Source organism: Pinus tabuliformis, chromosome X, assembly GCF_031772625.1.
Source record: "Pinus tabuliformis cultivar Carrire ecotype Pingquan chromosome X, CPIR1, whole genome shotgun sequence".
NCBI lineage: Eukaryota > Viridiplantae > Streptophyta > Pinopsida > Pinales > Pinaceae > Pinus > Pinus tabuliformis.
The window spans coordinates 257,018,098-257,090,186 of record NC_142308.1 but is presented as its reverse complement, the minus strand read 5'-3'; the positions used below and the strand labels follow the sequence as shown (position 1 = coordinate 257,090,186).

The 72,089-nt window shown below is 37.6% G+C and overlaps 2 protein-coding genes and 2 pseudogenes across 3 annotated transcripts; 3 read left to right on the top strand and 1 right to left on the bottom strand.

The window, feature by feature from the left end:
* Positions 1 to 14,584: 14,584 nt before the first annotated feature.
* On the bottom strand, positions 14,585 to 16,202 carry LOC149139353 (putative receptor-like protein kinase At1g11050). Its single transcript, XM_089450688.1, has one exon. The coding sequence runs from the start codon at positions 16,200 to 16,202 to the stop codon at positions 14,823 to 14,825; it is 1,380 nt and encodes a 459-aa protein (XP_089306814.1). The 3' UTR covers positions 14,585 to 14,822.
* Positions 16,203 to 45,983: 29,781 nt separating this feature from the next.
* Positions 45,984 to 48,277, top strand: LOC149139352 (protein DETOXIFICATION 41-like; annotated as a pseudogene). The gene is made up of 7 exons (XR_016265045.1): positions 45,984 to 46,098; positions 46,332 to 46,831; positions 46,948 to 47,034; positions 47,172 to 47,228; positions 47,493 to 47,731; positions 47,841 to 47,959; positions 48,128 to 48,277. The product of XR_016265045.1 is annotated as a protein DETOXIFICATION 41-like (transcript).
* A 1,474-nt stretch (positions 48,278 to 49,751) lies between these two features.
* Positions 49,752 to 51,844, top strand: LOC149139351 (peroxisomal fatty acid beta-oxidation multifunctional protein AIM1 pseudogene; annotated as a pseudogene).
* Positions 51,845 to 51,849: 5 nt separating this feature from the next.
* On the top strand, positions 51,850 to 54,458 carry LOC149139350 (protein CYPRO4-like). Its single transcript, XM_089449386.1, has 2 exons — positions 51,850 to 52,155; positions 54,053 to 54,458. Exons 1-2 carry the CDS (start codon positions 51,889 to 51,891, stop codon positions 54,326 to 54,328), a joined length of 543 nt encoding a protein of 180 aa, XP_089305512.1. The 5' UTR covers positions 51,850 to 51,888; the 3' UTR covers positions 54,329 to 54,458.
* The last annotated feature ends 17,631 nt before the right edge of the window (positions 54,459 to 72,089 follow it).

Sequence of the window (72,089 nt, the reverse complement as noted above, 5' to 3'; positions counted from 1 at the left end):
CAAGCTTTAGACATTGAAGCAAGATTTCGAGAATTTGAAGATGCAAGAAGCTAAAAGTATTAGTGACTATTGTGTGAGAGTCAAAGATGTGGTAAATAAAATGGTTACACTTGGAGAAACTGTTAGTAATGAAGTTTTAATTAAAAGGGCATTGATATTTTTAACACCTAAATGGAATCATGTTGCCATAATCATAGAAGAAAGCAAGGATTTGACAAAACGACAGTTTGATCAATTGGTTGGATCCTTGATGTTTCATGAAGAAATATTGAAGGACACTTTTGAAGCTGTAGAGAAATATTTTTCCTCTAAATTACAAATTACAAAGAATGAAGATGCAAGGTGAAGTAGTGCTAAAAGCAATCAAGGGCAAGGAAAATGGAAAATCCAAAATTCTTCAATAGGTAGAGGAAGAGTTGGGTGAAGAGGAAGAGGTAGTTTCAGAGGAAAAGGTAGAGGTAGATTTGACAAGAGAAATGTTCAATGTTACCATTGTAACAGGTATGGCCACTTTGGAAGAGAATGGAGATTGAAAGAGGGTAAAAATGCTAACTATGCTCAAGAAAGTAGTGAATATCCTCCATATCACTTATTTTTATCTTATGCCAAAGGTGAAAATACTAGTAAATATGTCTGGTACCTAAAGTTTGGATGCTCTAACCATATGAGAGGGAATGAGAAATTGTTTTTGTTAGCTCTGCTATATAAGCGGGATTTTCTAAAGCCGGGGGCCACTTTGTCCGTGGTCATGCTAAAAAATGAGGCTGTACTAGTCGCTCTCACCTTCCCCTCCACCTCATCTATCCTCCTTTCACTCCCATTTCCTGAGGCTTGCTATCAAAAATCATATGAAAACCTTTACTCTTAAGCCCTAAGTGCTAAGTTAAAAAAAAAGCCACATATAACCCGCGCCCATATACTCGCACACCTTCATAAACCCTTTGTAGCAATCTCAGCCGTCGATCGCCGCGTCCCGATCCAATTGGCCCCGTCATATCTAATGAATAAGTTGCCCTTTATTTCCCCATCGTCTGATCGCCGACCAAGCGATCCAATGTCATTCGCTCCTCCCGCGCCCGCAAACTGACCACGAGATAACTCGCGATCAAAAGTGGTTTCCGCTGCCACGCGTTGTCCCCTGAACAGTATCGCACGTTGTTGTATGTATACCGCCTAACCCTCAACGACGGTACGATCAATACAGCTCACCACCAAAACCGCTCGTTCTGCTCAATAACCTTCGCGCACCTTCGACGCCTGACGACCGTTGGATCCGTCTGCCCGTGATCCAATGGCCTTCGCCCACTCCGCTTCCATACCCCCCGGTACTCCTTGCCAAGCACTCACCACCGTCGATCCACCCAATCTAACGGCCGATCTTCTTCCTCCATCTGTCCCGACTATCCACGTCCATAACCATTCCACACTCCCGAAAGGATGAAGGTGGCCTGTAGCCATGTACTCGGCGCAGTAACTCCTCAACAACCACATTCAACAGGAAGGATGGTCGCGAAGGAAAAGGACAAGCCTCGAGCAGTCAAATGCATTTAGCAATTATGGAATTTCATCCATACGACACTCCACCTACTCGAGAAGTACAACAAAGCACCCGAGAAGATCAAATTCGTTCACCGAAGCATATGGATTGCACCAGAGACTCCATCAAGCAGTTAAAGCGGTTAGTGATCAATTATGACCCCTCCACGACTAGAGTAGCAGAACCTCTTTGTAATGAAACTCTATATATACCCAAAAAACAAATGTAATCAAGGTTGATGGTTGTTGTTTTGATGTAAGGTTCAACTTCTGGAGACTGTAACTGCTTTGATACTTGCAGCATCTCGTCTTCATTTTCAGCTAATACAAGCTTCTTTTGCTGTTAATTGCTCACTTTACATCTCTTTTCTGTTCTAGGCTGTGCTTGATATGCATTCTTCCTGAACTCTTGATGTTTAGCATTAGAGGAGCTGTCATCCTACCTTTGTGTTTAAATCTTGCATGTATCAGTGAATGTGTTAATCAGGTTTCTTTTCACTTAGTGACAGAGAGCTGTCATCCTATTTGTACACTAGGGAATTAGATTTGCAGACCTTTTTACTGGTTGCAGCCGGCCATCACAGGGTCCTATGCATCTACTGGTGTGGTCAGTATTCTCCATATTCACCCAATTCTTAAACTGTGAGTAATTGGTGGTCTAAAGCCTTGTAGTTTGGGGGTGTTCACGCATGTCTCGAGTCAAGCAAAGTAGAAGTGGTTATCTGGCTTGAACAAGCATCATTCCTTCCATTCATCCATTTCTAACATTGAGTTGAGTTTGTAATGTTCCCGAGCATCTCTGAGCTACAACCTAGGAGAGTTTCTTGGGGTGATAACATTGATTGGCACCGTTGCTAGGGAGAGGAGATTGAAGCTCAGCTTCCCTGGGAGAACGACACAGTTCCATGCTTTGATGATAGACAAAGTCTGGACACATTTCTGGTTGTAATCATCTATCTGGCGACTCTACTGGAGAACCTACTTGGTGGTGACTCCACATTTCAGTTCTGGCTCAGTTTGTGAGGCATACTCGGAGAAATCCTCAGAAATCACCAGCTGACCTAGTGCCTGACCCTGAGAAGATTGCTAAGCAGAAGAAAACATCACAGAAAGGAGCATCAGGATCAGGTAAGCCCAAGAAATCTTATGTATCTTTGAAGGAGAAGGTTATAGTTGAGGATATACAGTTTGAAGATTTTGAGCCTAGCATTGTTAGTGAAGAACTACCTTCAGAGATTCATAAAGCTCCTTGTTCAGTCAGTTCCCCTTTGGATCTTAGTCCAAAGAAAGCCTCCCATACAGTCCATCATTTTCCTTCAGTTCTGTCATCTATTTCATTACTTCCTACTGTTCAATCTGCGAGTATCCTTCCACCTAGCCTAGTCATGGCAAGTCAGCAAGCTCCCACGAAGATGGAAAGAATTATAGCTGCTAGGTATGGACCCCTGGTCTTGCCTATTCCTTTGAATGCCATGCCTGTAGGAGAATATCAGAAATATATGCCCAAATTCACTGGTATAGAGGGGGTAACAGCTGAAGAACAACTTGAGTCTTTTTATAGTTATGCTGATAACCTGGATATTAGTGAGGATGATGTGTGGATGAGAGTATTTGTCCAGAGCCTTGATGGAGAGGCCAGAAAGTGGTTCAGAGAATTGGCCCCTAGGTCTATTGCTGATATTGAAGCATTGGACGATGCATTCCTCAAACAATGGGGGGATAGGAAAGATCTGCTCTATTACCATACAGAGTTTGGAAACCTAAAGAGGGAAAATGGGGAATCATTGCCTGATTTTAATAAAAGATTCAATCGTATGTATAGTAAGATACTAGCTGAAGTAAAGCCTACCCCCACCTCTACCAGAATCACTTATGCTAATGCTTTTGACTCTGATTTCTGCCTATTTTTGAGAGAAAGAAGATGTGCCACTCTAGCTGATATGCAAGATGCAGCACTAGAGGTGGAATCAAATATTATGGCTGCAGAAAAGCTTAAAAGTCATGCTGATAGAAGAAGGCAAAGAGGTGAGGCTTCTTCTTCCTCTGCTTCATCTTCAGAACCCAAATTAGATAAAATGACTAAAATGATAGAGTCATTGGCTGTTGAGACATCGAAGCTGAAAGTTGAGCAGAGTTATGGGAAAGTAAGGTTTCAAAACACATTTGCTCCAAGAAATCCAAATCCATTCAGAAGAGCAAATGAACAATTACAAATCATTAAAAGGGGTAAAGAAGCAAATGAAGAACAAAGAGTTAAGGCTCCTTTCTAAAATGCAGTCATGGAGGAGGAGCAGTTTGAAGAAGAGGATGAAATTCATTGCATGGAAGACAAAGGCAGTGCTGCCTTTTTGACATTGACTGCATATGAAGAATCATTACTATAGGACCAAACCAATCAAGAGTGGGACAAAGGGGTTGTTCTGCAGACTGGTGAATAGCAAAGATATAATCTGAGGTCAAAAGCAAACAATGTCAAGGAGAACCCTGCCCAAAGAGTTGTTGTCCAAATAGAGCAACAGAATATCAGACAGAAGAAGCCAGCAGCTGATCCAGTCATCCTCAAAGCACCAGCTCAAGAGGTAAGAGGTCTTGATAAGTCCCCTTCCCCTTTCAGTTTGGAATCAGAAGTCCAGAAGTTAAAAATATCTGTGCCTCTGTTAGAACTTGTAAAGAGTGAAGTTTTTAGAAAGCCTATCCTTGATGCTCTTGAGCTGAAAGCCACACAAACCCCCACTGACTATGTCAATTTGCAAGATGATAAGCCTGCAGTTGTGCTTAGCCCTATGATCGAACCTGCTGATAATAATTCTCCATCATTTTATGTCTCCTTGACCATTCATGACAAAATCCTCCACAATTGCCTGCTAGACATAGGGGCCAGCCACAATTTGATGCCTAAAGCTGTCATGGAAGAGTTAGGCCTTGATATTACTAGACCATATCATGACTTATTCTCATTTGATTCAAGGAAAGTAAAATGCCTAGGATTGATCAAATACCTAGCCGTTACCCTAACTCAGTTGCCCACGAAGAGCATGATGATAGATATTGTGGTAGTAGATGTCCCTCCCAAGTTTGGCATGCTGCTGTCTAGAGGATGGATTAAGAGATTAGGTGGGACACTACAGAACGATCTATCTTATGCCACTGTCCCAGTTTTTGGAGGAGAAAGTAGGAGATTGTACAAGGAAGCACAACTGGCCTACATCATCAGTGATGAGAAGAACCCTTCTAATCATCCCATATATGCAGTGGACACTGATTTTGGAGCTTGTATCCTCCAAATTGAAGAATCCCATAAGGCCTCAGTGCAGATCAAGAAACCAACAAATCAGGCCAAGGGAGAGTAAGGAGGTCTAGTTTGGGAGATGTTCTTTGATGGAGCATGTTCTAGGGAGACTGCAGGAGCAGGGGTGGTGCTGATATCTCCAGAATAAGAAAGCATACATCTGTCTTTTAAGCTAGCCTTTCAAGTCACAAACAATATAACAGAATATGAGGCTCTGATATTGGGCCTTAACGCAGCCAAAGACAGAGGAATCAGGAACATAAAGGTGTTTGGAGATGCTGATCTCATCATTCAGGAAGTGAATAAAACATTTCAAGCAAAGCACCCAAGGCTGAAAGCATACAGAGATGAGGTATGGAGACTTAAAGAGTCTTTTGATAATTTTTGTATCTCATATATCCCTAGAGCCAAAAATTAGCTTGTTTATTCCCTTGCTGTGTCTACTAGCATGTTTATTCCTCCCATTCTTCCAAGACTAGTTTATGAAGTTCAGATGAAATACAGACCATCCTTGCCTGATAATGTCCAACATTAGAAAGTTTTTGAGGATGATGATGAAGTGAATAGGTTTCTGCAAGTCATTGATGAATTCTCTGAAATGCAAATTGACCAAGAAAATGAAGCCTTGGAAGAAAGTCCCCAATCCCAGCTTAGAAACAAAATTGGCAAAGATAGCATTGTCCAACTGCCCAGCAATCATATACCTAACGGTCTGGTTCCATTAGAAAATTTGTTTGACCAAAACGATGTGCCTTATAAGGTTTCCCAAAAAGAAGACCAATCTGCAGTCTGTAGGCATAATATAGGGAGTTCAGATCAGCCCAGATACATAAATTTGTCCACTCATCTGTTTGCTGCCCATAGTGCTGAATACTGCAATTTAATGAAGCAATTTGTTGATGTCTTTGCCTTGGAATATAGTGATCTGAAAACATATGACAAAAAGATCATCCAACATAAAATCCCTTTAGAGAAAGACACGATCCCTTTTAATTAGAAGCTGAGACCAATAAATCCTCTGCTCCTCCATTTGATTGAAAAAGAAATAAAAAAGTTAATGGCTGCCAAAATCATAGTCCCTCTCAGATATTCAAAATGGGTAGCCAATGTGGTCATGGTGAGGAAGAAGAGTGGAGAAATCAGACTCTGCGTTGATTTCAGAAATTTAAACAAATGCTCCAAGAAAGACAACTATCCCCTGCCTAAGACGTAGCATTTGTTGCGGAAGGTCTCAGGGGCCAAAGTGATGTCTTTCTTGGATGAACTTTTAGGCTATAACCAGGTTGCTGTACATCCAGATGACCAAGAGAAGACTACATTCACCACTCCTTGGGGCACTTTTATGTATTCCAAGATAACTTTTGGGTTGATGAATGCTGGAGCCACCTTTCAGAGAGCTATGGATATAGCATTTGTGGGGGAGAAGGACAAGTTTGTCCTTATTTACCTTGATGATATAATAGTATACTCTAGCAGCCATCATGACCATTTGCAGCATTTGAAGAAAGTGTTCGCAGAAGGTTTGGGATTTCAGTCAATCCTAAAAAGTCACAGTTTGCTTTGGAAGAAGGCAAATTGTTAGGACATGTTGTTTCCATTGCAGGTGTCAAAATTGACCCAGAAAGAGTAAGAGAAATACAGACCTTGTTTGTCCTGAGATCAAAGAAAGACATCCAGTCCTTTCTAGACAAAATAATTTTTGTGAGGAGGTTTGTCCCAAATTTTGCTTAACTTGTAAATCACATTACCTCCATGTTGATAAAAGGGTCGGAGATAAGATGGACTGATGCAGCAAGAAGATCCTTTGAGTCCATTAAGAAGGTTATTATGGAAGCTCCCACTTTAAGAAGTCTAGATTACAGCGAGGAGTTCCACATATTTTCATTTGCCTCTGAAGACACCCTTGCAGCAGTTTTATAAAAGTAGATGAAGAAGGCTCAGAGCATCCAGTGGCATTCTTCAGCAAAATATTAAGGGATGCTGAGCTGAAGTATGATATCATTGAAAAACAGGTATATGCTCTTATCAAATCTTTAAAGGCTTTCAGAATTTACATTCTGCATTCCAAGATAATTGCATATGTACCCTCTGCTTCAATAAAATATGTCTTAACACAGCCTGATGCTGATGGAAGAAGGGCTAAATGGATTGCAAAGTTAATTGAATTTAATATAGAATTGAAGCCCACCAAGCTTGTCAGAGGTCAGGGCCTTGCCAGACTATTGGTTGAAGAAAATTGCAGAACATTGGACATAAATCTCATAAGCACAAATGCAAAAAATGGTCAAAGAGCAGAAGAAACAACTGAACCAGGAAAAAATTAGTAATTGGTAGAAAATCTAGTTTCTTGTGATTGGTACCATGCAATAGCTTGATTTTTGCTGAAGCTATAAATTCCTCCAGGCCTTAGTTTAAGCCAAGCCAGAACTATTAAGCTCAAGGCAGCAAAATATTACATTCATGAAAATCTGCTCTACTGGAGGGATCCCTCTGGAATCTTGCTAAGGTGTCTGGACAAAGAACAATCTATTGAAGTCATGCAGCAATTTCATTCTAGCATATGTGGAGGGCATCATTATTGGAAAACTACAGCCCACAAAATCCTTAGAGCTGGGTATTATTGGCCCACCTTGTTTGCTAATGTCTTCTCATTTGTTAGATCATGTGACAGGTGCCAAAGATTTGAAGGAAAACAACAATTGAAGTCCCTGCCCCAAAAACCAATACATGCAAATGGCCCTTTTCAGCAATGGGGCTTGGATTTCATTGGATAAATCAATCCACATTCCAGTGGCCAGCATAGATGGATCTTAGTAGCCACTGATTACTTCACTAAGTGGATTGAAGCAATCCCATCCAGAAAGGCTGATCATCATGTGGTCATGAGGTTCTTGACAGAGAAAATCTTTACCAGATTTGGCTGTCCACATAAAATAATTACAGACAACACAATAGCCTTCAGGGCAAAATAATTGGTGGACATGTGTGACTCAATGGGCATTAAGCTGGTTCATTCCACCTCATATTACCCTCAAGGCAATGGTCTAGCAGAATCTTCCAACAAAACCCTGATAAGGATAATTAAAAAGCTGCTGAAATACAATAAAAAGAACTGGGATTCTAAGCTCAAGTATGCACTGTGGGCTGACAGGATGACCACTAAAAAATCCACAGGGAATTCTCCTTTTAAGTTGGTATATGGCACTGAGGCTATGTTTCCAATTCAGTTAACCCTCCTTGTGGCAAAGTTCCTACAAGAAGAGCAGAATGAAGAAGAAGATATGGAAAAAAGGATCACTGATTTGGAAGAGGTACATTAGATCAGAGAACAATTGGTTGAAAGGTTAGCAACACATCAATAGAGAGTCAAGAAAGTTTTTGACAGAAGGAAAAAATCAGGTAACTTTCAGATTGGGGACTTAGTCCTTAAGTGGGATGCACTGAAAGAGAAGAAAGGAAACCATGGGAAGTTTGATGCTTTCTGGACAGGGCCTTTTATCATTTCTCAGATCCAGGGGAACAAACCTTCATACTGCAGAGTATGGAAGGGGAGACAGTTTTTGATGGCCCAGTCAATGGGCGTTTTTTGAAAATTTATGTTATTTAAGGTCTTTTGGCCTTAAAATTGTAAATATGTTGTTTTATCAATTTTTAGTGTAAGCTCAGTTAGACTCCATGCCCAATGGACCACTAGGAAATTTTGCTAATTGGTTTTTATAGGAAAGGCATTGATCTGCAAGTTCTTGAGACCTCATAGGAAGGATCTCATCCCCGGAAGGAGCCAGTGTTAGCTCTGCTATATAAGCAAGATTTTAAAGCTGGGGGTCACTTTGTCCATGGTCATGCTAAAAAAGGAGGCCCGTACCAGTCACTCTCACCTTCCCCTCCGCCTCATCTATCCTCCTCTCACCTCCATTTCCCGGGGCTCGCTATCAAAAATCGTATGAAAAACTTTACTCTTAATCCCCAAGCGCTATGTTTAAAAAAAAAAAAGCCACATATAACCCGCGCCCATATACTCGCACGCCTTCATAAACCCTCCGTAACAATCTCAGCCGTCGATCGCCACGTCGAATAAGCTGCCCTTTATTTCCCCACCGTCCGATCGCCAACCAAGCAATCCAACGTCGTTCGCTCCTCCTGTGCCCGCAAACTGACCACGCGATAACTCGCGATCAAAAGCAGTTTCCGCTGCCACGCATCGTCCCCTAAACAGTATCACACACTATTGTATGTATACCACCTAACCCTCAACAGCGGTGCAATTAATACATCTCACCGCCAAAACTACTTGTCTCGCCCGATAACCTCCGCGCACCTTCGATGCCCGATGACCGTTGGATCTGTTCACCCGTGATCCAACGACCTTCGCCCACTCTACTTCTATACCTCCCGGTACTCCTTGCCAAGCACTCCCCACCATCGATCCGCCCAATCTAACGGCCGATCTTCTTCCTCCATCCGTCCTGACTATCCACGTCCATGACCATTCCATGCTGCCGAAAGGATGAAGGTGGCCTGCATCCATGTACTCGGTGCAGTAACTCCTTAACAACCGCATTCAACAGGAAGGATGGTCACGAAGGAAAAGTACAAGCCTCGAGCAGTCAAATGCATTTAGTAGTTATGGAATTTCATCCATACGACACTCCACCTGCTCGAGAAGTACAACAGAGCACCTGAGAAGATCAAATTCGTTCACTGAAGCATATGGATTGCACCAGAGACTCCATCAAGTAGTTAAAGCAGTTGGTGGTCAATTATGACCCCTCCATGCCTAGAGTAGCAGAACATCTTTGTAATGAAACTCTATATGTACCCAAAAAACAGATGTATTCAAGGTTGATGGTTGTTGTTTTGATGTAAGGTTCAACTTCTAGAGACTGTAACTGCTTTGATACTTGCAGCGTCTCGTCTTCATTTTTAGCTAATACAAGCTTCTTTTGCTGTTAATTTCTCACTTTCCATCTCTTTTCTGTTCTAGGTTGTGCTTGATATGCATTCTTCCTAAACTCTTGATGTTTAGCATTAGAGGAGCTGTCATCCTACCTCTGTGTTTAAATCTTGCATGTATTAGTGAATGTGTTAATCAGGTTTCTTTTCACTTAGTGACAGAGAGCTGTCATCCTGTCTGTACACTAGGGAATTAGATTTGTAGATCTTTTTACTGGTTGCAACTGGCCATCACAGGGTCATGTGCATCTGCTGGTGTGGTCAGTATTCTCCATATTCACCCAATTCTTAAACTGTGAGTAATTGGTGGTCTAAAGCCTTGTAGTCTGGCGGTGTTCACACATGTCCGGAGTCAAGCAAAGCAGAAGTTGTTATCTGGCTTGAACAAGCATCATTCCTTCCATTCATCCATTTCCAACATTGGGTTGAGTTTGTAATGTTCCCAAGCATCTCCGAGCTACAACTTAGGAGAGTTTATTGGGGTGATAACAGTTTTTAGCAAAGGATGGAAGTTTCAAATCCAAGACCGAGCTTGGTGATGATAAACCATTAGAGGTTGCTGCCGAAGGAGCTATGGAGGTCCAAACAAAAGAAGTTATAAAGGGTATTCATGAAATTTATTATACTCCATAATTGAAGCATAATTTGTTGAGCGTTTGGCAGTTATGTGAGAAAAATTATACGTAGTATTTGAAAATAAGACGTGCTATCTATGATAAGAATAAGGGAAACAAGGTGGTGATTGTTGTGACTATGACAAGAAATAGGATGTTTCGCTTGAGGTTTGATGAACATAACAACAACCTTGGAAATATGGCTTATGAGGTTTCAAGTTGGTTATGGCATCTCAGGTATGGGCATTTAAATTTTGACAGTTTGAAGTTTCTAACCTCGCATGCATTAGTTTCTGGTTTGCCCAAGGTAGAAGAGAATAAGGAGGTTTGTGAAGGATGTGCTAAAGGCAAGCATGCAAGGGAAATTTTTCCAAAGGGAATTGCATGGGGGGCTCATCACCCACTTCAGCTTGTTCATCCAGACATATGTGGTCCTATGCGGGCTAAGAGTTTGGGTAAGTCATCATATTTCATCACATTTATTGATGATTACACATGAAATTGTTGCATATATTTTTGAAGGCCAAAAGTGAAGCCCTAAATACATTCAAGAAGTTCATAGCCCTCGTAGAAAATGAGAAACGATGCAAGATCAAATGTTTGCAAACTGACCGTGGAGGATAATTTTGCTCAAAATATTTCCAGAGTTATTGTGATATTAATGGCATCAGGAGGCAACATACTACCACATACACACCCCAACATAATGGCACAACTGAAAGGGATAATTGTACTATGGTTGAAATGGAAAGGTGCATGTTACAAACTAAGAGATTGAGAAATTCTTATTGGGGAGATGCAGTTTCTACAACAATGTACATCCTCAATCGTAGCCCCACTAGGGCACTTGAAAAAATGACTACTTATGAAGCTTGGTTGTTTGAGTTATGTGCATGTACCTGATCAGAATAGAAAAAAATTAGATGCAAAGAGTGACTTATGTATTTTTATTGGGTATAGTGAGACAAGAAAGGCTTATATATTGTATAATCATCTCACTAACAAGCTTATTGTCTCAAGAGATGTAATTTTTTATGAAGGTGGAGTTGATCGTCATAAAAAATGCCATGTGGAGAAGACAAATTTTTTTTTGAATTATATTATAATTATTGATATTGATCATGAGCAACCAACTAATGCTTATGTATCTAGTAGTTTAACTCCGCCAAGGAGCCCTTCATGAATTTCTTCAGTATCAAGTTCAATTCAAACTTCTTCTCTAAGTTCTTTAAGGAAGGTAACAAGATTGAGTGATATCTATCAGAGGAGAGAAAATCAAGCACATGAAGAAAACCCAATAGTTGAGATAGTCAATTTCTGTTTTTTAGCCAAGGCTGGTTTTGAATCATCATGTTTTGAAGATGCATGTACTAATGAGGTTTGAGTGCAAAGCATGCAAGAAGAGATGGATTCCATTCATAGGAATGACACTTGGGAGTTGACATTGCTTCCACATTAAAGAAAATGATTGGCACCAAATGGGTCTACAAGACTAAATTTAACAATGATGGTAGTGTTGAAATGCACAAGGAAAGATGAGTTTCTAAAGGATTCACACAGAAGTACAAAATTGATTATGAAGAGACATTTTCATCAGTAGCAAGACATGAGACTATTATAATGTTGATTTCATTAGCAACGTAGAAAAAGTGGAACATACATCATATGGATGTGAAAATTGCCTTCTTGAATGGGTACTTAGAAGAGGAAGTATATGTGGAACAACCACAAGGTTTTTAAGTGAAAAGAAAAGAGAATAATGTCTACAAGTTGAAGAATGCTTTGTATGGTCTCAAGCAAGCACCAAGAGCATGGTATGCTAGGATTGATGGATACTTTCAGGAAAATGGCTTCCAAATAAGTAAGAGTGATCCTACCCTTTAATACAAACAAGAAGGTGTTGATATTCTAATCATAAGTTTGTATGTTGATGATCTATTGTATATGGGTAGTAGTTAAGATTGATGGATAATTTTAGGAAAATGGCTTCCAGAGAAGTAAGAGTGATCCTGCCCTTTACTACAAACAAGAAGGTATTGATATTCTAATCATAAGTTTGTATGTTGATGATCTATTGTATATGGGTGGTAGTTCTAAGATGAATGATAAATTCAAAATTGCCATGATGAATGAATTTGAGATGAAAGATCTAACCCTCACGAAATATTTTCTAGGAATGGAGGTTTATCAAAGTAAGGGTGAGATTTTCATTTGTCATACAAAGTCTGCATAGGCTGTGCTAAAGAAATTTGATATGCTTGATTGTAATCCATTCCCTACTTCAAGTGCTCATGGAATCGTGTTATGTAGAGATGATGGTGTTGATTTAGTTGATGAGACAAGTTACAAAAGTATTGTGGGGAGCTTGATATTTCTAAACCACAGAAGAGCTGATATTACATATTCAGTTTCACTTGTTTGAAGGTCTATGACAAATCCATTTGAAATACATATGAAGGTAGCCAAGAGGATTTTAAGGTATGTGAAAGACAGTCTAAATTTTGGTATTCATTACTACTCTTCTGAAAAGTTTAATCTTGTTGGATTTAATGATTCAAATTGGGGAGGTAGTATTGATGACCGTATGTCTGCATTTGGAAATTGTTTCTCTTTTAGTTTTGGTTTGATTAGTTGGAGCTCAAAAAAACAAATCATTCTTGCCCTCTCATCCATAGAAGCAGAGTATGTTGCAATTACCTCAGCAGGTACACAAGCTCTTTGGCACAATTTTTTTTTGGAAGAAATTGGAGGAAAACAAATTCAACCTATAGTGATTTATTGTGATAATGTAAGTGCCATCAAGTTAGCAAAGAATTTGGTTCATCACAGTAGGACAAAGCATTTTGACATGAAATATCACTTCATTCGGGATTTGGTGTAGAAGAAGGATATTGAATTGAAGCAAATAAATACTCAGGATCAGCGAGCGGATATCTTCACCAAAGAAGTTGAAAAAGATCAGTTTTTGGCACTACAAGATAAGATAGTAAACCCTCATTAAGCATTAAGGGGGAGTGTTGGGGATAATGCTTAATCATGTCATGTAATTGCTAACAAATAAGTCAACAGATTTTGTGTTCTCTCTGCAAAATTAGGGCAACAAATTATTAGGGTGTTCATTGGTAGTGTTAGTAGATTTGTTAGTGAGTTGATTGATAATAATATTAGTAATAAGTTTACTATATAACAATGTAGTTAATGGTTTGATTTAATATGAGATTTACATGAGGTTTGAGCTAAACCAGTAAGTGTGTTTTATTTGTTCATTCTTTTGTATATGTTTTTTTTCTTCATAATTATCTTGGTTCATGAGCTGATTTAAAAAAACTATTTCATATTCTACAATTCAGGATCCTTGAAATGACATATGTCAGCCATTAACCAATAGTAAAACTATTTGAATTTTTATACCATGAAAATTTTAAAAGTAAATAATGAATTTTTATTAAAAATTTGAATAATTAATAAGTGGTATTATTAAGAAATAATTAGTCATTAAAAATAATTGATGTTATTGTTATAAAGTAAAATGTAACTTAATTTTAATAAATGAAAAGTAATAATGGAAGATATAAAAAAATGTATATTTCTAAAGAAAAATGTTTATACACACACATAAGTTTAAGTGGTATTCTGAAATCTATATTATTCACTGTAATATGGAATTAGTGAGAAGTTAGTTTTTATGGTAAGTTATATAATCTATGATATAGTTAAATATATGGGGGAATATAGAAATTGTCATAATTTATCATTATAATGTGTTATTCTGTTGTAAAACTCTACATTTTATTTCACTATATAATTCTCTTTATAACATTTATTATGAAAAACAATTTATATAATTCTCCTTATAACATTTATTATTAAAAACAATCTTTATGCAAATTTTGAGATTTTTAATATCATAATATTAAAAAAAAAATATTTTCCAAAATGTCTACTGCCGAATATTCTCATTGAATTTTAAATAATAAAAAATTTCATTATCGAATGGAATTCGTATTCGAATACGGATTCCGTAACTATGCTCTAAATACCATGTCAACAAATAAACAGTTAAACAGTTTAAAGAATTGATCTGCTCAAAATCACCGTTATCAACCAATTAACCAGGGCCTCAACATCTTGTGTGAACCACTAAACAATTTAAACAGCTGATCTGTTCAAACTCACAATCATCAACCAAATATGCAGGGTCCACGTATCGTGTGCACACAAAGATCAATCCACTAGACAGATATTCTGCTCATACTTACAATAATCTATCAATAAAAAATTCGTTGACGACATCCTTAATTAACTCACACGATTTGTCTTCTGAGATAACAGTCGATCATGGTGAGTTCATTAATCCCATCAATGCCCTCACTGCAAATATTCATAACTCAGCACCTTGGAAGAAAAATATAGCTGAAATAGCACTGTTATCAAGGACTTGAAGGATTACTCGAATCAGTTATGCTCTCGTCTGAGCGTACCCCTGGAGATAGAAACCAAGTGAAACCCCCTCTGCTGCTGCAAGAAGCTTCCAGTTCCAATTTTATTTCCTTGGTACCTGACAATGGCCCATCTATACCTTCAAGAGAGAGCAGTGCCTCTGAAATTGAGGGCCTGCGGATAACTCTTGGGTGGGTGCATTGCAGAGCCAACAATAAAACTTTATTGATTGTTTCCATGTATTCCGAATCCCTTATCCTCACGTCGATAACTTCTTCTGCCCGCTTCTTCTGCGTCATGTCAACCACCCAGTCCGATATAAGAAAGTGCTCGAGAACACCAGAGGTCGAATCCAGAGCCCGCCGTCCCGTTATGAGCTCCAGCAGTATGATGCCGAAGCTGAATACATCGCTCTTGTCGGTCAGCTGGCCGTAGAGAGCGTATTCGGGAGCCACATAACCGACCGTCCCAACAGTGCTGGCGCTGTATTGAGTCTTCTCCTCTTCTTCTCTCTTCAACTTGGCCATACCAAAGTCTGCCACGAGAGCATTGAGATGGGCGTCCAGTAACACATTTGCAGCCTTCACGTCCCTGTGAATGATGGCCGGCTTTGCGAATTCGTGCAGATAAGTGAGTCCCCAGGCTATGTCTACTGCAATCTTGTACCGCTCGGGCCATGACAGGAATCTTGCTCTCTCGAAGAGGCAGTCGGCCAGACTGCCGTTCTCCATGAAATCAGAAACAAGAAGCTGCTCGCTAACCTGCCCGTCTTTGTCGAATTCGACGCAGTATCCTCTGAGAGGAAGCAGGTTGCGGTGCTTAATCCCGCTGATGACACGCAGTTCGTGGCTGAAATCCGCGTCTCCCTTGATCTTCTTCGAGTACTTCAATCTTTTCACGGCGATCCGTGATCCATTACGCAGGGTTCCCCGGTAGACAGTACTGAAACCTCCTTCGCCGATCACGTTCGACGCCGCGAAATTCCCCGTGGATTCTTTGATCTCCGACAGGCTGAAGAAGGTTAGGCCGGTGGTCGAGCTCAATAATTCATATCTCTGCATCAATTTCTTCCTTTTCGATTTCCAGAGGCTGGACTTTCGCCAATTTAAACATACGCAGATGCTCAATCCAACGAGGAGTATTGCTACCGCAGGAATAGCAGCGAGTAAATAGGTTTCCATAACTCTATCTCCTATGTCCGGCTCGGTTGCCAATGCCGTTAGGTTTTCTGCACTCAGAAAGCAAATATCGGTATCCGGGCCAAGATCGCTGAAAGCGTTGATCCCTCCGCCAACATATATAATCACAAACGATGGGCAATTCGATTTCCCTCCATATCCTTCGTTCAAAGAACGGAACGCCATAGCCATGACGCTTAAGCATCTGTTGCACTGAAGATTTACCAAACAAGATGCGTTGCAGTTAAGCTTCATGCTAATTAGCTGCACATAATAAGGTGTTCTTCTGATTTTTCTATGAAATAATAAATATGTTTAAAAATGAATTTTCTATCATTAAAAATAACACACTGTTTTGATTTTTCCATTGCTATTTATACATTCAAACTTTTCATGAAAAATTATAAATCCCATACTCGATAACCATCATTTGCGTTAATATTTTGCGCTTAAATCCATTTCTAAGTGGTGATTGTGTAGCCTCAGTTATATTGTACTATATGACTATTTAATTCAAGTATACTCCATTTTTATATAATAATTTCATCAATCATAACAAGATGCTAAATAGATTTTAATCAATCACGACAAGATGCTAAATAGATTTTAATCTTTTCAATTGGTTTATATTTTTTTTCTATGTGGTATTATTTTATTATACTATTTTAATGTGTTTTTTAATAAGTAATAGTTATTATGTGCAAATTATTGGTAACTATGAAACTATCAAATTATTTAATCAGAAAGATGCAGCAAAAACAAAAGAAAGATGTAATCCAAACAGAAAAGAGGAAAAGCATTGTAATTATAAGTTTTATTTAAAACTATCAAATTATTTAACCAGAAAGATGCAGGAAAAACAGAGCAAAGATGTAACCCAAACAAAAAAGAGGTGAAGCATTGTAATTATAAGTTTTATTTTGAATTTAAATATTTTTAATGATTATGTATATAAGACTATTTAGTGATATGAGTTCTTGCTTCCCTACCATAATTACATAATGCATGTATAAGCTTGATTCATTATTCTCCCTCTACACAATTACTCAATCAAGAATACTGTTCGTTGAATACTGTTTATTGGATTGTATTATTTGTTGTCTAATAATTAGTTATCTCCACTTAACTCACTCAAGTGACTCAGATCACTCCAATCATTTTATTTTAATTTTTATTTAGACAAAACAAAATAATAATCAATTTGATTTAATAAAAAAAATCAAACAAAATAATAAGTAATTTGATTTAATTAAAAAAATATAAATGATGAAAGACAAAAATAAATATAAAACATTAAAAAAAACTCAAAAACTTTCCTAAAAAATAAAAAAAATTAGTCAAATTTATACCTTACTTATACTCTTAGATAAACTTGAAATGTATAAAAAAAAACAAACCAAATGGAAATGGATTTTTAGTGTTAGCTAAACTTCGTTCATATTATAATATTAATCAATTCAACATAATGAAATTGTAGATTTCGAAATCAAGTAAACATAGTTAAATTAAAGATTTTGAAATATCTTAACATAATTAAATTGCAGATTTTGAAATATCTAGAAATTTAATGAACTAAATAAAATATAAGTGAACTTAAACCGTTCACTTTCTAAAATTTCCAAAATATCCCATCAAAATAAAATGACCATACCGACGTTATTGTGTAACTAAATATGTCCATTGTAATGTAAATCAGCATGGCATGTATCTCCTCCTCTCTCACCCATCACATTGGGACATAAATACAGAATTGGCATTTGAATTAATGCATTTGAATTCTTAGAACATGGCCGGCTTTTCCATTTCTCACTATAGTCATGGTGGCATGCTCGACATCTTCATAACATCGATGGAAGCCTTATGGGGAATCGTGTCGGGACAGCGAGGGAAATCTTCACTCTCTGCCTCTGCATTAAGTTATTTATGGCAGTACCCAAGGATAGTTTCACGGGGTTTAAGTGTTTGGAGGGCTCAGCTGATTCAGAGAGTCTTCGTTTCACGGGATTCAAGCGTTTGGAAGGTCTGTCAACTCAGAAAAACTGTCTCCATCCTCTGCCTCTGTACCTATGCTCTATCGCGTATTTAATTCCTTTGTTTGTTTGTTTTTAAAGCTCCTTTCACAAATTGGAGTATGGTTTTGTTCTCTGTATTAGAAAAATTAGTTGTTTTTAGTGAATTGTTTTGGAAGTTTTTCTGTTTTTTTTTTTTTTTTTTGCTAATTTCTCTAAAAAAAATTCGGTAATAATTTATTGAAATTACAAGTTTCATGAGTAATCTTTGCATAATCGAAGTATCTTAAACAGGGTACTAAATTTATATATACAATCAAGAAACCAATTTAAATAATACAAATCAAAATTTCACTTTAATTTTTTCCACCAAATACAAAAAACAACTCATAAAAACTATAGCGATGATTTCGTCCTTATTTCTCTAGCAAAGGAATTAAGGTCGTCCATATCTCTCTGTCGGAGGAATTGAACCTTTACTCTGATTAACTCAGAAAAATTGAATCTACACCTCATAACAAAAGCCCAAATACTCGACACAAGATTCAACCAAAACCAACTGCAAATATTGACAAGTCACTTAGGCAATTCTGGTGCTATTACCATACATGCCCATACATGATGATTTCCTTTTCCGTGGGTTCCATAGCTCCGACTGCCGCACGCTCCACAGTTGCTCCCCCTCTGACAGGTTCCTTCGCTCCCCCTTAATATCTTGGATGTACTTAATGCAAGTGGATGTAGTTAATGCAAACGAAACCTCAGCGCTCAGGATTTGAAACCCTGCAGTCCCGCTCAAAATTTGAAATTAAATTTAAAATGAAATGTGGGAGGGTCTGCAGTGCCGCGCAATTTTTTTAACTTCCACACTTACACCATAAACGAGAACAAAGCATGCGGGAGGGGAAAGACCCTGTGATTCGTTGGCCCGTCAGCTCCACCATGAGAGCTTCCAAGGGCTTTTGCATTTTGTGTATGACATGGAATATCAGGGGTAGCATGCAGCACGAGATGTTAATGGCGTGAATCCCTATTACATGGCTCCAAGGATTTCTGAGTCTAAGGTAATTGATGGCATGAATTTGAGGCTACTGGTTAATAAGGTTACTGAGAAAATCTTATATACCGAGGCAGCAAACGACTTTGTGGATCTTCTCCTTAGCTTTTTAAGCTGCCTGCTGGTTCTTTTATAAAGTTACCCTCAACGCTGGTTCGTCTAAAAATACGTGGCTTGTCTCAAGAATCTTTACCAGAGTGTAGAGATGCTCCAGCTTCATTTGTTGAATGCAGATAAACAAATCCCTGTAGTGCCCATGACGGATTTTGTGGCAATCCGGGTTTGCCATAACAAAAATAGACGGATTTTGTGGCAATCCGGGTTTGCTATAACAAAAATAATTGGACAAGGTAACGTTTCTATTTTTTACAGAATTTTTTAAGCAAATAATAATGGATGAATTGTATCTCCACTGCTTCATTTATTCTAGCCATTATTAAGTCTTTACTGTCTTTCCAGGCCTGGAATCTGATCTTGAACATGAATCTTGCTTGAAGCATTTAGAGCGGACGTTTGTAAACTTAAACAACAACTTTTCTTCTTGGTCGAAACATTTTTCACATTTACTCTGAAGTCATGGTGAGTTGACTGATATATTACTGTAAGAGAAAAGGAGACTATCAAGTTTTCGCGTTTGCTTCACACGCTGTTACACAAATTTAAATATAATGATATTTATTTCAATAATCTTCTTCGATTGACTGGAATTACATGTTAGGCTTGTGCACAAATTTATAATTTAAATACATTGTGTGTGTTAACTTTATATCAATTTCAAGAAGCTTATTCGATTAAAGAATAAACTTTTTAATTAAACATTTATATATTATATTTTCTCCTTTCTTGTTACAATTATTAATCAGGATTTATGTTAAAGGGTTGGATGTTGTATTATAGCTTCATGGCTTCGATAGTAGAGGTGGTTGGGATCTTCACATGATACTCAATTCTTAGGCACTACAAATGTTTCTATATATTTTAGATTCAAGCCAATATATACAACCTTTTCTTTGTTTCGCGAGTTTTGACATTCGCTTCACTTAATTACATCACCGAATGTTTCTATATATTTTAGATTCAAGCCCATATATACAACCTTTTCTTTTTTTCGCGAGTTTTGACATTGGCTTCACTTAATTACATCACCGAATAATCAGGATGTGGGCATGAATTTCGATTGTGAAGTCTGGTTTGAGAAAATTAGTAACACTGAATATTTTTCTGAAAGTTATGGCAAAAACTTCTGTACCTTTCAAATACATTGCAATAAGTTGTTTTATCTTTTATTGATTATTGATCTTTAAACAGTTAGACACGGATTTAGTTTTTGAAGAATTTTGATATATATTAAATCTAGTATTTTCAAAATAATAGTTACCATATGGCTTTAGTTTTTGAGATTTTGATATATAGTTTATATAGCATTTCCAAAATAATAGCAAGAAATAATATAAGCACCAAGAACAACTCTATTTGGATGGAAAAGAATGAAATTTTGAAGTTTGAGGTTTATCTAATCTTGTCTTGTTTTGTGTATGACTGAGGTGATTTTTGTGAATAATTTGCATTAAATTTTAAAAGAGAAAAAAGTTTGAACTATTTTTTTTTGAATTTTTCTTTAAACAAAATAATTTTTAACCAAACTAAACAATATAACTCTTGATTTTTTTTTTTTCAAGATTTATATTTATATTTATATTTATATATAAATTTGGGAGGATTACATCTTCGTTATGTCCAATATATCACCTCTATCTCGGTGGAGAATTAAACCCTTGATTTCACATCAAAGAGTGTCCTAACAGACCACCCACTATCTATCCAAAATAAAAATAAAAAAATATTTTTAATTTTAAAAATAAAAACACACAAACATATGCCTGAAAAACATTTAAAAAGTAAATTTCCCAAAATAAAAATCTAATATATTTCTATTTTAAATGATAATCATGCTAATATAAAAGAACAACAACAAAGTTAACTTTATCATTATTTAGATATAGATCCCATTAATGATTCATCTCTAGTTCTTTAAGCATTTATGAAACATGATCTCCCCAACTATAAAATGAGAAGGGAAAAATATTTAAAAAAGATTATATACAAATTTATATTTCAATATTTATATTGACTTTTACAAATTTAATAAATATCTTTTTTTTTGTAAGCTAAGGCGATACTCTGTTTTCCATTACTACAAATAAAAGATAATACAAAGTTGGACAGGTCTCAACCCGCCCTTAAGGGAAACCGGGTTACTTAACCATCTAAAGTTTTTCAAAGCCATCCAAAAAAAGTATGTTACCAACCTATCTATCCACGCTAAATATGCATCTATTCTTACTATGGGTAAATTGTTTTCCTTCTGATACAGTATCATGTATATTACCAAAAAAACAAAAAACAGTATATATAAAAACCTCCTAGCAGCAGTTGCATCCTCTACTGATTCGGTGCATCTGTCTTTGGTTCTTTCTCGACCTTGACGCCCAGTCCACCCGCTTGAAGCATCTGCAGGATATCATCCATCTTTCTTTCTTGCATGAGTAGAGTCACTTGAATATTTTTCAATTCCCTTTTCATGGTTGGAATTCCTTGAACCAGTTCAACCATTTCTAGAGCCACCTGTTCCATAGCTTTAGCCAATAGTCGCTTCATTCCCCAATATACATGTAAAGATTGTTTATACAAGGACATTCGTCCTCTCGTATGTCCAGGATCAGGGAGGAATTGCTCCCAATCCTCCATCTCAGGCTCTGAAATCTCCTGTAGAGCTTTTTCCTCCAAATGCTCTATAATCCTTCTGATATTGGGATTAGTATCATGGACATATGCTTCTTCTGCTTCCTGTAATCTCCTCCTCATGTCTTTCTTACCCCTCTTTCTTCCTCTTACCTCAGTATCTGCTCCCTCCTCAAATTCCGAACGTACATTCCTATTCCCTCGGCTGCCTCGACCTCCAGGCCTCCCTCTCCCTCTTTGGTTAGCTCTTCCTCGCGCTCCTCTACCCCGACCGCGTCTCTCCACCTCCACTTCATCGTCGGTCTCCTCCTCTCGGTCCCCCGCTTCCATCTCTTGGACCTTCCCCATACCCACTTTTCCTTGCGCTGTTCGTTGAGGCTCCTCATCTGCAATATAGTTGCGAATGTCAAACTCTTCGTCCGAATCATCCTGGATAGTAAAATATATCCTCTGCATAACTTCTTCGACCGTGCTCTTTCCTTTTTCCGCTGGAGTTGCTCCCTTACTCCTCGTCCACCTTCCTGCTCCCCGATCCTGGTGCTCCGCCATCTTACAGTCCTTCCTCTGTTGCAATTTCTCTCTACTCTTCCTCGCTATTCTTTGCTGCTCTTCTGAGTTCGCGTTTGGCCTTAATCGATTCCATGCAGTCCCTATATTATCGCTATGCTGCCACCTTGCCGTCTTGAAACTTCGCTGCAGTCTGTCATTATCATAAATACCCATTTCATATATTCTTCCATGATGGGAAAGTAGTACTGACTCGCTGGCGTTACCACCTCTTCTCCTCGGTACCTTACCCGATTTCCTTCTTGGGATGCTCAATCTTCCGGTGGATTGAGTACTGCCATCCTTCATGCCTTTAATCCCATCATCTTGATCCTGCAGACGCTTTGATCGAGCATTGAATACTCTGTCCTTCCCCCTCCTTACCATAATCCGGAGGCTCCTAATTATTCCTTCCCTGTGCGGTCGCGTCATCATGATCCTGGCTTAATATAGTTTTTAACCCGCCCCACAAATTTAATAAATATCATTGCTAACATTAAATCTACTTTTCTTTTTCCTTGATTTATTTATTTATTATTATTATTTTTTCATATTGATAGTGTTATATTATTTATTATTTTATACTTTAATTTTTAATTAATAATTAAAATTATTTAAAAAATATATTGCATTATTCATTTCATATATATAGTTGGTAAATTTTTATAAATATAAATTTATGGGGTGCAAAACACATTGGCACAAAAATTACTAAATTGTAACTTTATTACTATTAATAATTATAAAATAAATTAATATATGAATTAAACATATATAAGCATGTAACAAGATTATACTATGGGCTAATAACATGGTTATAAATACCATATGTCTAAAAAACTATAATTAATTCAATATGGCATTGGTTCATATGCCATTTTTTAAATTAATGATTTAATTTACAAGGTAACAAGAACATAATTATTTCTGAGATAAATCTCAAATGTTGATTACACTATTACTAACTAAAAATATTATAGAATATTCCACCTAAAATAGATTCCTATCATCTATTTAATGATTATTCATATTTAAATTAAAACTATGAAATTTTAAAGAGAAATATGTCAACTCCAAGTTGATTGTGGACAAAATTACATATCACTATCACGCTGGGCTTTAGAATGAGCCCCTTGGCTCAAAAATAGTATATTTAAATTAATAATTTCCATTATTCTTAAATTATTAATTCAAAGATAAATTTTTCTTACTTCTATCTCTATATATAAAAATATAATATTATATTAATAAATTTCTTCTATTATAATGATATGAAATACTAAAATATCCTACAAAGTTCAAAAATAATTATTAAGTAAAATCAATTCCTATTTACATTTTATTAAATGAGCATTCAAGAGAGTCAAAGACACCCTTTAGAATAGTGTGTTTAAAGTTATATTTTCAAAATAATATTTTTAATTAAATTATTATTATAAATTATTAATTAGAGTTATGTTTGGGGTTGGTTACACTGGTTATTATCTTTTCTATTCATGTTGAAATTTTCACTAGTGATATGATAATTATAAATTTTTTAATAAAAATTATTGTTTCTTGTCAATGGATGTTGTTATACTGGCTTCAAGTTTTATGAACTTTTTTTATTTTTTAAAAATATTTATTGCACCACACATTTGGTTAAACTTATATATATTAATATTTTTAATATTATAGGTAGCTTGACTTTTTTATTCTCCAATGGTTTAGTTAAGATTTTATATATTCATGCCATCTTCGTTTTAGCCACAAAATAGTTATATGCACACGTCATAGTCATATATAATTAGACCCAAAAATTTAATGCGATAAGTAAACTAATTGTTAAAATAATAATAAATTACTCTCTCTCTCTCTCTCTCTCTCTCTCTATATATATATATATAAAACTATGGAAAAAACAATATATAATATTTAAAAATATTAATTAATATAACTTATTGTTAAAAATGAAAAGATACACCTTTTTTAAATCACATTCATAAACCATATATCTTATATCAAAAAAATGACTCAACCAATATATGTTGTGTTATTTATACATATATTTTTGTTTTGTTAATTGATATTTTTATTTTCTCACAATATCATCTTGACCAAAAAACATTGTTTAGACTAAGTCATGTCACACTGCTGATATCTGGAAAATGTCTCGATATATCATAATTGAAATACCAGTTACTACTAAGTACACAATTCTTAAAAGAAACAAATATCTCAGCTTATTCTATTGAAATTAAAAGACATAAGCCGAGAGGCTAGATAAAACATCAAGTATTTGATGAAGTGATTGGGGATGGATCCTAGGCACTTGTACCTGCTAGGGCTAGAGGCTTTAGGCTACACTACAGATGGTGCTCTATGTGGACTAAAGATAATAGAAATGGAAGAACATGCATGCATAAATAAATCGAGCAACAATAATTGTTGGCAGGTGAAAAGACTAGAAAGTGATGTGACACTTGTGAAAATAACTCAAATATTGAAATGAAACTTGTACACTACAATAATAATAGAAACGCTAGTAACTCAAAGAATAATTGGGCAAAGCGATACTCAGAAACACAAAAGCGACAAAAGCGACAGAAAAAAGCAACAAAAAACAACACTTGAAAGAATTACCCGGAAAAGTACTGCAAACCAAATCCAAAGCTCCTTGAACTCATGAGGATGGTTAGATATCCAATGTGAAATGTGGAAATAGCTCAAAAAGCCTCCATTGTATAGATTTACTCTCATGATATAAGGGTTATAGTTTATGATGTGCATGCATAAAATCAAGGAGGAAGCGACACTTGTCCAACGATGCATATATACAGAAGTTGCATCTATATAGAGGTTGAAGTTCTGCACAACTTCCGTATATGCACATATCTTTTGTATATGCACAACTTCCATATATGCACATATCTTTAGTATATATGCAGCTTTCGCAAATGCACATACCTTCCCTATATGTGCAACTTCCATATATGTGCATCTACCAGATATGTGCAACTTCTAAATATGAACATATACAAAAGAAACACATATACGAAAGATATGTGCATATATAGAAGTTTGGCATATACAATAAATACACATATACATAATTTTTGTGCAACTTCAACTATTGTATATGCCCAACCTCCGTATATGTACAATTTCTGTATAAGTGCAACTTTGATATATGCACATATTTTCTTGTGCATTTATAGATAATGTGTTTATATAGAGGTTGAATTTCTACAGAACTTCTATATATGCGCATATCCTCTATATATGCACATACCTTTCGAATATGCGTAACTTTTTTATATGTGTTATATTCTATACATGTGTAACTTCCTTATATGCCCATATATTCCATATATGAGAAAAATTTGTATAATATGCATATATACAAAATTTGTGCATATGCAAACAAGTGCATAAATTCCATCATATGAATATACAAAAACCTCCATATATGCACAACTTCTGTATATGCAAACATCTTCTATATATGCACAACTTCCGCATATGTGCATATACTGTATGTGCACATATACAAAACTTGTGCATATATGGAAGATGTGCATATACATAATTTATGTTCAACTTCAACCACTGTATATGAACAACCTTCGTATATGTGCAACTTCTGCATATGCGCATATTAATTTGTGCATATATAGAAGATGCACCTAAACAGAGGCTAAAGTTCTGCACACCTTTTGGAGGAAATTCATAAATAATAGGAGCCTATTTCCTTAGGAATTGCACAAGGAAATAGGGGCTCAAGCAGAGGCAAAAATTGACTAAGTTTGGGTCAAAGCTTCTAAGTGAGCAGAGAGATAGGTTATTCACTTTCTAGTTGAGCTCAGATTGAGCTACGAATTGTAATACATCTCTATTTCATCTAACTAATGCAAGAGGCATTGGATCAAGAAGGGGGATTTAGGAGGATGTGTTTAAGGAGAGGTGGACATATAACAAAGGTAATGCATACCTAGGATAGCACAAGCTTCAAGGCCCTTACTCTAATAGATCTAGTGATCTAGAAGGTCAGGTGGTGGAAGTTCAAGCAGTCGAGTTGGGAGTATGTATCACTAATGGAAATGAGTTTAATTTTGATCTAAGTGAATCACATGTTAATGAGGCCTTATAAATTATTCTAAATCTCCATAAACCATTTTAAAAAATCGATAATGAGAACAAACCAATGAAGGGGGTAAGGTCTAGACAACGGATAGTCATAAGCCTCCTTGTATCTCTCAATGGTTGGTAGAGGATCTGGGTCTAAATTTGTTAACCAAAAGTTGAGATTCACTCATTCCCACTAGGCGTAGGTAGCTTAGTGGCAAAATGATAGGTCATCTTTCCCTCTAGGTCATAAGTGTGGGAGCACTTTCCCCTAGAGGTGATTTCAAATGGTTGTTGGAAGTGTCACCAATTTATTCTAGATTTTGCCCTAGTATTTCTTATTAAATCCATTTTCCATACCTTGGTTAATATTTTGGTTGTTGGAAAAATCACCAATATTTTCGGAACATGGCCCCAATACCCTTATAAAATCCTTCGTAAGACCCAATTACTGATTGAGAGGAAGGATGTTAGATCATTAGAATTTTTGTAGACTAGCTAGAGAATATATGGAAGATTCCATATATGTGCGCATATACGGAAGATTTCATATATGTGCATATATACATAATCTACATGTATACAACTATGCACATATACAAAGCCTTTTGTATATGTGAAAATAGATGGAAGCTTCCATCTATGCACATATATTTGCATATATATGAAATTTTCACATATGGAACTCTACACATATACAGAAGCTTCAATATATGTGTGTATATATGAAAGCTTCCATATATGTTCACATATATAACTATGCACATATACATAAGCTTTTGTATATGTCTACATATAAGAAAGATTCCATATATGTTTGCATATACACAAGCATTTTGAAGATTCCATATATGTGCAGATATATGGAAGCTACACAAATACAACTATGCGCATATACAGAAGCTTCCGTCTATGTGCATAGTTGTATATGTCTGCATATGTGCGCATAATATATGTGAATATACGAAAGCTTCTATCTATGCACATAGTTGTATTTGAACATAACATGTATATGGAATCTTCCATCTATGTGCATAGTTATATATGTGTATTTCTCGTATCTGCGCACATATATGAAAACCTCTGTATATACACACATATATGGAAGATTTTGTGTATGTGCTAGTTGTATATGCACACATATATGGAAGCTCCGTATATGCACATAGTTGTATAGATGCACATATATGTGCTCATATACAACTATATGCATAGCCAGAAGCTTCCATATATGTGGCATATGCACACATATATAATTATGTGCATAGATGGAAGCTTTCATATATGTACACATATATGGAAGCTTTTGTATATGCGATGTTTAAGTTTCCATTTCTGCACGACAAAGCATCCATAGGTATTGTGGTTGTGGGGAGAGGGTTGTCAATCAACAAGCTTAGCATTATGGTTGGAGGCCTCTTAGAACTGCCTTCCCCTGCAACAACATACTCCTGGCCTAACATGCCTCTGTCTCAGTTGTCCCCTACCAAGATGATGGAAGGAGAGGGAGAGTAGATTTGATGTGAAACTAAGTCTTCTTGTTGCTACTATGTAGACCTGTTTGAAGCGCTAGAAGATGTAGGGGAGATCACGTTGGGAGGAAAATTGATACCAATGTTTCTTGAGAGACATCAAAGTGGTGTTATTATGCAACTGGCATAAGCATTAGATTTGGCCACTTGATGTTTAACACGAGTGTGAGATAGTTCAAGTCCTGGAGATGCCTTCTCAGCAAATTGCAAATAGCCCTTAGCTTTTTTCTCATTATCCATCTCTCCACTACTTCCAAGATAACTACAATGTGTCTAACATGATCAGGGATGCTAGGGTCAAAGAGAACCATGTGGTCATCATGCCATGGAGAGTTGGGAGTGCATCCTCTCCCCTTACTACCATGATGAACATGGCCTCATTCCATCACCATGGTAGCACACTGGAATAAAGAGATGCTTATACCAAGGCTTCATTATGAATATACTTCTATGTGACATTTTAATGCTTATTCTTATCCATTTTTTAGGAAATTGTTTCTTTTCTACACTAATAGTGTTGTACAAGATAAAAGGCATAAACAAGTACTACTATGCATGGGGTGTCTCATTAGTGGATGCAACTCCTTATAGGAAATGAAGCTCCTTGCACATTTAAGTCAGAGAAACCATGATCATTTTTTTGCTTTTCCTTTTTCAATGATTCAATTATGTTATCTTTTTATATAAACAAAAGTTGCGCATATACAGAAGATGAGTTCCATATATATGTGAATATACAAAAGTTGCTCATATACGTAAGTCATCTTCCTTATATGCAAGCTTCCATATATATGTACATACATAAGTTGCATACATAAGCCATCACTTCCATACATATGTGCATATACAAAAGATGGGTTATGTATATGTTCAACTTCTGTATATGCACGTATATATGGAAGTGTGCATATACAAAATATGGATTCCATTTATGTATAACTTCTATATATGCACAACTTCTGTATGTAAACATAGATATGGAAGAGTGCATATATGGAAATCACACATATGCAAAAATGCAAGTGTATTTATGAAAGTCGACTTCTATATATGTACTTTCATATCTATATGCATATAGAGAGGTCCACACATGGAATATGGTTTCTATATAGATATTGAAGCAATCTTTAAAATATGAATGCTTATATGTGTGTGTGTGTGTGTGTGTGCATATAAAGAAGATGGCTTATGTATATGTGCATATTTTGTATGCATATGTATATATATGGAAACATGCATATATAGAAGATGACTTCCGTATATGTGAAACTTCTGTATATGCACATATATATGGAACTCATCTTTCTCTATATGCAAAATATTCATATGTATGGAAGATGAGTTCCATGTATATGTGCATATACAAAATTTTCACATATACAAAAGTCATCTTCCATATATACACATTATATATATATATATGTACATATACATAAGCTACATACAGAAACCATCCCTTCCACATATATGTTCATATACAAAAGATGACTTCTGTATATGCACACCTTCTATATATGCATGCATATATGGAAGCATGCATATACGGAAGATAGCTTTTGTATATTCATAACTTCTATATATGCACAATTTTTGTATATTCACATAGATATGGAAGCATGCATCTACAGAAATCACATATGAAAAAATACAAGTGTAATAATGAAATTCAACTTCTATATATGTACTTGCATATCTATATCCATATAGAGAGGTCCAGACATGGAATATTTTTTTTATATAGATATTGAAGCCATATTTCATATATGAATGCTTCCATATATATGTGCATGTACAGAAGTTGTGCATATACAGAAGATGGCTTATGTATATGTGTAGATTATGTATGCACATATATATGGAAGTGTGCATATACGAAATATGATTTCTGTATATATGCAACTTCTGTACATGCACATATATATGGAACTCGTCTTCCGTATACACAGAAGTTGCACATATACAGAAGATGAGTTACAAATGAATGTGCATATACAAAATTTGTCCATATATGTACATATGTCTTCCATATATGCATGCTTTCATATATATTTGCATATACAAAAGCTGCATATGGAATTCATTGCTTCCATATATATGTATGTATACAGAAGTTGTACATATACAAAAGATGACCTTTGTATATGTGCAACTTCTTTATCTGCACGTATATATGGAAGCATGAATATACGGAAGATGACTTTCGTATATGGATAAAGTCTATATATGTACAAATTCTATATATACACATAGATATGGAAGTGTGCATATACGGAAATCACACATATGCAAATGTATTTATGAAAGTTGACTTCTATATATGTACTTGAATATCTATTTGCATATACAAAAGTTCACACATGGAATATGATTTCTATAGAGATATTGAAGTAATCTTTCATATATGCATGTTTCCCCATATATATCCATATATAGAAGTTTCACATATACGGAATACATCTTCTGTATATGCACACTTCCATATATGTACATATACAGAAGCTACATATAGAAGCCATCACTTCCATATATATGTGCATATACAGAAAATGTGCATATACTGAAGACAACTTCTGTATATGCATAGCTTCTATATATGCACATATACAGTGAATTGTGCATATACAAAATATGGCTTCCGTATATGCGTAACTTCTATATATGTAAATAGATATAGAAGCGTTCATATATGAAAAACACATGTGTAGAAATGTATTTTTATTTATGAAAGTTGACTTCTATATATGTACTTACATATTTATATGCATATATAGAGGTCGTCACATGGAATATGGTTTCTATAAAGATATTGAAGCCATATTTCATATATGCATGCTTCAATATATATTTTCATATACAAAAGTTGTGCATATATAAAAGACGATTTCTGTATATGTGTAGATTTTGTATGCACATATATATGGAAGCATGCGTATATGAAAGATGACTTTCGTATATGCATAACTTCTATATATATATATATATAGAACTCATCTTCCATAAATATATAAGTTGTGCATATATGAAAGATGAGTTCGATATATATGTGCATGTATAAAAGTTGCACATATATGGAAGTCATCTTCCGTATATGCACACTTCCATATATGTAGATATACAAAACCTGCATACAGAAGCAATTGCTTCCATATATATGTGCATATATAAAAGATGGCTTTTATATATGTGCAACTTCTGTATATGCATGTATATATGGAAGCATGCATATACAAAATATGGCTTCCATATATGTGTAACTTCTATATATGTACAACTTTTGTATATGTGCATAGACGTGGAAGTGTGCATATAAGGAAATCGCACATATGCAGAAATGAAAGTGTATTTATGAAAGTAGACTTATATACGTACTTTCATATCTATATGCATATAGAGAGGTTCACACATGGAATATTATTTCTATATATCTATTGAAGTCATATTTCGTATATGCACGCTTCCATATATATGTGCATATACAAAAGTTGCACATATATAGAAGCCATCTTTTGTATATGTGTATATTTTGTATGCCCATATATATGGAAGCATGCATATACAAAAGATAGGTTCCATATATGTGAAACTTATGTATATGCTTCTTTATAGGTGTAATTGTTGCCATATGATTGGACACTTGATCAGATATTTCCCACTGTGGGTGAGACTTAATAGAATACAAAGGTTTTCTTTGGGGGATTTAGGAATTAGAGGGTTCCATCAGAAAGAGGCGGTGCACATAATGAAGAGGTAGGGTCAGGATCTCCTTTGACACATAATAAAGAGGCAGGGGCGAGATCTCCTATGCCAGTAGAGGTTATTACCCCACCGACTGAGGAGAATGGAGGGCATGAATTGAAATTGATGCAGTGAAGACCAATAACCCCTTTCTAAGCCTGCAGGTTTGGAGGAGATCCATGAAGACTTATTTCCACATCCAATGTAGCTGGGTACCTCCCTCCTCACCTCATGTGCTCTTTCTCAATTTGATGTTGTTATTTCTTCTATTTCGAGGCCTTTTCCTTCTATTTTCATATCCATAGATAGCTCATTGGAACCTCATGACAACCTTGTAACTACTATATCTCCTTTAGTCCCCTTTATGGATCTTTCATCATGCTCGACACATTCCATGCAAACCCACAACCAAGGGAGGCCACAGGAGTTCATATACAAAGATCCCATGACTTCTTCATTTCCACACCGAATGTAGGTGGCTTTTGTTTCTTGAACTCATCCAACAAATATCCCCTGTCACTCCTCCTGTAAGGATGATAATGATGATGAACATAATACCTGTCAAAACCAGAACTAGAATAGTACATGTGTCCATCACCTCTCCTATCAAGAGTATCCAAGGGCTTGCCATCTCTAATTGTTTCATCTCTATCTGACCTGTTCCCACCATGAGATATACTACCATATGCCCCAATATATTTTTCCTCCGTCTCAGTGATGATCCAATGTGGTCATTGTATCTTTAATTCTGACAAACTCTGAAGGATTACTGCATTAACCTCTGCTTGTTTGTCATGTACCTGCATGATTCGGTCATTATCTGCTTTACAACTTCTTATTTCTACCTTCAAACTTCTCAATATGTCTGCTAAGTCAGAAGAATTCCCAACAACATGCTACTCATCTGATCCATAGGGAGAGTCTTGGGAACTATAGTCTACCATCTTGCTAGTCATCTTTGTTATTTTCTTCCTGCAAGGTATATCATGTCAGCTAAACCAAATCATAAACAAACAAACATACCTCAGTGTAGTTTAGTTAAGGATATCTCGTCTGCAAGACCAACCAGATTAGCACAATCAATATATATATATATATATATATATATATATATCAACATTTAATCATCATTTCATTCATTATCTAATCATCAATGCATGACTATACCAACCAAATACCAAGACCTCATGCATGATAAATATAACCATATAAATCCAGGCATAACAGTATATAAGCACTTGACGTGCATAACCAATGCGTAACCGACATACACTCATGACTACCACATACAACAACAACACCATCAACTTCCTCATGGTGACATCACTGCAACTATGACCACCTCCATGCATATGCAACAAGCACATAGACCACAAGCATAGAGAACACATATATGAAACTTAAATGAATGCATGAACAACACACCACCCATCTTTTCCATGGGGTCAACTATGCTCTCATACCACTCTGTACCCCCCTCCTCCCACATTTACCCAATTTAACCGGTTTTTTGGGGTAGACATGTGACGAAGCTGTGTGAACCACTACCTCGTCTCCCCGACCCCCATCATGCTGTGTGCAAGATCAATCGGTATAACCACACTATCCATTGAACTTTGAAACGATCTATCTTACCTACACCAATCAACACCATCACTAGCTCTCCATTATACTGCTACTCACACTGACTGTGTTACCGTCTAACACTCTACCCGTCCACTTTCACACTCTACCCGTCCACTATCGCTAACTGGGCTAGGAAGGACGACCACCTATTTGATATTGCTACTACTTCTTTTCCCGGCCCCAGGAAGTCAGTGGTGGCCCTGGTTAGTCCTCCAATAGTAAGTGGTCCTGGTCAAAAGCTACTACAATCTTATTCAACTACCCATGTACAGTTAAGGAAGTTGAAATGACACAACAAAACCAATCTAACCTTTTAGAAATGTCACACTAACTACAGAGCCAACCAACCCTTCCATTTGATCAACCCCTGAGACAACTTGACACTTCACTACCCTAGAGCCTCAATCACTCCCATGACATGGGCATGCATGCGACTGGGGGTTCTTGGTTCTATCTTGGTAAGGCCCTTATTTCTCGTGGCTATTCTTGCAAGGATTTCTATAGTGGTCTATTGAGATTTCTTTTTCTTTTTAGGGATGCAAATTGTAATTTGTTGTCTTCTCAAGTTTTGGTATTTCTAACCCTGTTTCGTTATGTAGAAAATAGGTGATCCTCTCGGAGCGTGTTTTCCTAATGTTGGCTCTGCGTGGCACTGATACTTTTCTTTTTTCTATTAAGATTATTCATATAATTTCCTGTATATATTCTTGGTATCTTCCAATGTTATTGAGAAGTTATAATCAAATATTTATATTTTCTCTCTATGTTGCACGTTATAGGGAAAAGAATGTGTTATCAGCAAAAACTTGCCCTTCAACAGGTAATCGAAATTGTTTTAGAGGTTTTTTAACAATTTTCTACTCCATTATGTTGGTTTATTTCTCCAATAGGGATTGCACTAATTTTAGGTTCCACTATTTTAGGTAACTCTAGCACCTGTAAGTTCAAGGGTTTTTCCATTTACAATTTTAATAGTCGATAGAAATGTTGTCTTCCACTGGCTAATCGCTCTTAATCATGCCCAGGTCGGTTTTCTCATATAATATTTGATTCTTGAAGTAGTGGTTCACGCATAAGAGATAATTGGGTTCATTTTCCTGTTCGGTGTAATTATTGCTTGTTATGGGTCATTACTGGTTTCCCTTTTTTTTTGTTCCTTCCAGCCTGACCATAGGCTTAGGAACTAGAACCATTTGTTGATATTGAGGTTGGTTTAATTTATGAAATGTGTACATATATTTAAGAGGGTTTCTCACCTCCAACTAAGCTTGACTCAAGTATTCCCACGAGAAAGACTCGGTTGACTTATTTCCTTCCACAATATGTATTCTCACATTTCCTTTCCTTACAGTGGTTATATGCATATATATATACTTCATTATTTCTAGGTGTTATGAATTATTTATTCCTATGTAAATATTATTATGTGATTGCAATTTTTTCTTCTCTTTTCCTGTTCTATTTAGATAATGGTTACAATAGTGGCTTGTGGATGAAATTCTTGTAGATTTTGAATTCAACCTGGAAATGGTTTTTACTGCTACTATTATGAAATTTACCCTTTTCTTCCTGTAGATGTACACATGTAATGAATAGTAAATCTCACAAACCCATTTATCGATGTTGAATATTGAATGTGTACATTCTTGTCCCCATTCTTTTATAATTAGTCAAGGAGTTTTTATTTATGTATTTAGTATGAAAATTATCCATCTAGGCAGTTTTTGTATCAATGCTTTCTTTTCTTTTGTTCAACAATTTTTTTTGTGCAAGGTCTCTCTTTGTTTCGAATCTGTGTTTCACCCATCTATAACTTCATTTGATATTGGTGCCAATGATGGTAGTGAGATAATTTATCTTCCTTGCACAAGCCCTTATGTCAATCCTGGAAATTTTCTTTCTTAAAATCTTTGTCAGATCCTTGAGGGAAACATGTTCCTCTTTCAAGTCACTTATATCTACCTTAATGAACTTATAACTTTGTAACCACAATTGCATTTTATTTTCTCGTGAAATTTTATTGCAGGGTTTATTAATTTTTATGATAAGATTTTTTTTTTCAAATCCCTCTTTCTGTACATTGTTAGTTTGTTTTGGTTGAGTATACCAATACTGGTAATTTAATAAATTTATTTTTCTCTAGCGAGCATCTGAAATGATGCTACTAGAACTAATCTTCGGAATGTACAGACTCAATAATTCCCCAAAATTGCATAGCATACTATCTCTTAGTAACTCGAAATTGGAAATCAAATTTTCCATAGTATCTTTCTTTGTGAGGTTTGTTTTCTACTCACTTTTGTCGAATCTAGACATTAACTGTATCAATCGTGTATGAGAAAATATCTCCAAAAATAACCTAAGTATCAAGTGGTAATTTAACTACTTCATTTGGTAATCCTGCGTAAAGACTCATCGTTTATGAAAATGAAAGATCCATCCCTTTGCTTAGCATATCCTACTCTGTCAAAGAGGAAATTATGTATATTGAACAATACACCATTTTGACTTATGCACATATAGATATTTATAAACCATTAGAGTTAAAAAAAATTATCCATATCAACAAACTAAGATGTGAGCTTCTGGTAATATTAAAATTTACTCTTTTATGTTGTTTCATCTACTCAAATTTCATTAGAATAAAACACACTCATGTATGCACTCATAAACAAGTAAATTTTCCATAGATTTATATTGTACTAATTCTTTTTCTATCCACATGCAATTCCACTGAATTACACAACCAATTCCCTTTTTCCATGCACAATTATTCCATTAACCAATACGATATATAAAAACAATATAGATCTACTTGAACATATGATGAATATTATCAATCTGTTGACGATGTTGGACCCGCCAACATGTCAAGGGGATCTCCCCGGTAAGAAGTCCCAATTAGACCTCAGACCGTTTAGTGTGGCAGTCCTAACAATGGGTCGTAAGGTAATGCCTTTACCGCGAATTTGCACAGAGGAAAGTAGGATAACTCTTTCAGTAGCAAGGGTGTGACTGATGCAGTGAGTCAAGGAAGGTATATGAGAGGTTCCAAGACTTCGAAGGGGGAAGGAGGTGAAGGTGAGTTCCATGTTGAAGGGGATCAGTCCCAACTCGACTAGGAAAACACAACACAAAAGGACATGCACAACTTCCGGCGGAGCACTCCACTTGAATGCGGAAGTCACATCATACAAGGTAATATAACACAAACAACACTCACAAATCAGTCCGAGATGAGTCTGACGGTTGTTATAACAAGGTTCATGTGAAAGGTCTGTCTGGTGTCCGGTAGAGAAGTCGACACGAGCAGTGAAAGTGTTAACAACATATACAACACATTAACAACAAGATTCATATAATTGCATGTGAATCACTTCATACACAAGTGCGTAAGTTAAACAACATATATCATGAAGGAAATCAGAGCAGTCCAACTACAATAACAACATATGCATGGAAATGTGTTGGCTCTTATTATATAAAGAAGTGTAAGTCACAATCATACAATACATCCATGTAAACCTACTAACCCCAACAGTGGAACATTACAACCACATCTACCTTCTCCTCTAAAGAGATGTACTAGCTCCATGTAGTGGAGAAGCCAAGGCGCGTTACAATATTGTCCAAGCCTTCTTCAAGATAGTCTTAGTAGAAGCCTGGCTAACCAAAAGCCCTTACAATGAGTTATGAGGTACTATTAATAGAAAAGGGTGGGGTGTCCCTTGACATTCCCCTTTGTGACATTTCAACTACCCTCATGACTCTTCACCTACTTTATGATTGTTACATCCAACTATTGACACCTGACTTACACTTAGCATGATTCAACATTACAATGCACATGTACTCAAGTGAGACAACATGGCTTGAGCGAGCCTTGCAAGACATCACTGACACTCAGTACGTTGTGATGAGACCAACTCTTTGACATGCTTGTGATGGTGAAGGTGGTGAGCTGATGACAATCTTGGTTGTCCATGATGGTGTGCATGCACCTCATGGTGACATCTTGCTTAAGGGAACTCTTGCCTTATTGCAACCGGTGCATTGGTTCAGCCCCTTCATCCAACTCGTCTCCTAACATGTGCATGGTATTCTTGGGTGCAACTGAACCATAAACACTCTAATGCATAGTGTCCATGCTGATCTTTGAGTGTGTTCTAGTGGTCATGCGTATCCACTTGTTGAAGTACATTTTCAGCTCCAGTTGGACTTGCTTCTTGTCTTCGCCTTGGTGAGTGTGTTGAATGGGTTGGGTTGCATGCGCGTGCACTATGACATGCATGCTGCTAAATCCCTTACATGTGGTCAACAACATTTCTCACCATGTTTTCTCCATATTAGATTCTGGGATGGATCTTTAACTTGTACAGGCATAGTTTCGTCCGTGAGTGCACATTGCACCTACTGTTGTTCCTAATCCTGCTGCAACTCATTCGTCTGTCTGTGCAGCTTCATGTTCTTCCTTGAGTTGCTACTTTGGCACATGCAACTCCTTCTTCGTTCCATTCTCTGTATTCACGCGACCTTCATGTCATGTCGTCACCTGATAGCCTAAGTCTCCAAAGTTGCTTTCATTATCAGTGGATCTATTTGATCTTGTAACTTTGTTCCGCGTCTATGTTGTCCACAATCTTCCTCTTGCATTCGTTGCATTCGGTATGCTGCCTTCAACTGTTGTTCATGATGCTGCTTGCTGTGATGTTGTTGCTTGATGTCCTTGTCTACGAACAACTTGATGTCTTCGTTAGTAGGCAAGCTCATAGACACTTGATCATTTGCATCCCCAAGCATGCTCTGAAAGGTGTCTTTGTCTTTTCTCTCCTGGAAACCATTGTACCTATACTGCTGAGAGGCAGATGAACACCTGCAATACCTGGGGATATGGAAACATTCATGGCAAGAAATCTGTCAGTTTAAAACCAAAATGAACATGAGAAATAACCTATAACATACCTGGGTGAATGATCATGAAGGTTGTGCAATTTCGGCCGGGAGGTCGGGATATCGACTGATAAGACTTCACAAGTCACAGTCCGAGATGTTGGGAGACTGACTGATTGCTAGAACTACGCAATGCGCATTCCACTCTGGCTGCTGACTACTGGGATTGCGTAATGCGAAATTCCAACTGCGAAGGACAGCTGGCCCAAGGACAAATTTGTGCAATTTCTTGGGCCAAGCAGCCATTATCCTCTAGAAATGTGCAAAACAGTCCTGTAGGCCAGTGTTGGGCAAGAATGCGCAAATTTGGAGAGGAAGGTGAGCCTTCCTTTCTCAGATTGTGAAATGCAGCCTTGGTGAAGGTAGAGACCGGGCCAAGGTTGGCTCGACTCGTCGACGGGCAACTGAAAGCAAGTAAATGAATGAATGCATGGTGACACTAAGTGATAGTAGAAGTGATTAACAGTGCATGCAAAACATGAATGAAATATTCAGAAAATAGATCAACATGCATGTGGGTGAGACAGTTCGCTGGTTGGGCGAACGTTCGTGCAAAATAAGTTCATGCATGCGACAATAGTGAGATAGCAACGAAAACTAAAACAAAGCTAGGACAAGCTATTATACAAGTAAACAATAGCAAGCATTCAAAGAAATCAATGAAACGATACTCCCACAAGCGAAAACACAAAAGCGACAGAAATGCAGCATAAGGCATGGGAAGCGAGATTGCCCCAAAACAACTGAGTTGAATGTGCCAATTTCTCCTAGATGTGATGTGGGATGTCAGAGCTACAAGGTTGATGTGAGCAATGAGCTTTGTAGCTTCTGCTTGATGAATTTTGATAACACCGAGGTTCGTGCATGCCACAAATCTAGGGGAAACGACACTTGGTGGGAGGTTTCTGAAATGCTCCTTACATGTAACCTCAACCTGTTAAACATTGATCCTTGAAACAAGGGATGCCTTTGCATGTTGCCTTGGGATAAGCAGCCCATGCATGCAAGTTTTTTTACTCAGTCCCAGAGGGAACCGGTCAACTCAACTGCACATGCAAGAGATTGCTCGACTGCTGGAGAAAAATGCGCATTTTCGGTTGGGAGTTGGGCTGACTTCCCAGGAGGTTTGCGCAATTTCTAGACCGAGCAACTGACTGTTGCCCAGATTTACGCAAATCCTGGGTTGAAAGCCTGCTCCTGGGAAAATTTGCGCAAATCCTGCTGGGAGGGTTGGCTGGTAGGATTGCGCAATCCTGGAGCCCAACAGGATGTTGGAGAGGATTGCGCAATTCCTAGAGGGAAGGTTGGCTACCCTCTAGGAATGCGCAATTTTCAAGGGGAAGCTACTTAGCCTGCATCTGGACCAAGTCCTAGTGAGAAACCTGTGAGGGGAATGGATCAACTTTGATCGACAGACTGCCTTTGTGCGAGGAAAAATCATGAAGCTTGAGTACTTGACGAAGCAAGATAAAGTGTTGTGCAAGGTTGGTAGGGAGGCTCCAAAAAAGGCTAAGGAAAATTTTTGGAGGGTGGTTGTAGCTGCTATAACACAATCCTTCTCTCATGACTAGAAAATAAACAACACACTTAGAATTCTTTTCATATAACCAACATTTAATAATTCTCCAGAATTTTCTAACCATGTTTATAAATTTGAACTGCACTTGGGAGATCCACTTTCCTCTCAACCTTGAACTGAGTCCGCCTGTTCCCTCGGAGTTAAGATAAGATTGCCAAAGAATCAACAACCTCTTGTGATTCTAAGTAATGTATTTTATACATTACTTCTCTAGCATGTTTTTCCTTAGCGCATCCCACTTTTCATGGGTCTACCAACCCATTGGCCTATGTTTTTTTTTTTTTTTTTGAAAAAGGTATTTCCTCCTTTTTCTTTAAATCTTGCTTTTCTCTCTTGCAGTGCTTTATTCACCCTTACTCAATGTTTTTCTGCAACTGAGTGATTTAATAGATTTTCTCTCTCGTCATATTAAATCTTATTAATCAACCCCTAGGGATTTTTTAGGAGTTATTTAAGGGAAGATTGTCTTGATCTTATCCACTAATATTGGTTTCCGGATCTTGGCAAGAATCTCTTAACTCAAGTGTTTCTTTCCCAAGTAATTTTCATATTTATTTTTCATTAATAAAATTCACTTATTATATCATCATACTTTATTGTTCATTTCAAATCAAAACCATCATGGTTTCCTAACCATCACATCTAAAAATAGTTTAATCTAAAACAAAAAAATATGACTTAAAAATAGATGGGTATTACAAATGCTTCCTGTTGCATTGTTGTATAGGCCATGTTTTCCTGGTCCTTTGGATAACGACTCCGCCAACTTAATCTGCCATGTTTGGAAAAACACCAAACTAAAACATGCACCAAAGGTCATCAACGACTGAAAGATCTATAATCTTTGACTTTTGGGGGTACAGACTTTGATTAGCCATAACATTCAATCCAGGAGGCCATTTTTTATCTTCCATATAGCAACGGAAATCTCTTTTCAAAGATCCTGCATCATCTCCTCCATGGCTTATAACATACTTTGTAATCATCTTTTCTTTTACCTTCACCCTCATCGCCTTTTCCATCAATGAAAGCATATTTCTAACACATTCAGCTCAACTTGGTAATTACCTTCTTGGATATGAACTTCATAGTAGAGCTACAACTGACTGACTACATGAAGAATTGATCCTAGTCAACTTGCTAAGGAAAATGAATCCAAATTACAACAATGTGGTTTAACTTGGAAAACCATCTACTAAAAGGATAAAAAAGGTGAAACATATATCCAAAACCAAAAATGCAATATGTTAATACTAGTGATGATAAATAGATAGTTGCATGTGACCTAGTAAGGTAAAGGGATTTTGGGTAGTTAAGCCACCATAATTGGTTCATTTTTGTCATGTATTAAGAGATGATACAAGTCTTCTTAATATAAGCCTCTTGTGGGCCAATCAAGAATGTAATGTCCTACAGATTAATACAACTTCTTTGTTTATTTGTTCTCCCTCATTTCTTAGTGTGTGCTTGTGTCTTCTATCTATCCTTGTATTCAAAAATTTAAATTTCAACCACACCACACAATAAGATTCTCACACGATAATCTAGATTATAAATCCAAAATATATTTACTTGAAGAAAATTGTGTTTAACTCAACACCACCAGAAGGGTCAACAAAATATAATGGCCTAAAAAACGAAAAAATAGTCAAACACAATTATCTTGATATACATCTTGAATTTTTATACTCTGGTACAAAAAGAATACTATATAGCTGCAAAAATGTTATGATACAAATATGATGTAATAGACCATTTCTGCTTCAAACTTCAAATCCTAAACTCGAAACCCACAACTTGCACCCCGTGTAGAAAATATGTATGCTTAGTCCAAGTTTCAATTCTTTATATAAACCAGTCAACATTTTGTACTCTTCAAAGGTAGCTTTCTACATTTTTTCTTTCGCATGTCTTTCTAAAATATGTTCATTACTTATACGCAACATAACTTTTGTATGTTTTGGAATTATTTCTACAAAATAAATACATTTATATAAAAAAATAAGGTGTGACATTATTTGAGAGAAGTAGCTCATGGAAGCATATAAGCACCAATATACCATGATCCTTATGCCCAAACTAGAAGGAAGAAAAGATTTGTCCCTCCTATTAACATATTGGTTCATTGGTTGCACTATGAATATTCCATGGGGGCTTTACTAGTGGAGCAATACCATACCACGTGGGTTCATAATGGGGATATATAATAAGGAAAATTTGACTTAATATATCAGGGGATATATAGGGGTAAAGGGTTTTTATATTAGCAAGTATAAAAAAAAGGAGCTCAAAGTTAATGAAAAAATATAAAGGGGTATAAAAAATGTTAATGAAAAATGGATACCTACAATATCTAGTGAAAGTAGGGATTCTTTAAATTGGGGAGGTGTATTGGGTTCATATTAGTAGGGGGTTAAATAATGTGATTTTTAGAGGTATTTTCCAATACGTAGTCCAATTAGGGGAATTGTTTAGTATACCATGAATGCACGTGATATGTCATAGGTTCATTGAGTGAAGCCCCCGTGGAATATTCTTATTACGTAACTAATGTAGAATAGTTGTGGAGTCTTAACATGGAGATCTAGTTTTGTTAGAAAAATGTGGTTTATGTAGTAGACATATGGTATTGATAACCATGGTATTAGCGCATAGTATCTTTTTACATGCTTATATTTCATATATTAATTTATTTTATAATTATTAATAGTAATAAAGTTACAATTTAGTAATTTTTGTGCCAATGTGTTTTGCACTACATAAATTTATATTTATAGAAATTTACTATATATATATATATTTCTTAAAATAATGAATAATGCAATATAATTTTTTAAATAATTTTAATCATTAACTAAAATATAAAATATAAAATAATAAATAATATAACACTATCACTATTAAAAAAATAAAATAACTTTAAATCAAGGAAAAAGAAGAGAAACATATAGATTTAATGTTACCAATGATATTGAAGAGCAACATATAGATTTAGTGTTACCAATGATATTTATTAACTTTGTAGAAGTCAATATAAATATTGAAATATAGGTTTGTGTATAATCCTTTTTTAAATATCTTTCCCTTCTCATTTTTAAGTTAGAGGAGATCATGTTGCATAAATGCTTAAATAACTAGAGATAAATCATTAATGGGATGTATATCTAAATAATGATAAAGTTAACTTTTGTTAATGTTTTTTATATTAGAATGGTTATCAGTTAAAATAGAAATATGTTAGTCAATTATATATATATTATTCAAATAAAAAAGCCTTAAAAAAATCAATAATTATATTGTTTAGTTTTATTAAAAGTTGTCAAACTAAAATTTATTTTGTTTAATAATTTTTTAAAAGACATTGAGTTAAAATTTTTCCATTTCTTTTTTAGAATTCAATGGAAATTATTTAAAAAACCACCTCAGTCATACACAAAATGAGACAACATTAAATAAACCTCAAACTCCAAAATTTCATTAATTTCCATCCGAATAGAGTTGGTCTCGGTGATATTGTGCTTATGTTCTTTCTTACCTGTTTTGGAAATGCCAGGTGAACTATATATCAAAATCTTAAAAACGAGAGCCATGTGGTAACTATTATTTTGAAAATGCTAGATGAAATATATATCAAAATTCTTCAAATACTAAATCCATGTCAAACTGTTTAAAGATCAATGATCAATAAAATATCAAAAACTTATAAAATGGCAGAACCAGTTACAGTGTATTTGAAAGGTATAGAAGTCTTTGCCATAACTTTCAGAAAAATATTCAGTGTTAATAATTTTCTCAAACCACACTTCAAATTTGCAATTCATGCCCACATACTCATTATTCGGTCATGTAATTACCTGAAGCCCAATGTCAAAACTCGCGACAGAAAGAAAAGGTTGTATATATATGGTTTGAATCCAAATATATAGAAACATTCGGTGATTTAATTAACTGAAGCCCAATGTCAAAACTCGAGACAGAAAGAAAAGGTTGTATATATTGGCTTGAATCTAAAATAAATAGAAACATTTGCAGTGCCTAAGAATTGAGCATCGTGTGAAAATCCCAACCACCTATGCTATGAAAGCCATGAAGCTATAATACAGCATACAACCATTTAACATAAATCCTGATTAATAATTGTAACAAGAAAGGAGAAGAGAAATTATTATATAACATAAATGTTTAATTAAAAAGTCTATTCTTTAATCGAATAAGCTTCTTGAAATTGATATAAACTTAACACACACAATGTATTTAAATTTTAAATGTGTGCAAAAGCGTAACATGTAATTCTTCAATAAAAAAAGCTTATTGAAATTAATATCATTATATTTAAATTTGTGAAACAGCGTGTCAGACAAACGCGAAAACTTGATAGTCTCCTTTTCTGTTACAGTAATATATCAATCAACTCACCATGACTTCAGAGTAAATGTGAAAAATGTTTCGACCAAGAAGAAAAGTTGTTGTTAAGTTTACAAACCGTCCGCTCTAAATGCTTCAAGCAAGATTTTTTCGTACAGACTTTCACCGACATGTTCAAGATCAAATTCCAGGCCTGGAAAGACAGTAAAGACTTAATAATGGCTAGAATAAATAAAGCAGTGGAGATACAAATCATCCATTATTCTTTGCTTAAAAAATTCTGTAAAAATTAGAAACGTTACCTTGCCCAATTATTTTTGTTATAGCAAACCCGGATTGCCACAAATCCGTCCTGGGCACTAGCGGGATTTTTTTATCTGCATTCAACACTCTGGTAAAGATTCTTGAGACAAGCCACGTTTTTTTACACGAACCAGCATTGAGAGTAACTTTATAAAAGAACCAACAGGAAAGTTAAAAATATTAGGAGAAGATTCACAAAGTTGTTTGCTGCCTCGGCATATAAGATTTTCTCGGTAACCTCATTAACCGGTAGCCTCAAATTCACACCATCAATTACCTTAGGCTCAGAAATCCTTGGAGCTTGTGCAGCATGCTACGCCTGATATTCGATGTAATACACAAACTGCAAAAGCCCTTGGAAGCTCTGATGGTGGAGCTGACGGGCCACGAATACTACGAATCACAGGGTCTTTCGGCTGCCGAATGCTTTGTTCTCGTTTATGGGATAAGTGTGGAATTTAAAAAAATTGGGTGGCACTGCCGACCCTCCCACGTTTCATTTTAAATTTAATTTCACATTTTGTGCGGGACTGCAGGGTTTCAAATCCTGAGCGCTGAGGTTTCGTTTGCATTAACTTCATCCACTTGCATGAAATACATCCAAGATATTAAGGCGGAGCGGAGCGGAGGAGCCTGTCAGAGTGGAAGCAACCGTGGAGCTTGTCGCACTCGGAGCAATGGAACCCACCGGAAAAGAAATCATCATGTATGGTAATAGCACTAGTCACTAAGCCAATGATTGGCTTGGTGATTTGTTGTTAATAGTTGCCAAAACTGACTACTACCCATTGGGCTTAACTATTCCTTTTTTTCGTTGGTTAGCGCATAGGTCTCTTTCTCCTGGATGCTGAGCGTGTAGGTCTTTTTCTCGATGCTGACTTTTTACTGCAATTTCTCCTCTCTACATTTGATGGGCCAATATCAATGATGCCTTGAAGTTTTTGCCATGGTTCGTTGTGCTTTTCTAAAATTAGTTGTGTCATTAAGTTGGTTTCGAGTGTCATTACATTGTATTTTAATACCATACAGGATGGGAGGAAGTGCATGATTAAGTGGTTGTGTAATTAAGTTAGTTTTTAGTTTTATTATTATTATTATTAGGCCGATAGGCCTTCCTTTGGAACAGACTTTCGTCGTCCTTTTCATTCTAACGTTGACACCTGTCATTAACAGCCAAATTGACATTTGGGTATTTTGCATCTTGCAGTTGGTGCGGTGAACGTGCCTTTCTCCGTGGCGGTCTCGAATCTTCACCCATGAAGCCGGCAGAAATATCTGCAAATTTGTTACAGACACTCTTCTCTACGCCATTTTCCCGGACTTCGCATTACCAGACTCGATGTCAGCCGAAGAAACCGAGTCCCGATTGAAAGAACTCCAGGTACAATGTCTAGACACATTTTCAGATTTCGATAAGGATTATATATGGCAACACTAATCATTCAACCCGCTGTAACCTCATCGTGTCCCTGTACTCTCAATTCCAATCTCCGGGACTCGAACCCGCGGGCTTCCGTTCCATTTGCCGGTGAAACCCTCAGTATGGGACTCCTTGCGGGCTCTCACGGGTGGTTTTGTGCAAACCAGAGCTAGCGATGTTGTTCAGAACGCTCTAAACAGTCGTATTAAAGGTCATCCCGATAAAGCTAGGGTTAACATGCATAGGGTCAGGGTTCGAGTTTCTCTGAGCATGGCTCAGGTTTTGAAGCACGATGAGCACTTGATTTCTAAGGCGGTGGAGGCCTTTTATGAACGGGACGTGGATTCCATGAGGGCGGCGTCTCGGATGGAGAAGTTTAGTCATCTGCCAGAGGTCCATGATAATAATGACTGGAACTGCAATACTCCTGGGCATCCTCTACTATTTTTGCAGATCCAGTATTGATTGCCATAGGGCAGAGTAAAGAAATCTCTGCTGCAGGAGGTATTTTTGCCAAAGGTCTTATTCCTCAGTTGTTTGCTTTTGCCCTCAATTGCCCCATGCAGAGGTTTTTGCAGGCTCAGAACATAGTGGCCCCTATTGCCTATATTGCTGTTGGGACATGTCTATTCCATACATTGATCACCTGGGTGGCAGTAGACAAGCTAGGATTTGGCCTGCTAGGGATAGCCCTAATAGTGAGTTTGACTTGGTGGGTTCTGGTCATTACTACTGCCTTGTATATATTCTATAGCCCATACTGCAGGCATACATGGACGGGCTTCACCTTGAAGGCCTTCACAGGACTCTGGTCATACTTCAAGTTAACTCTGGCATCGGCTGTTATGCTAACGTATGCCTTAATACTCTTTGGAAGATACACAAACTATCTAAATTATATCTGGGTGTTTACATAATAGCTTAGCCTGTTTTGACAAGTTTTGTTTTGTTCCACACCTGATTTTGCAGTTTGGAAATATGGTACATTGAAGTATTGGTGCTTGTATCGGGTTGGCTGCCAAATGCAGAGGTCGCTCTGGATTCCATTTCTGTTTGGTATGAGACTTTCCCATTTAAAGCTAACTAATTTAAAGCCAAATACAAGCTCCATGCCTATGCATTGTCCCAACTTTGTTAGATAGCTATGCCAGTTAATATATCTCTAACGTGCCAGGTTTTGAACATATATGCAGCATGAATTATTACAACTGGGAGTTGATGGCAATGTTGGGTCTCAGTACAGCTGCAAGGTATACATTTATGATTTATAGTAATATATTGTTTTATTGGGGCATTTTATGGCTATTGCAGATTTTGGGAATATCTTTAAATCTGACCATCGCCAGAGGGGTCAAACAATTGACCCCTCTCCTGAAGGTAGGATTCTCCAATATTGGGCAAAACTGCAATTCACATAAATTCAGCGGTTTTATATAGCATGGTATACCTTTTTTTTCCCATTTACTGTATCTAGAAATTGGTTTTCTTTACTGTGGTATTTATATTATTTGCAGTATAAGAGTGGGTAATGAGCTGGGAGCCAGGAGACCTAAAACTGCAAGATTTTCAGTTATAGTTGTGGTGGTCACTTGCTTCAGAATAAGTGTCATACTTGCCATTGGGATTCTGATACTGAAGAAAGAACTCGCCATGGCATTCACAAGCACCACTGTGGTTATACGCACAGTCTATGCATTGATACCTCTACTTGCAATATCTGTTCTCTTGAATGGCACCCAACCTATTCTCTCAGGTTGGAATTTTCAGTATCAACAATTTATTTGCAACAGAAAGCTGGTAGTTGATGTTTGCTATATTTAGGTTATATTTTCGTTGACATCATAAAGGTATTGTGATTGCAGGGGTGGCAATTGGATGTGGATGGCAAGCTGTGGTGGCATATGTGAATTTAGTGACATACTATCTTGTTGGCTTACCAGTTGGAATTGCTTTAGGATTGAAGACCAGTCTTGGAATCGATGTAATTATTTGAAATACATAGCTAACTTTTTCTACTTTTATTTGTTTTTTTCAATATAATTAGATTGTCCATGCTCAAAGATGCAAAATTAAAAGATAACAGAGGAATAACCTTATCCTGTTTCTGAGTATATTGTAGTATGTTTCTTTCTGACATTGGCAATGGCAGGGAATCTGGTGGGGATTAATCCTGGGAGTGGCACTGCAGACGTTAGTACTCATTATTCTTACAGCACGTACTAATTGGAACAAAGAGGTTTGTTGCATTTTCACTTCCTGAACATTTATAGAAAATAGATAAGAAAATGAATGAGCTAACGAGGTTTAGTTGCAGGTCCAATCGGCGTCGAAGAGAGTTGAGCGTTCCCAATACGGGGAGTCTGCAGATAACTCAAACGGAATGGTGGTTCCATAAGTTGCATTATTGAAATTAAGAGTGAATCGCATTGCAAAGAAAAGGGCATGCCCAATTTGATGGCAAATCGTTTTGTATGATGCGAGGTACATCGATTGGGACAACGGAAATTGAAGAAGTTACTCAATTCAATTCTTCTACCACAGGCTGCTTCTTTTCTTCTTTATAGCGGATTCAAACGAAAGTAGTTCAGGCCACGCGTGCTCGGCTTTGCGTGACATTACATGTTCCCATCCGAACTCCACTGTGGTGAGGGAGGGCAGAATATCCATGGATTAGTACCAGGTGGGGTGACCCCTGAGAAGTTCCTTCTGCTCGCTCACGCTTCAACATTATCATACATGTTTTGTTGCAATCACAGGTTGGTTAATTCTATTCTGTCATTTATTTGCTATTCATCTGCACAATTGGTCAAAATGATATTTTTTAAACATTTCCCAAACGTTTTATTAAAAGTGGTGTATCATGTGTGTGATTTGTGATCATATTGTTGTAGGATGAAATCCCCGACATTTAATAAGCCACATTGGTAGTTACTAAGCTTGGAAATAATAAGGCTTCACAATGACAACAATCAAAATGGGATTAACAAACATTTCCCTACCAATTTATTAAAACTGATGTATATGTGTGTGAGTGATCATATTATTAATGGCTGAAATTCTCAGCAAATTTCCAATGTTAATATTTATCAAGTTTGTAATTGCTTTTTTTAATATTGCAGAGAACCTTTGTTTGCCCAGTAGATGGTTGCTCTTGCAGTTACAAGAGGAAGGACCATTTAAATCGTCACATGATAAAGCATGAAGGAAAGTTATTTGTGTGCCCCAAAGAGGACTACACACTGCAATTATCAACTGTCTAATTTGAAATGCCATATGAAGCGGCATAGAGAGAGAGGTGAGTAATGGAAGAGTCTGAATCTACCATCTAGAGAGGTGAAGAAATATCCTTGCCCAATGCCATGTTGTAAGAGATGAAGAAGTATCCTTGCCCAAAGCCATGTTGTGGGAAGGTTTTTAAAAGTCCGCATTGTAAGTATTCCCCCCCCACTGCAAATATGTCTCATTTGTTTGCACTAGAACTGAGTGTTTGATTATTGCTCAGAATGATGGATTTGTAGGTCTGAGTGTTAGTTTAGTTAAGCATTTGATATCAGCTCTGCTTATTTATATTTCTACACCTTTAACATGAAATCTTGTATGTAGGGGCAAAACTTTTTTTCAATAGCATTGTTGTTCGAAACTCTATATGGACTTTGTTTTCTAGTGAAATTGCTAATCGGTAGGTCTAGCTTTTGGAAGATGAGTTTATTTTTAGAATACCTTTAAGATATTTATGATGAAGTATAATCTACATAGTAACAGGAAAAGGATGTCAAGGGCCATGTATGCTCAGTTCGTGCAGCAAGCCTTTCAGGCACCGCGTTGCTATCCAATACCGCCTCTGTCGTCTCCAAATTACAAGGAGGCGGAACTGGGTATGAAGATAAGTTGTGGATTTGAGATGATGTATCAGCAGAGATCGCATTATCAGTAAGAGATGGAGAATGCAGAACTCGGACTAAGTGGCTCAGGGGTTGCTAAAGTCCAAAGCTCGGCACTGAAAGCAGCGAGGAGTAGAGATATTGGATGGGAGGCATTCAGGAGAAGCTTTGAGAACAGGGGTTATTTCAGGGGTCTTCTTGAAGGTTCGAAGGAGCATAAGAAGCTTATGGATGAAGCATTGGACTATTACAGAAATACCACACTCTTCTCCAGAGTCAGGTAAGCTTAATTTTTTTTTCACAGATCATCCATCTGATGCACTACCTCCTCAATTTAAGTACACATTATTAGCAGTGAGAAACGTCATAAAATCAAATAATTTCTTTTATTTATTCTATATCTGGCAACTTATTTTTTTTACATGGATGGTAAACCTGGAAAGGATATCTACCCACCCTCATACATTTGAGCGAAGAACTGGTACCTTGCCAGCACGATACCATAATCTGCCGGTAGGTTAAAGAAATTCCTTTATTTATTCGTAAATGGGAATATATTATCTTTACCTGGATGGTAAACCTTGTAAGAAGCTCTACCCACCCTCACACATTTGAGCGAAGAACTGGTAACTTGCCAGGACCATACCATAATCCGCATACCTCAATAATATTCAATATAGTCAAGAGCCACACCTGGCAAATCTCATTCAAGGGAGGAGCATGCCTGTTAGGATTAGAAACCGTGTGTGCCCAGATAGTGCACACATGTATATATTAAACACGCCTCCAAGTTATATCGATAAAAAAATATACAGTACAATGAACATATTACGCAAAAAAGGTAGATAGCAGAAAGGCTTTTCCCATAGAAACATATAAAGGGCAGGTAACGTACAAAACACAGCTGTACAGAGTCCAGACACAATCAAATTGCACCCCTTAATGAAGACACATGCCTTCATGCAAGAGTGCAGCATGTGCCTGGTAGTGAAACAGAAATCAAACTATTCCTTTGCAACTTTTCAGGCATCATGCGAAGGAGTGACATATGTCTGGTCAGGAAGCACAACTAACCTATTAACTATTACCTATAAAATGTTGAAGGGGTGTGAGGGGAAACACCACATCCCCACAGGATATGCAGATTTGAGACAACTCAAGTCCATCAGACCCCAGCCAGCAAGAGCACCCTTGATGGGCCACAACAAGTCAGCAATGGCATGGGAGTGGCAGAAAAGGTTTATTTTCCTATGCCTTGCAAACAACATCACATGCACCAGTAGGCAAATTGAAACTGAGAAATGCTTCAGCAGTAAAGAAACTGTGCTGTGGCTGGAAATAAAGGGCATCATGGCTTTTTCCCAAAGCAAACTGATATCAGCTCTGCCATATGAGGATAGGACAGATAAGGTCAAATTAAAATGATTATAAAATGCAAACCAATCCTCCAAGGCCTACTAATTTGCACATACCAATTCGAAATCATAGGTCAACCTTACCAAATTCATCATATTACTGTCCAGTAAGTAGTTGACTACGTCATAATTTTATGTTCATTGAAAGAGAAGGCTTAATGACATACGCATTTGTGTGTTGATATCTGGGTGTAAGTAATGCATTAGCATATGTGTTACCATTTAACTTAATATCTGTAGTAACCATTCAATTGGTTTTATTTACAATTCTTGCAGGCTTGAAAGAAAAATATGACAAAGCAATGAGGAGAAATGATGTGAAGGCCATTGTTGTCACTGGTATGCAACTTTGCAGAAGGGATGGAAACTGTACTAAATGTTCAATGGTGTTATAAATCTTTATATATATTCATATATATAGAGAGAGATGTAAATGCTTCTGTTAAAAAATCGAGATGATTTCATGTCTATGTCTCTGTTTTGGCATTGTTAGGTAATGGAAGCATATTCTCAGGTGGTTTTGACATCAACGTTCTCCAGGAAGTACAACAGACTGGTATGCCAAACTGATTGGATCCAGTGATGGGAAGATTCGGCTTTATGGGAAAACATCTATGAGGGTGGCAAAAACAGCGTTTCCAGCTCTTGGATCACCGATCACACATGTTGATGTTACTTATGATGCGAAGTGGATTCTTGGGACTACTAATACCTATCTTATTCTTATCAGTACTGTCTTCACGGTTAAAGATGGACAGTCAAAGACAGGAGTTTCTGGGCGGAAGGGGCACAAGATTCCAGCTCCGAGATTGCTCAAGCTTACTCCAGTGGATGCACATTTGGCTGGAAAGGATAAGTTCCATGGTGGTCAGTTCTCTTGGGTAAGTGTTACTAATATGCATTTTGGTCTTCTGATTTGTATTGTTTTTCTTCCCCTTATGTTGTTTATTTGACTTTAATGTCCTGTTCAATTTTGAACTCCAACTACTACTTGTTTCAAAGTATGTATTGAAAATCATTGGTTTCCATTTCATGAAAAGTAAATTAATGAATGTTTCTATCCATTGCACTCGCAAAATTGTAAACCAAAAATTGAACAAATTTCTATAAGCCAGGGCAGCTATTAGCCATGGGGTTGTACTAGTGTTTGGTCACATTTAAGCATTTTCTAAACTAGCAAAGTTTTTTTGAAAGGGCACAGCCTAATTATTCTAAGTTTTAGTTTTTTTTCATCTGAATTCGGAGATGCAAATTTTGACCAGATTGTTATTTGTTGCTCTTTAATTTTTATTTTTTTTAATGTATAAATGGATTCAATTCGCTTAAAACCCAGTTTTTCCAAACAGAATCTAGTGATACAATCTTTGACTATATCGTGATTAGTTGTTGTTTAAAATTCATTTTTGAATGCACAAATCAATTCAGTGCCCTGAAAAACCCTTGGGATACTAGCCGCCTTCACGGCTCAAACTTGTGATTTCAATAAATCCCACCTGGATTCCAGACAAAATTGATAAAAAAAAAATTGTAAACCAAAAATTGAACAAATTTCTATAAGCCAGGGCAGCTATTAGCCATGGGGTTGTACTAGTGTTTGGTCACATTTAAGCATTTTCTAAACCAGCAAAGTTTTTTTGAAAGGGCACAGCCTAATTATTCTAAGTTTTAGTTTTTTTTCATCTGAATTCGGAGATGCAAATTTTGACCAGATTGTTATTGGTTGCTGTTTAATTTTTATTTTTTTTAATGTATAAATGGATTCAATTCGCTTAAAACCCAGTTTTTCCAAACAGAATCTAGTGATACAATCTTTGACTATATCGTGATTTGTTGTTGTTTAAAATTCATTTTTGAATGCACAAATCAATTCAGTGCCCTGAAAAACCCTTGGGATACTAGCCGCCTTCACGGCCCAAACTTGTGATTTCAATAAATCCCACCTGGATTCCAGACAAAATTGATAAAAAAAAAATATGCTTGAGAAAGAACCAAACATAGAAGAATTAGACTATGATGTTTTGAAAAGCAGTGATATTGTATGAAAAAATAAAAAATAGAGTACCTAAGTTGCTCGGAACTTCATTAATACTTTTGGGGACTTCTTTCAAAGTTTAAGACTTTTTTATGTACAACAAATCCGTTTCTCTTAATGAACTGCACTATCCAAATTTGGTGTCGTTTCTGGACAGTAATATTTCTGGTACAGAAATGGTATGGAAATGCGGCCAACATGCAATTAGCCTTTTCTAAAATAAATTAGTCTCTGCACCTGGAACCAAAGTTTGAGATCTTCAACGGGCACAAGATGGTGAATTTCAACGTTTTGTTGCTTGGTCGAATTATCTGGTTGAATATCCAGTAATTTGTGGGGCCTTTAAAATAGCATCTTTAATTTTCAGACCAAACATCCTATTTTACTTGGCAAACCTTCTCAGCTTGTTGCTACATGGCTCATCACCTTTCTTTCAAGAAAAATGAATTCCCCGAACTGTTCCATTAATTTTTAATAGGTCTTGATTCTCCCAAACACAAATTTCAAACATGGCCTTACAGATACACAAAAATTTGGCCATATGCTTTTTCAATATCACCACTATAAACAAATAATAATGTATTAAAAGTTAGCAATTGTCTATGAAGGGATAAGGTACACAAAAAATGACTTCAACTTCATAACATGTAGCAATTGAACTTATAGGACCGTTGGCCTGCAATATAACCTTTATTAGCTCTTCAAGTGTACTAATTTCTGACATCTATTTCTCTTCATCACTGCAGGTTACTGAGAGTGGAAGGCAGGAGCGCCATGTAGTTGCCACTGTTGGTAAATTTTCTGTCATCTGGAACTTCCGTCAAGTAAAAAACAACGATCATGTGTGTTACAAGGGCCAGAATGGGCTAAAAAGCTGCTATTGCTACAAGATTGTTCCAAAAGATGTATCCATTGTGGATAGCAAATTTATGCATGACAAATTTGCTATTACAAATTCTCTAGAAGCTCCACTTGTGGTTGCAACACCAAAGAAAGTGAGCTCTTTCAGCATAGCATCTTAACAATAACATCCATTTCACACTAATCATGGCGTTGAGCAATTAACTCAAGTGATGAATTATAAACAGTTGTACTGGCTTGTGCATATAACATTCCACACCTTATTGGAGTGGAGTAAAACTAAATTCTTTATAGATTTATAATCTGTTGTATAGCTGAGAGATTGGGCATTTGGTGCGTTTGAAGCAATGCTTGTTGTAATCTGTGTAAAGTGATGAACAGGAGCTATGCTGCTTCTAAGTCTGTGTAAAGTTATGAATTGATTTTGACACCAGATGCTAACTCTGTCACTTAATTCTTATTTTGTTCAAGTGGACGGTCAGTATTGACATTTTATATAACTATTGACAGTTTATAATGGAGAAATTCGAGGAAATGGAGAGGCTTTTGAATGGTATGCATATTTTTGTCGTGAAAATTCAGAAGAGATGCATTTGATGGTGATTTGGTAGATTGAGTAGCATGCTATTACTAGCTATAAAAGCTTAAGTTCATGGTCACATGGGAGGGAGCTATATTTTATTCTATTGATTTTTTTCTGCTTCTTAACCGAAGCCTCCATTCTGCCCGATTTTATAAGAAAATAAGCTTCAGTGGAAGATTTCATTGCTGTGATCGACTCATTTTTATTGAACAGTTTGTTTATACGCAATTTATCCTATTAATATATTCATTGTTTTAAGGTTTTATGTTTTAATTCTAAGAGTTTGGTTATGTAATTTTTTATTTCATATTTGTTTTTGTAATTTTTTACTCCATATTTGTTTGTATAGGTCTAAGAAATGTGTATGCCAAAAATTCTTAGAGATGCATTTAATTATTTATGATCTGTTTCTAGTGCTTGTTTTGTCACTGCAGAATGATGATATATATGTGGTAAAAACACATATGATTCATGTATAATGATAGTTTTAAATATAATATTAATAAATTTATATGTTATGAGTAATTGTTTAATTATAATATTAAAATTTTAGAGGTAGGATTGCTATTTTATTTAATAGAATTGACAGGTTTTTTTGGTTGGTTTATTTGTTCTTTAATTATTTTCTGTTGATGATCATTATCACTTTATTATTGTTATTATTACATATTATTATTGCGTCGAGAGACGTTCTACAGTTTAGTATGGGGTAGATTTCAGCCAGCTCAAAATGCTCATCCGTTAGGTTTGAACTAACATTTCTTCTAGAGAAATTCAACAATTCTAATTTAATAATCCTATCGGCCTCTCTTTGTACCTTTTGGGACAATTGCTAGTTATTATTATTATTGATATTTTAGTGTTTCAAAAATAATTTTATTTTCCAAATTAATGTCATTGTATTAAATTTTTTATACCACATTAATATATTTTTTATTTTAATATTTTTATTTAATTATTTTTTTTCATAATTAAATTGACTTTAGATTAAGGTCAAAGTTAATCTTGGATGAAAGGACATATGTTTTAGGATATTTTAATTTACTAAATGTATGTTTTATTCTGAATAGTTCTTCATGAATGTTAGTGTCATTACATTGAATTGTAATATTAGATTATCACATATCGGATGAGATGGGAGGGATTGTATCTTTTAGTTTTATTTTTTCAATTTATTTATCTTTCTTCACAAATAAGTCGAGTTTAGGTTGGAATCAACTTCAATAGTAGATGAAAAAACATTCACATTTGGATAGTTAATTCCTCAAAAGTAATTTTTATCCTCAACTTTTCTCATGAAATTTGATCCTAAAACTTAGTAGAAACTAAATCTCATACAAATCAACTAATTTACACGTTATAAGTAGATGAAATGTATTTGAGTTTTAATATTTTATGATTAGATTAATTTTAATATAAAATAAAAGAAATAACTTATTCAAAAAAATATTTCTATCATAATTATATTAATTTTAATTAAAATCTAAAATAATCTTTATCTATCTTTCATAAAAATTTCCACTTAAAATTTAATAGAAAAAATCCAACATAAATCAACTAATCTATATCTCATGAACACTCTTTTATAATTTACCCACCTTGTTTCTTAACTCACTATTTATTCTATATTAGTCCCTATATTAGGAGGGACTATAACAATCACCTCATAGTCAAAGTGCATTGACCATGCATTAATTTTTTTTTTTTGCAATTTTAACCAAAGTTTAAGAAAACGCTGGATATTTCTATTTTCCATAAATTCAAAAATAATTTTCTAATTTCCTGGAAATCTTATTTCTAATTTTCGATTGGCCTAGAAACTTCTAATGGGACATAATTCCCCTGGTGGATAGCGTTTTATTTTTGGTATTTTTCATTGCTTGACAATTGATTTAAAAAACTAATTTTCTGAGTAACCATTTCGTCACTCTTTTATAATTTACCTACATTGTTTCTTAACTCACTATTTATTCTGTATTAGTCCCTATATCACGAGGGACTATAGCATTCACCACATAGTCAAAGTGCATTGACCATGCATTTTGTTTTGTTGTTGCAATTTTAACCAAAGTTTAGGAAAACGCTGAATATTTCTATTTTCCATAAATTCAAAAATAATTTTCTAATTTCTTGGAAATCTTATTTCTAATTTTCGGTTGGCCTAGCAACTTCCGATTGGACGTAATTCCCTTGGTGGATATCATTTTATTTTTGGTATTTTTCAGTGCTTGACAATTGATTAAGAAAACCTAATTTTCTGAGCAACCATTTCGTCAGTGAGTGCTCTCACACTAACACTGACAATGACACGATTATGGTGATACTCTTCCCAATGATGACAAAACTAAGCCAGTTGCAGGTCCTTTACATAGGGAGGGGGAGAGGCTAAATAAATCTTCACTTAATATTTCATTGTGAGGAGATGACTATTAGTTTTACAAATTTCCACATCGTATATCATATATCGTGCTTTGAACAAATTTTGAATACACAAGGACGGGGCATGTGCGGGAGAGAAGTTGTGTAGAGATTTGATTTTGTAGAGCTATGCATATTTGCGGAGGAAAATCCAACAACATAGAGAACAGGTTGTGATTTTCATGAGTGTTGAGACATTGTGTTATTGCTCTGTGCAATGGTGTTAGACTTGACGCATTTGCAAGCCCTTTGCAAAATACTTGGGGGTGGGGGGTGGGTGGTGAACAAATCTTCCAGGGATGTGATTTTATAGAGCTATGAACATTTGCATAGGACAGGGTGTGTTTGGGAGAATGAGGATGTAGAAGGAACTTTAATTAGTTTAACTATGAACAAATTTTGAATTAATATTATTGTGTTTCAATGTGCACAGGACAGTGTATGTGTTGGGAATGGGTTCCCCCAAGAGCATTTTTGGAGCTAAAAGCCCATGTTTTGGGAATATTTTGTAATAAAATTGTAAATTATCTACATTTTGTGGTCGCAGAGCGCAAAGGTGTCAAGAGTCATAAAGGGCTGTCCGCCCTTATTTTGTAAAGTGTCAAGTTGGCTATAAAGATCTACCCATGGTCTGCAGACCATGGGATTGTATAAAAAGGAGCTAAGTAAGTAAGCTCTAGGAAGTTAGAATCAATGAAGCTTTGAAAATTTTGGTAGAGAAGTCTTAGCGTTTCGGGTCTTACATAGGTAGAGGCTCTGCAGCTGAGTGCACAGAGGCCTAGGGTGGAAGCGGTAGTCCCGGGAACCCTTGTTTTATCAATTGAACTTCACTTCACGGAGAAGCCTGTGCTACTCCCTTTGCGTCATTAAAAGGAGGCAAAATCAGTGGGCTATATTCAAGACCCTTTCTTCCTTCGTTCCTGTAAGTCTTTCCACTCTGCGTAGCTCTGAACATCAAGGTAGTTTCATAACCCGTATTTCGCACAATAACATCTTAATCCAAGTATTTAAAGACTTCAAGTACTTACCTCACGGACCTTTGAAAAAGCGCTGCTTCGCCTCACTGTAACTAACTGGCATATCGACCGCGAATTCTGTCACAAACCCTCCTATGATACGATCGAGCCAATGATTGACAGTGTGTGCAATCTTATCCTGAGAGGCTTCCAGTCTTTGTACTAACTCTAGGGTCCAGACAATAGGACCATCAAGCCTCCACCTTCCTTGGCTATCCACTAGCTTCGTGATCCACTCGTATAACTCAACTAGAAAGGAACAAAAAATATCTCATGGATTTCTGTATACAGGTATCTATCTAGCCACTGTTCCTTTGTCAGCTGTGGATTTCTGTTCTCTTGCACCGCGAATTCATGGATCTTCCTACCCAGCCAGTCTTTAATCTCTTTCTTAGTTGGTTTCCAGTGATACGACATCACACATCTCTTATGCAGATTCCACTCCCAGCAATAGAACCATTTGTAGGCTTTGTGGGCCCTGATCCAGGTTCAGCGTTAGTTAACCAAACAAATCCCTACACTATTGGCCCTTTCGGCATCAGTCCGTGGACCGTGGATCGAAGTCTCACCCAAAGTAGTATGGGGGGATGCTAGAACCAAGTTTCCACACCCTAAGATGGTCATGATGTCGGTTTATACCCCTTGCTCATGCCTTCACGTAGGTTGCTAAGCCTTAGGGCTTGATCTATCTACCCTCTATCCTGCCCTTCAGTAACTCCTCGAAGGCGTACGATTGGCCTTTACATAGCCCTAACTAGAGGTTTGGGTATTTTCACACTGCTATGACAGTGTACTGTATAGGTTCCCAAGTTATCTCATGTGTTTTACTTATCTTATTAATCAATTACAATTAGCATCGCGTAAACTGATATTCTTCCTTACGTTCAATTAATAGATATAATCACATACATTCACGCATCAAATAAACACTGTAAAATAAACCCAGATCGCAATATAATCAAATGTATTAATTAGAGAGGAAATACACAGTAATTGCGAATACTTCTCTTTATTTATATCTTCCAGTTTAATACAGACTCTATCCACCCTGCGCACATAGTTGCAGGGGTCCATGCACTCAGCTACAGAATTCCACCCTAGGCCTCTGTGCACTCAGCTGCAGAGCCTCTACCTACGCTAAGACCCGAAACGCTTAGACTTCTCTACCAAAACTTTCAAAGCTTCATTTATTCTCTAACTACCTAGAGCTTACTTACTTAGCTCCTTTTTATACAATCCCATGGTCTGCGGACCATGGGTAGATCTCTACACTCGACATGACACTTTACAAAATAAGGGTAGACAATCCTTTATGACTCTTGACACCTTCGCGCTCCGCGACCACAAAATGCGGAGACTTTACAATTTTATTACAAAATTGTCCCAAAACATGGGTTTTTAGCCCCAAAACTGCTCTTAGGGGAAATCGTTCCCAACAGGGGTTGTCATTTTTTTTCAATCTCTCCTCCGTTAATTCTCGGTTTTCAAGGCTAGAGCTTTCTGTTACTGGTGGCCATATGTACACTACGTATCACAACATAATTGTCAAGAGCTTCAGAGTATCCACAATTGCCATCCTGAGATTGGAAATCAATTTATTCCAATGCCACTTTTGAATGCTTCTCCTCAAGTCCCTGCATCCCCTGTTCTTATTTTAAGAAGAGTGATGAAAAATACCATTGCAGTGAGACTAGCTATTGAATGCCTTATAAATGCATAGAACTAAAGACTAATTTTAAGGAAATCAATAGGGAACAATTTGGGAAAGAGGGTTATCCTGTCAAAGATGAAATTGAGGTTGGAATTATTAGTGAATATAAAAATGCCCATTCACAAAGCCAACAAATGGTTCCGTTACCAGGACCAAAATCTGCATAAGAGATGTGTGATGTCGTATCGCTGGAAGCCAACTACGAAAGAGATCAAAGAATGGTTGGATAGGAAGATCCATGAATTCGCGGCACAAGAAAACAAAGGAACAGTGGCTAAACAGGTACCTATATACAGAAATCCGTGAGATCTTTTTTTGTTCCTTTCCAATTGAGTTATACGAGTGGATTGCGAAGCTAGCGGATACCTAAGGAAGGTGGAGGCTTGACGGTCCTATTGTCTGGACCCCGGAGTTAGTATAGAAACTGGAAGTCTCTGAGGATAAGATCACTGGCACTGTTGATCATTGACTCGATCGTATCATAGGAATGTTTGTGACAAAATTCGTGTTCGATACTTCAGTCAGTTATAACAACGCGGAGCGACGCTTTTTCAAAGGTCCATGAGGTAAGTACCTGAAGTCTTTAAATACTTGGATTAAGATGTTATTGTGCGAAAAATGGGTTATGCAACTACCTTGATGCTTGAAGCCACGCAAAGTGGGAAGACTTATAGGAATGAAGGAAGAAAGGGTCCTGAATATAGCCCACTGATTTCACCTCCTTTGAGTGATGAAGAGGGAGTAGCGTAGGCTTCTCCACGAATTGTAGTTTAGTTGATAAAACAAGGGTTCCTGCGACTACCACCTCCACCTTCACCACTGACACCTATGACTTTGCCCACACCATCGCCACCTCCACCAGAGTTTAACATGGTGAATTCAGTGAAGCTAACCTTGTTTAAGGGCCTAGGAAATGAGGACCCAGACCAATTTTGCTTCGTCGTAAAAGTTGTATGAGAAGCTCAAGGCGTCGTAGACGATCACATGAAGAAGGAGACGTTGGTTAGTTATTTGCAGGATTGCACGCTAACTTGGTACATCAAGTACTCTAATGATAACCCAAACGCTAGGTTGGTAGAGATCTAGACCACGTTGAATAAAGAGTTAAGTAGGCCTAAATCCGAGGTGTAGTTGATTGTGGGATTCAAGGAAATCACAATGAAACCAAGTGAGACACCTTGGGAATTAGATTAGAGATTGAAGTGTAAAATCCGCGAAGCTAATATGAACTTAACAGATGGACAAAACCGTGAGTAGTTCATGGCTTCGCTCCTGCCTCACCTAAGGGTTGTGCTGTCATAACAAAATATTATGACTTAGGCAGAGGCCTTGGAGATTGCAATAATACAACATGAAACTCCGACGCAAGATCTGAATCTGGGGGTTTAGCAGATCCATGCATTGTTGGAAAATCTTTGCCTCGAAAGGCAAAGTTTAAAGCAGGACAAAACAATTTGACTGGAGGTGCACGAAGAGATATGGTGCCTGAAATGTAAAGGTCAGGGGCATGAGAAAGTCCACTGCCTGGTCTTTGCGAACTATATTGTAGGAGGAGGACCGATGCCTTTGAGGCCGGAAGACCAAGAAGGATCGAGCGCAGAGCCTGCGTTGTGGTGTGCTATATGTCATGTAGCAGGGAAACATACGACTGATAATTTTCATTTGTTGCAAAAGTTCGTACAAACACCACAACAACTATTCTGCAACTTCTGCAGGTCGGTAAGGCATGATGAGCGCAATTGTCGAAGTTGTGAATTGATGATGGACAAAATACCTGCTTATAGAGTTCAGGCAGAAATGCAGCCTCTTGACCAGAGTGTTGGGATGGCACGGATAGGCTTTCAGGGGCACGAACGAGGCTGAGGCAGAGGAGGACCTGGTAGAGGCCATGGAAAACTGATCTGTTACAATTGTGGAGTACCAGGACACTACGCTCGCGAATGCACTAACCCAATGTGTCTGTCATGCAAATATTGTACTCAGTTTGATCATGAGATTGGGGATTGTCCTACATTGATAACAAGGATACAGGAAAAAGGGGTGCTACCCTCGCAGCCGAATCAAAACCTACAGATGATGAGGGTTGCGCCTTGCAAAGAAGATCTGAATGTAAACATAGTGCTCCAAAGTGGAATTGCAATGGGAAACGATAAGGAGAAACAACTTGAAGATAGCGCATGGGATCACAAAGCTACAAAGAAGGAGGTTGAATTTGATTTGGAGTGCGCACGCAAAATGTTCATGGAAGAAAAGAAGAGCTTCTAAGTATAGGGGGTTTATGCAGTGCATTATATTAGATATCATTTTGGGATTCAATTGCGTTAAGTAAGTCATTGATGTATGACCATTTCCATGGGAAGTAGTCATAACTGACTAATTTCTCATGATTTGAATAGTTCACTCAGCACTCATTGCATCGGGTGATGCTCACAAGGGTGAAGAAGTGGGATTGAAACTAGTGAAATGAATCACATAGCATCAATCATCACTTCTAGGGCTTGCACCCGGTAACCAGGACTTTCTGGGAGGTCACCCATCCCAAATCGCCTCTAGCTCAAGCACGGTTAACTGTGGAGTTTCCTCCAATGCCACTTTTGAATGCTTCTCCTCAGGGCCCCGCGTCCCCTGTTCTTATTCTAAGAAGAGTGATGAAAAATACCATTGCAGTGAGACTGGCTATCGAATGCCTTATAAATGCATAGAACTGAAGACTAATTTTAAGGAAATCAACAGGGAACAATTTGGGAAAGAGGGTTATCCTGTCAAATATGAAATTGAGGTTGGAATTATTAGTGAATATAAAAATGCCCATTCACAAATCCAACAAATGGTTCCGTTACCAGGACCGGAATCTGAATAAGAGATGTGTGACGTCATATCACTGGAATCCAACTAAGAAAGAGATCGGAGACTGGTTGGATAGGAAGATCCATGAATTCACGTTGCAAGAGAACAAAAATTGGCGGCTCACAAAGGAATAGTGGCTAGACAGGTACTTGTATACAGAAATCCATGAGATCTTTTTTTGTTCCTTTCCAGTTGAGTTATACGAGTGGATCGCGAAGCTAGCGGATAGCCAAGGAAGGTGGAGGCTTGACGGTCCTATTGTCTGGACCCCGAAGTTAGTACAGAGACTGGAAGCCTCTGAGGATAAGATCACTCGTGCTGTCGATCATTGGCTCGATCGTATCATAGGAGGGTTTGTGACAGAATTCGTGGTCGATACTTTAGTTAGTTATAACGACGCAGAGCGACACTTTTTCAAAGGTTCGCGAGGTAAGTACTTGAAGTCTTTAAATACTTGGATTAAGATGTTATTGTGCGAAAAACGGGTTATGCAGCTACCTTGATGTTCGAAGCTATGCGAAGTGGAAAGACTTATAGGAACGAAGGAAGAAAGGGTCCTGAATATAGCCCACTAATTTCACCTCCTTTGAGTGATGAAGAGGGAGTAGCGCAGGCTTCTCCACGAACTGTAGTTCAGTTGATAAAACAATGGTTCCCGCGACTACCACCTCCACCAACGCCACCTCCACCATCGCCATCGACACCTGCGACTTCACCCACACCATCACCACCTCCACCAGAGTTCAACATGGCGAATTCAGTGAAGCTAACCTTGTTTAAAGGCCTGGGAAATGAGGACCCAGACCAATTTTGCTTCATCGTAAAAGCTGTATGGGAAGCTCAAGGCATCATAGATGATCACATGAAGAAGGAGATGTTGGTTAGTGCTTTACAGGATTGCACGCTAACGTGGTACATCAAGTACTCTAATGATAACCCAAACGCTGGGTTGGCAGAGATCGAGACCACGTTGAATAAAGAGTTCAGTAGGCCTAAATCCGAGGTGTAGTTGATTGTGGGATTCAAGGAAATCACAATGAAACCAAGTGAGACACCTTGGGAATTAGATCAGAGATTGAAGTGGAAAATCCGTGAAGCTAATATGAACTTAACAGATGGACAACATCGCGAGTGGTTCATGGCTTCTTTCCTGCCTCACCTAAGGGTTGCGTTGTCATAACATAAGATTACGACTCAGGCAGAGGCCTTGGAGATTGCAATAATACTGCATGAAACTCCAACGAAAGATCCAAATCTTGGGGTTTAGCAGATCCATGCACTGTTGCAAAATCTTTGTCTCGAAACGCAAAGTTTGAAGCAGGACAGAATAATTCAACCGGAGGTGCACGAAGAGATATGGTGCTTGAAATGTAAAGGTCAGGGGCATGACAAAGTCCACTGCCTGGTCTTTGCGAACTATATTGCAGTTGGAGGACCAATGCCTTTAAGGCCTGAAGACCAAGAAGGACTGAGTGCGGGGCCTGTGTTGTGGTGCGCTATATGTCAGGTAGCAAGGAAGCATACGACTGATAATTGTCATTTGCTGCAGAAGTTCGTACCAATACCACAACAACTATTCTGAAACTTCTGCAGGTCGGTAAGGCATGATGAGCAAAACTGCTGAAGTTATGAATTGATGATGGACAAAACACTTGCTTATAGAGTTCAGGCAGAAATACAACCTCCTGACCAGAGCGTTGGGATGACACGGATAGGCTTTCAGGGGCGCGAACGAGGCCGAGGCGGAGGAGGACCTGGTAGAGGTCATGGACAACTGATCTGTTACAATTGTGGAGTACCAGGACACTACGCCCACGAATGCACTAACCCAATGTGTCTGTCGTGCAAATATTGTACTTAGTTTGATCATGAGACTGGGGACTGTCCTACATTGATAACGAGGATACAGGAAAAAGGGGTGCTACCCCCGCAGCTGAATTAGAACCTATAGATGATGAGGGTTGTGTCTTGCAAAGAAGATCTAAATGTAAATGTAGTGCTCCAAAGTGGAATTGCACTGGGAAACGACAAGGGGAAACAACGTAAAGATAGCGCATGGGATCACAAAGCTCCAGAGAAGGAGGTTGAATTTTATTTGGAGCGTACATGCAAAATGTTCATGGAAGCAAAGAAGAGCTTCTAAGTATAGGGTGTTTACGCGGTGCATTATATTAGATATCATTTTGGGATTCAACTGCGTTAAGTAAGTCATTGACGTATGACCATTTCCATGAGAAGTAGTCGTAACTGACTAATTTCTCATGATTTGAATAGTTCACTCAGCACTCATTGCATCGGGTGATGCTCACAAGGGTGAAGAAGTTGGATTGAAACTAGTGAAATGAATCACATAGCATCAATCATCACTTCTAGGGCTTGCACCCAGTACCCAAGACTTCCCGGGAGGTCACTTGTCCCAAATCACCTCTAGCTCAAGCACGCTTAACTGTGGAGTTTTCCCAGCAATCAAGCCAACTTAGGTTGCTACCCCATTTGATTGTGGGGAAAGCTCCATAGTTAAGTGCGCTTGAGCCAGAGGCGATCTGGGATGGGTGACCTCCCGGGAAGTCCTGGTTACCAGGTGCAAACCCCAGAAGTGATGATTGACGCTATGTGATTCATTTCATTAGTTTCAATCCCATTTCTTCACCCCTGTGAGCATCAGCCGATGCAATGAGTGCTAAGTGAACTATTCAAATCATGAGAAATTAGTCAGTTATGACTACTTCTCATGGAAATTGTCATATGTGAATGACTTACTTAATGCAGTTGAATCCCAAAATGATATCTAAAGAAGAGCTTCGCAGAGGCCTCTACCTCAGGGAGTCACGATAAACCTGTTTAGGAAATGGACCCTTCTATGCTTACAACCTTCCTAGAGACCTACATGAAGCTATTGTGTGATACCAAGGCTGTGAAGGGGTTACAAGAACTTATAAATAGGTGCGCTAGAACCACTCTAGGTGAACCGAAAGTGGTACAGAAGATCAGTAAGCATAAGGCAAGGACAAGACGAGAAATGAGATTCACTGCACAGATAGGAGAGTACGAAATGGATCAGGTTATTTTGGATCTAGGGTCAGACACGAACGTTTTGCTGAAGCAAACTTGGGAGCGGATGGCGAGAGCCATGTTGCAGTGGTCTCCGATTCAGTTAAGGATGGAAAATCAGCGGAAGATCATCCCTATGGGACGACTGCAAGGAGTAACGCATTGGCTAATTTTAAAGTAATAGAAATTGTGGATGATAGCAACCCCTACCCTGTGCTCCTGGGCATTGATTTGGCTACTGACATGAATAGGTTAATCAACCTAAAGAAGCGAAAGATGATATTTGAAAAGAAATCGCTTCGCGTAATAGTACCTCTATATCCTGCTGAAGGATCACAATATACTGAACCAATCCACGATTACGAAAGAGATGACGATTTGGAATGCATATATAAGATAACAACGAGATACCAAGACTGGGTGAACCCAACAGTGGATGGATGAATTACATGGGATTGTGAGAGTTCCTGCAATTCAGACTCAGACAAAGAGTCAGAATGCTGGCGGAATCGACTACATGAAGTAACCATGCTAAGTTGTAACATGATGACTCGGTCGCTGCATTGTGTGTCGTCAGAGGTAAGAAATCTGCCCACCTATGATGGCTTGAATGATGTGGATGTGTTTTTGGATGCATTTGAGAGGGAAGTACCAGAGAAGCAGTGCTTCTAGGCTTTAGACAGGGCACTGTGCGTTATGCCGTGAGATGGTGGGGTATGCACAAGGGTAGTTTTGATGATTGGCGCGAGTGTAGGAGGATGATGAGAGCACGATTTGAGAAGCTAAAGGTACGAGTGACAGACAAGTATGACGGGAAGGGTGATCCATGTGCACACTTGGCCAAATGGGCTAAAGCCTATGGAGCGAAGCCCCAACCTGAATGGGTGCACTTGTTTTGTCACACCCTATATGTCATCCCGATGAACTAGTACTTGGAGATAGAGCTCCACCATGGCACAGGAGAATGGGATATTCTATGCAAAGGGTTCATAATGATGTTCATCTTCGAAGATGGGCTTGACTCTATTGACGAAGTGCTATAAGAGGTTAAAGTAATGATCTTTAGGATATCGCAGGATCCTTTGGATCTGATTCAACCCGATTGGATTACTTAGCTGAGCCACACGCTGGAATGCTATAACGTGACTGCTGAAGTAGAAGATAAGGACCCATGAAAGATTAATATTCCTGAAACCGATGGTCATCATGAGGTCAAGGGACCGCCAGTCAAGAATCTTGATATAACCACGTCGTTGAAGACTAAACAAATAAATATTGGTACGGAGGCGGAGCCCAAATTCGCGAAGATTAGAGATTACTGGGATGACGCGATGTTATATAAGGTCACCGAATTTCTCCACAAATACTAGGATTTGTTCGCTACCAAGTTTATGGAGTTAAAGGGGATAACAGGAGACCTAGGTGTCATGAAGATCATGTTAAAACCCGATGTGAAGCTAATTAAGCAAATACCTTACCATCTCAATCCGAAGTATAAGGAGAAGGTCCGCTTAGAGTTAGATAAGATGCTTGCAACAGGCATCATTGAGCTTGTAGAAGAATCTAATTAGGTGATCCCAATGGGGGTATAGGAAAAGAAGTTGAAGGATGAAATAAGGATATGCGTAGATCTTATGAAGTAGAATGACGCTTGCGTGCATGATCCTTTCGCGACTCCGTTCACTGATGAGGTATTGGATAATGTAGGTGGCCATAAAGTGTACTCCTTCACTGATGGGTTCTTTGGGTACCATCAGATCAAAAGTGCGCCTGAAGATAGAATCAAGATGACCTTTGCAATTGAATGGGGATGTTTTCAGTACATTGTGATGCCTTTTGTATTAAACAACGTGCTTGCAATTTTTTCCCACTTAGTCATTGCTGCATTCAAAGACTTCATTCATAAGTTTCTGGAAGTGTACTTTAATGAATGGACTATGTTTGGGTTGGTAAAAATCCATGTGGAAAGTTTGGGCTTAATGCTAGATACGTGTCGAAGGTACCAAATTGCACTCAATCTGAAGAAATGTCTATTTTGTGTCCATTTTGGGACTCTTCTGGGTCATGTGGTTTGTAAATAGGGATTGATGGTAGATCTCGCAAAGATCATAGTGATACTTCACTTGGAGGCGCCGAGGATTGTGAAACAACTGCGTGCAACCTTGGGACATATTGGGTACTAAAAGAAGTTTACGAAGGGTTATGCCTAGATCACTGCACCTATGGAGAAATTGTTGAAAAAGGATGTCACATTCTGTTGGAACGAGGACTGTAAAAAAAGCTTGGATGTGCTGAACAGAAAAATGGTCACTGTGCCGATTTTAGTCTTCCCAGATTTGAGGAAGGAGTTTCATGTACATGTAGACATGTCATGTATAGCACTGGAAGAAGTGTTGACATAGGCTGGCGAAGTAGAATTGGACCATCCTATAGCGTTCACAAGCAAGAGGTTATCCAAGGCTAAGAAGAACTATTCCACCACTGAGAGCGAAGGATTAGCCATGGCATACGCTCTCCAGAAGTTTAGACACTATTTGTTGGGTGAACATTTTAAGATGTATATGGATCATTCTGCGTTGAAATACATGGTCAATAACCCTGTGCTGGGAGGGAGAATCTACAGGTGGTTTTTATTGTTCCAAGAGTATGATTTCGAAGTTATTGTGAAGCTTAGATGATTGAACATAGCACCAGACCATCTGTCGCACATCGAAACGGGGGAAGAGCCCAATAATTTGGAGGACGGATTGCCTAACGTGTAGCTCTTCGCAGTGCATGTCACAGATGGTCACTTTGAAGACATCATACACTTCCTAACGACAGGAGCTGCCCTGAAAGGCTACACCACCCAACAGAAAAAGGAGTTAATGGTGTGCGTGAAAGACTTTTCTGTCATTGCCAGACATCTCTACAAAATGGGGACTGATTAAGTATTACATCGATATGTACGAGAGTTTTAAAGGATCAATATCCTCACGGACACTCATGGGGGCACCGTGGGAGGGCATTACATAGGAAGGGAAACCGCACAAAAGATCCTATGCGCAGGGTTGTGGTGGCTAACCCTCCATTAGGATTCAAAATCCTACTACGGGGCGTGTGTTGGGCACCAAATCGGGCTATCTTTTTGTTGCATTTCCATCCCTCTTTTTGACTTTTTTGCACTTATTCACCTATGTTTACTCTGCTAAATCAGCGAGGTAATTACCCCTTTCCTATCTATTGGAATATTTTATAATGAACTAAAGTTGTGGGGTTTTGCCTATTCATAGCACTAAAACATATGTTTGACTGTAGCTTCAGGAGAACATGTACCAATCTTGCAGCTTCACACAGCAGATCCGCAATTCACAACAACGGCCAACCATGGGAAAATCTATGTAACTGGAGTCGCTGATCCTTGAACCATTCTTGGACCTTTCACTGATCTTGTTTATCTGATATTGGTGTTTTTCCAAACTAATGTATATTTCTGGGTATACGGTTACCAGGTTTTGGGGAAAAATGTTGTTCTCCCTTGCTATGTATAAAAGACAGGTTATTCTTGTAATTGGGGGATACCCCATTGAGATTGTAATAGTTCTTTCGAGATTAATAAAATATCATCTCTTTTGCTGCTCCAATCTTCGCTGTGATTAATGCAGCCCTGATCAGAGAGCTGGGCCCGCTCTTCTGATCAGGTGCTGTGCATTTCTGTGTGTGTTGTTTATTATTTCATAGTTGCTGTTACAGCTTGTTAATTCTTGTAATTGCTTTTCTGAGCACTGTAGTTAGTTCAATTTTACAGCAATTTTTGAATATTAATCACGAGCCCTTGGTTGGAACAGATGGTAACCTCGACCCTGCATATACCTTACACGTTGCCTTGAAAGGATACGCACCCAGATTGAGAAATTAATGTAGGAAAAAAGGGTGAATAGATTGTTTGTACTTGGAAACCAACATTTTGGTGCCATTTTCCGGGAGGCTAACAAGGTGCAAGATAGGATCTGGACCAGCCAGAGGGTCAATCTCTCGTCCTGGGGAGAGAACGCGTTTTCTCACTCTGCTCTAGGTCTTGAGTGTAGGTGTTCTTTCTGCTTGTTTTTTTTTTTTTTTTGCTTTCTTGCTTTGATTGGGCCAACCTCTTGTCCTGGGGAGGGAGGAGTCTTTTGTCGCCCTGCTCTAGGCCTTGAGTTAGATTTATTTCTTTCAAACCCTTGTGTGTTTTAATTTTTGGAAACCCTAGCTTTTACCCTGGGGAGGGAGGAGTCTTTTGATGCCCTGCTTCAGATCTGGAAGTAGTAGGTCTTCTCGGAGGTGTGTGTTTGTTCCTGGTTCTTGTCATGGGGAGGGAGGGGTCCTTTGATGCCCTGCTCTGGGCTCTAAACCCCAGATTCCTATTTCTTTCTCCGTCTCTCTTTTTGTAAGCTCTTTCATCTTGGGGAAGGAATGGTCCTTTGACACCTTACTTCAAGACTAGAGCATTGTAGGTTGATACCTAGACCTTCTGTCATATCAACATTTGTATGAACAAAGAACCAAATAAGAGGGGTAGAGGGAGAGCCTCAAAGAGGGGAGGACCAGACTTGGGAAGAAAGACTTACATCCAATAGATCATAGCAAAAGTTGAATCAGAAGCATCCTCTCGCGTAGCCGTGAGGCCAGGTGCACGAAGAGTAAAAACTGAGGGACAATGAGTAGACCAACCAGTGTTGTCTACAACATTCTTTGGTGATTCAACACAACAGGCCCCTCCAGCAGTTGAGGAGACATCCAACAGTATACCTGACCAGGGGAACCTTATGCTGGTAATAGAAGGGGAAGAGGTTGCAAGCAGAACATCGACAGGGTCAGGCCACTCCAGTAAAGGAAAGGAGGTCATAGTCGAGGGATCAAGTCATCAGGACACAGGAGAAGGGAATAAGGGGGCACTTGCATCACCAAGGGATCAGGGAAGTGCTGTCAAATCAACTTGAAACCAAGTGGTAAGGAATCCTCGGCCATCTCCCACAGAACCTGTTGAAATACCCAACAGTTATTGGAGGATATTCATGGCTCCTACAATCTCCACCATTGAGTTTTCGATCGGGGATCTAGGAGCTGGTGCGCCCACAAAGCCTATTCCATTAGCAGCCCTACGAAGCTTTCATGGGCTTGTTTTAGAAGACCCTGACATGTTTTTATTCAAATTTGACATAGTGTGCCAGGGGTATGACTACATGATGGATGCCTAGAAGTTAAAAATTTTCCCTGCTACATTAAAAGGGACCACTTTGCGATGGTTCATGGGCCTTGGAGGAAGCTCTATTTCCACATGGGATGATATGCAGACAACATTTCTGGAAAAATACCAGGATTAGTGCAAATCCTAGAACATCAAAGAGGAACTTTTTAAGTTCACTCAAAAAGAAGATGAGAGCCTAGAAGACTGTGTGGAATGATTTAAGGACACATTATAGAGGTCAAGTCACTCCGACCTGGATAAGAAGATTTTAAAAATTATCCTCCTTCGGGCTTTTCGTGAGGACTCTTTGGAACTGTTGAACATCGTAGGAAAAGGAGACATCTCTAAGGAAAGCTTTGAGGTTATCTACGAACTATACATTCAGTGCTCGAGGGGGCTCGCAAGAAATAGACAAGGGATTCACTCAACAAAGGTGTCTGGCAGGGGTGTTACGAAGGCAGAAATCGAAAACCTGCTAGACAACTTGAGAACGGATATCCTCAGTACTCTGTTAGCACAGATGGATACACTACAAGTAAAACAGAAGTAGCTGGAATTGGACAGGACCATGGCTATATTCTACCCAAAGTGTAGAAAGAAGCACCCAGAGAAGGAATGTCCATTGAACTCCATAGAGGAATGTGCAATCTGTGAATTGAATCATGCAACAAGCTCATGCCCCTCCTTGCTAGGCTTGAAAGCAGTGTTTCAAGGGACAGGGGAAGAGACAGAGCAAATGTACCTCATGGGGTCTGGAAAGCCATGGCAGCCTCGACCACCAATGGGAAATCAAGGTATGTACTCAGACCCATCTCAATATTTTAGTATTTTCAATATGAATCCTCAGTCCATGCCCTATCCTCCTATGTGGCCACAATACCAGTTTCCACCTTGGCAGCAGTGGAACCCTCAAGTAGGTTCGAGCTCCCTGTGGGCTCCAGCTTGGTGAGGATCCCCTCCTGGGCAGTTTCCTTAGCCAATGTCACAGCAGCAACTCCAACTACCCTCTAATGTGCCTCCTGATAGTCAAACTACCCGTCCGTAGCTTCCAATCCAACCTAACCCAAATCCTAATAATTAGGGAGCTCAT

Excerpts from the sequence above, each read along its gene's own strand:
- LOC149139350 (XM_089449386.1), top strand. The coding sequence starts at position 51,889 with ATGAGGGTGGCAAAAACAGCGTTTCCAGCTCTTGGATCACCGATCACA. Across the intron at positions 52,156-54,052 it reads ATGGTGGTCAGTTCTCTTGG|GTTACTGAGAGTGGAAGGCA; the intron begins GTAAGTGTTACT and ends TCATCACTGCAG.
- LOC149139353 (XM_089450688.1), bottom strand. The coding sequence starts at position 16,202 with ATGGCTATGGCGTTCCGTTCTTTGAACGAAGGATATGGAGGGAAATCG.